Below are 72,089 nucleotides of genomic sequence, written 5' to 3'. Positions count from 1 at the left end.
CTCCAGAGTCCAATCTTTATGCTCCCTAGCAAATTGAAGCCCTTTTTTCTGGTTTGCTTCACTGATTAGTGGTTTTCTTACGACTACACAGCTGTTCAGTCCCAATCCCTTGAGTTCCCATTGCATTGTGCATGTGGAAATGCTCTTACTTTTTTAAACATAGCCCTAGCTACTGTTGTTTTTCTTCAATTTGATTTCACCAAACGTTTAAGTGATTGCCGATCACGATCATTCAGGATTTTTTTTCCTGCCACATTTCTTCCTCGAATACGATGGGTCCCCACTATCCTTCCAGTTTTTAATAATGCGTTGGAAAGTTCTGAATCTTAACCCAATTTTAGTAGTTTCTGCAATCTCCTTAGATGTTTTCTCTGCTTGATGCATGCCAATGATTTGACCCTTCTCAAACAAACTAACATCTTTTCCACGACCACGAGATGTGTCTTTCGATATGGTTGTTTAAGAAATGAGAAGCAACTCATTGCAGCAGTTGGGGTTAAATAATTTGTTGCCAGCTGAAAGATAATCGCCCATGCAATAATTATCCAGGCAGTGTATTTTTATTTTACACATTTTTACATATGTTTTTTATTTATATTTATTCACATTTGCTTTTGATCACATAGTCAAACCATGTTACTCTAGCTTATATATGGGTTGTCAATACATATTCACATGATTTCACAGACACGTAATTTATATTTTCACAAAATTATATATATATATATATATATATATATATATACAGGGAGTGCAGAATTATTAGGCAAATGAGTATTTTGACCACATCATCCTCTTTATGCATGTTGTCTTACTCCAAGCTGTATAGGCTCGAAAGCCTACTACCAATTAAGCATATAAGGTGATGTGCATCTCTGTAATGAGAAGGGGTGTGGTCTAATGACATCAACACCCTATATTAGGTGTGCATAATTATTAGGCAACTTTCTTTCCTTTGGCAAAATGGGTCAAAAGAAGGACTTGACAGGCTCAGAAAAGTCAAAAATAGTGAGATATCTTGCAGAGGGATGCAGCACTCTTAAAATTGCAAAGCTTCTGAAGCGTGATCATTGAACAATCAAGCGTTTCATTCAAAATAGTCAACAGGGTCGCAAGAAGCGTGTGGAAAAACCAAGGCGCAAAATAACTGCCCATGAACTGAGAAAAGTCAAGCGTGCAGCTGCCAAGATGCCACTTGCCACCAGTTTGGCCATATTTCAGAGCTGCAACATCACTGGAGTGCCCAAAAGCACAAGGTGTGCAATACTCAGAGACATGGCCAAGGTAAGAAAGGCTGAAAGACGACCACCACTGAACAAGACACACAAGCTGAAACGTCAAGACTGGTCCAAGAAATATCTCAAGACTAATTTTTCTAAGGTTTTATGGACTGATGAAATGAGAGTGAGTCTTGATAGGCCAGAGGGATGGGCCCGTGGCTGGATTGGTAAAGGGCAGAGAGCTCCAGTCCAACTCAGACGCCAGCAAGGTGGAGGTGGAGTACTGGTTTGGGCTGGTATCATCAAAGATGAGCTTGTGGGGCCTTTTCGGGTTGAGGATGGAGTCAAGCTCAACTCCCAGTCCTACTGCCAGTTTCTTCAAGCAGTGGTACAGGAAGAAGTCTGCATCCTTCAAGAAAAACATGATTTTCATGCAGGACAATGCTCCATCTCACGCGTCCAAGTACTCCACAGCGTGGCTGGCAAGAAAGGGTATAAAAAAAGAAAATCTAATGACATGGCCTCCTTGTTCACCTGATCTGAACCCCATTGAGAACCTGTGGTCCATCATCAAATGTGAGATTTACAAGGAGGGAAAACAGTACACCTCTCTGAACAGTGTCTGGGAGGCTGTGGTTGCTGCTGCACGCAATGTTGATGGTGAACAGATCAAAACACTGACAGAATCCATGGATGGCAGGCTTTTGAGTGTCCTTGCAAAGAAAGGTGGCTATATTGGTCACTGATTTGTTTTTGTTTTGTTTTTGAATGTCAGAAATGTATATTTGTGAATGTTGAGATGATATATTGGTTTCACTGGTAAAAATAAATAATTGAAATGGGTATATATTTGTTTTTTGTTAAGTTGCCTAATAATTATGCACAGTAATAGTCACCTGCACACACAGATATCCCCCTAAAATAGCTAAAACTAAAAACAAACTAAAAACTACTTCCAAAAATATTCAGCTTTGATATTAATGAGTTTTTTGGGTTCATTGAGAACATGGTTGTTGTTCAATAATAAAATTAATCCTCAAAAATACAACTTGCCTAATAATTCTGCACTCCCTGTATATATATATATATATATATATATATATATTATTTTTTTTTGCATGAGCTGAACTCAAAGATCTGAAACATTTTCTACATACACAAAAGACCCATTACTCTCAAATATTGTTCACAAATCTGTCTAAATCTGTGTTAGGCTGCATTCACACGTCCGTGGAACACGGTCCGTGTGATACCGGCCTGGATTTCTTCTGAGTGCAGGAGCGCACGGCCTAATTGGTTGCTATGACGCCGTGCGCTTCCTGCTGCCGCCGCTGTACAGTGATACACTGGTATAGATCATGCCAGTGTATTACTGTACTACGGCGGCAGCAGGAAGCGCACGGCATCATATCAAAAAATTACGCTGTGCGCTCCTGCACTCAGAAGAAATCCAGGCCGGTATCACACGGACCGTGTTCCACGGACGTGTGAATGCAGCCTTAGTGAGCAGTTCTACTTTGCCGAGATAATCCATCCCACCTCACAGCTGTGGCATATCAAGGTGCTGATTAGACAGCATGATTATTGCACAGGTGTGCTTTAAACTGCCCACAATAAAAAGCCACTCTGAAATGTGCAGTTTGATCACACAGCACAATGCCACAGATGTCGCAATGTTTGAGGGAGAATGCAATTGGCATGCTGACTGCAGGAATGTCTACCAGACCTGTTGCCCGTGCATGAATGTTCATTTCTCTACCATAAGCCATCTCCAAAGAAGTTTCAGAGAATTTGGCAGTACATTCAACCGGCCTCACAACCGCAGACCACGTGTAACCACACCAGCCCAGGACCTCCACATCCAGCATGTTCACCTCCATGATCGTCTGAGACCAGCAACCTGGACAACTGCAGCAACAATCGGTTTGCATAACCAAAGAATTTCTGCACAAACTGTCAGAAACCGTCTCAGGGAAGCTCATCTGTATGCTCGTCATCCTCATCGGTGTCTGCACCTGACTGCAGTTCATCATCGTAACCGACTTGAGTGGGCAAATGGTCACATTTGATGGCGTCTGGCACATTGGAGAGGTGTTCTGTTCACAGATGAGTCCCGGTTTTCACTGTTCAGGGCAGATAGCAGACACCATGTGTGGCATCGCATGGGTGATCAGTTTGCTGACGTCAACGTTGTGGATCGAGTGGCCCATGGTGGCGGTGGGGTTATGGTATGGGCAGGCATATGTTATGGACAATGAACACAGGTGCATTTTATTGATGGCATTTTGAATGCACAGAGATACCATGACGAGATCCTGAGGCCCATTGTTGTGCCATTCATCCACGACCATCATCCCATGTTGCAGCATAATAATGCACGGCCCCATATTACAATTCCTGGAAGCTGAAAACATCCCAGTTCGTGCATGGTTAGCATACTTACCGGACATGTCACTCATTGAGCATGTTTGGGATGCGTGTTCCAGTTTCTGCCAATATTCTGCAACTTCGCACAGCTATTGAAGAGGAGTGGACCAACATTTCACAGGCCACAATCAACAACCTGATCAACTCTATGCAACAGAGATGTGTTGCACTGCTTGAGGCAAATGGTGCACTAGATACTGAATGGTTTTCTGACCCCCAGTAAGGCAAAACTGTGCACATTTCAGAGTGGTCTTTTATTGTGGGCAGTCTAAGGCACACCTGTGCAATATTCATGCTGTCTTATCAGCACCTTGATATGCCACACCTGTGAGGTGGGATGGATTATCTCGGGAAAGGAGAAGTGCTCACTAACACAGATTTAGACAGATTTGTGAACAATGTTTGAGAGTAATGGGTCTTTTGTGTATGTAGAAAATGTTTCAGATATTTGAGTTCAGCTCATGCAAAATGGGAGGAAAAACAAAAGTGTTGCGTTTATATTTTTGTTCAGTGTATATACACTCACCTAAAGAATTATTAGGAACACCTTTTCTATTTCTCATTAATGCAATTATCTAGTCAACCAATCACATGGCAGTTGCTTCAATGCATTTAGGGGTGTGGTCCTGGTCAAGACAATCTCCTGAACTCCAAACTGAAGGTCAGAATGGGAAAGAAAGGTGATTTAAGCAATTTTGAGCGTGGCATGGTTGTTGGTGCCAGACGGGCCGGTCTGAGTATTTCACAATCTGCTCAGTTACTGGGATTTTCACGCACAACCATTTCTAGGGTTTACAAAGAATGGTGTGAAAAAAGAAAAACATCCAGTATGCGGCAGTCCTGTGGGCAAAAATGCCTTGTGGATGCTAGAGGTCAGAGGAGAATGGGCCGACTGATTCAAGCTGATAGAAGAGCAACGTTGACTGAAATAACCACTCGTTACAACCGAGGTATGCAGCAAAGCATTTGTGAAGCCACAACACGCACAACCTTGGGGCAGATGGGCTACAACAGCAGAAGACCCCACCGGATACCACTCATCTCCACTACAAATAGGAAAAAGAGGCTACAATTTGCACGAGCTCACCAAAATTGGACTGTTGAAGACTGGAAAAATGTTGCCTGGTCTGATGAGTCTCGATTTCTGTTGAGACATTCAAATGGTAGAGTCCGAATTTGGCGTAAACAGAATGAGAACATGTATCCATCCTCTGATGGCTACTTCCAGAAGGATAATGCACCATGTCACAAAGCTCGAATCATTTCAGATTGGTTTCTTGAACATGACAATGAGTTCACTGTACTAAAATGGCCCCCACAGTCACCAGATCTCAACCCAATAGAGCATCTTTGGGATGTGGTGGAACGGGAGCTTCGTGCCCTGGATGTGCATCCCTCAAATCTCCATCAACTGCAAGATGCTATCCTATCAATATGGGCCAACATTTCTAAAGAATGCTATCAGCACCTTGTTGAATCAACGCCACGTAGAATTAAGGCAGTTCTGAAGGCAAAAGGGGGTCCAACACCGTATTAGTATGGTGTTCCTAATAATTCTTTAGGTGAGTGTATATATATATATATATATATATATATATATATATATAAAAGAAAATGGGCAACATAGCAATATTTTAGTAAATGTGGAGTGCCAGCGGCTGAAGGGGCGATCCACCAACCCAAAAAACGATAATAAAAATAAACTTCATGGCACTTTCAAAAGAAAAAAAGTATTTGTTTAATCACCAGATAGCAAAGTCTCAGAACTTTTTTGTCACTGCTTAAGAAAGGTCCCATTAAGACGACTGAAACGTTGTTATCTGGTGATTAAACTAATACTTTTTTTCTTTTGGAAGTGCTGAGGAATTTATTTTTATTATATATATATATATATATATATATATATAAAAATGTAATTACTGTTTTTCCTTTAGTATTTGCAGGTGCATGGTTTGCACTTTGATGGACATCATCCCACCCTCTCACTATATAATGGATTAATTGGAGCCTGTCCACATACCCGATGCTCAGGTTGTCGTCTGTCTTCTACACATTATATATGAATTACAGTATACTATGTTTTTTAACAGGGACGGCTCCAGGTTCATGTGGGCCCTTGGGCGATAAATCCCAGTGGGCCCCCTTGAGGCATTTTTTTACATTTACATGTCCCCCTGTGGCTCCCACACGGTATAATGACCCTCAGTGGCCCCTATACAGTATAATGATCACTAGTGGCCCTTCACACAGTGTAATGACCCCACAGTGGCCCCACACAAAGTATAATGACCCCACAGTGGCCCTCCATTCAGAATAATAATCCCCAGTCGCCCCCCATTCAGAATAATGACCCCTAGTAGCCCCCACACTGGGGGAATACTGTATGGAGGGGGCACCGGGGGTCATTATACTGTATGGTGGTCACTGGGGGTCATTATATTGAATGGGGGCTCTGGGGGTCATTATACTGAATGGAGGGTCATTGGGAATCATTATACTAAATGGGAGACACTGGGGGGTCATTATACTATGTAAAGGGCCCTCACAGTATAATGACCCCCCAGTGGCCCTCCATTCAGAATAATAACCCCCAGTCGCTTCCACACTTGGCGTTATACTGTATGTAGGGGGCACTGGGGGTCATTATATTGAATGGGGGCTCTGGTGGTCATAATACTAAATGGAGGGTCAATAAGGATCATTATACAAAATGGGGGGCACTGGGGGTCATTATATTGTGTAAGGGGCCCTCACAGTGTAATGACCTCCCAGTGGCCCCTCACATACCTATCATTGCTGGAGCGCAGGGGAGCCTTCCGTCCTGTCATTCACTAACCGCAGCTCCCTGCGCTCCTTCTTTCCTCAGGCCCGCTGCAGCAGTGAGACACACGTCATGACGTCACCCCTGGGCTGGGCCTGGAGGAGAGAAGGAGATGTGCAGTGATGTAGCTAGAACTGACTGGGCCCCACAGAAAATTTTTGTACGCCTTCCCCTTCCAGTGGGTTCACATCACGTTTTTCCTATCGGTTTGATGTATACAAATGTGCAGCACTCCACGTTTTTGTATCCTGCAGAGTCCTGTAAAAAGTGCATACATTAACGTATATGTTTTTTTTACAATGGAACTGTATAGTGCACGGACACCACTGTACGGCATCAGTCTGAGGCATCTGTTAACGCATACATTTTCAGTATGCATTAAATGGATGTCAAAAATATGATGTGAACCCAGCCCTAGTGTCAGAATAAGCACCAGTATAATAATACAATTAGGGGTCATTTATTATATAAAAATACGTCTATATTAGGCGTATTTCTGACACAGATTGTGGCGCAAAGGTCCTTAGCACCGCAATCTGTATCTTTTCCTGCTCATGCCAGGTCTAAAAAAGGATGGCGTGGGCAGGGAAAGGAATAATGTGATGGCCATACAGTTATTGGATACCACCGCCATACAGTGATAAAACCACCATACAATGATAAAACCACCATACAGTGACCGGAAAAAAGGGTATAAGAGGGCACAGTACAGGGAATGACTAGGGCACTGTACAGGGTGTGGTAAGAGGGCACAATGCAGGGTATAAAGGGGCACAGTACGGGGTGAGGGGCACAGTGCTGGGTGTGGGGCACAGTACAGGGTGGAGGGCACAGTCACATGACCCTGTGACGTGAGAAGGTCCTTATGGTGAATGCGGTTCAGATGCCACCATAATGAGAGGCAGAGGAATGAGACAGGGGCCCTGGATGACAGCAATGAGAGCTTCCATCTGTATTGATGGAAGTGCTCATAGCAGCTCAGTGGGCCCCCCGAGGAGCATTGGGCCCCGGCACTTGCCTGGGTTTGCCGGGTTATGACACCGGCCCTGTTTTTTAACATTATTATGATATATAATTTCATATATTTTTTTCTTCTATTCTATTAATTTCTCTTTCTGGTGTTGGCTCCTGGCGTCCAAGGCTCTTTTCCGCGCAACATTTTTACGTATGAATTCTTGGGTATATTTTTTATTGTGGTATAAGAATTAGATATATAATTCATTATTTGTACACTGATAATTAGGGATGAGCGAATTGACTTTGGATGAAACATCTAAAGTGGATTCGCATAAAACTTCATTCCAATACTGTATGGAGCAGGAGCTCCGCACAGTATTAGAATGTATTGGCTCCGATGAGACAAAGGTATTGCTTCTCATGAGACTTCGGGTAATAACTTCATAAATTAAATTGTACTATAAAAAAACATTTTCCGAACTTGGTGTGGTACTAATCATGTTTATTTTATGATTGACATATGTGAAATTCTCCTTTTTTCTTATTTTTCTCTATTATTCTTCTAAGGTCTTGCGTTTTCTGTTATTTGAGGTGCGGGCGTGTTCTATGTTCAGCACATGCACACTTCACTTTGAAAATTTGTGCTTTAAATAATTAATTATTGTATAATTATACATTATATTTTGATACCGATCCATGGATAATTATGAAATCAGTATTGTTACCAATTTCATCAGGATACTATATTCTACTTAAGGATTGTTTTTATATATTGATATTTTAGTATTGTGGACATATTTTGGTGTATTAATCATGTCTGTTTTATTATTTGGTATAAGTGACATCAGCTCTACCATTGTTTGTATTGTTTATATTTCAAAGTGCAATTGCGCTCTAAGTGGAACGCATGTGCATTCCGTCTCAGAAACACGTGTTTTCTGTTTGCAGTCATATGTCTCATGACACTTCCGGTTTGCGGCCATCTTGCACAAGCGCAACGCACGGCCTGGGACGCCATGAACACACTACTGTCTGTCTGTCTTTCTTACTTACACAGGTGATTATACTTAATTATTAGTTATCATTAATTGCATAGGTACTGTACAGTCGTGGCCAAAAGTTTTGAGAATTACATAAATATTGGAAATTGGAAAAGTTGCTGCTTAAGTTTTTATAATAGAAATTTGCATATACTCCAGAATGTTATGAAGAGTGATCAGATGAATTGCATAGTCCTTCTTTGCCATGAAAATTAACTTAATCCCAAAAAAAACCTTTCCACTGCATTTCATTGCTGTCATTAAAGGACCTGCTGAGATCATTTCAGTAATCGTCTTGTTAACTCAGGTGAGAATGTTGACGAGCACAAGGCTGGAGATCATTATGTCAGGCTGATTGGGTTCAGACTTGACATGTTAAAAGTAGGGTGATGCTTGAAATCATTGTTCTTCCATTGTTAACCATGGTGACCTGCAAAGAAACGCGTGCAGCCATCATTGCGTTGCATAAAAATGGCTTCACAGGCAAGGATATTGTGGCTACTAAGATTGAACCTCAATCAACAATTTATAGGATCATCAAGAACTTCAAGGAAAGAGGTTCAATTCTTGTTAAGAAGGCTTCAGGGCGTCCAAGAAAGTCCAGCAAGCGCCAGGATCGTCTCCTAAAGAGGATTCAGCTGCGGGATCGGAGTGCCACCAGTGCAGAGCTGGCTCAGGAATGGCAGCAGGCAGGTGTGAGTGCATCTGCACGCACAGTGAGGCGAAGACTTTTGGAAGATGGCCTGGTGTCAAGAAGGGCAGCAAAGAAGCAACTTCTCTCCAAAAAAAACATCAGGGACAGATTGATCTTCTGCAGAAAGTTTGGTGAATGGACTGCTGAGGACTGGGGCAAAGTCATATTCTCTGATGAAGCCTCTTTCCGATTGTTTGGGGCATCTGGAAAAAGGCTTGTCCGGAGAAGAAAAGGTGAGCGCTACCATCAGTCCTGTGTCATGCCAACAGTAAAGCATCCTGAGACCATTCATGTGTGGGGTTGCTTCTCATCCAAGGGAGTGGGCTCACTCACAATTTTGCCCAAAAACACAGCCATGAATAAAGAATGGTACCAAAACACCCTCCAACAACAACTTCTTCCAACAATCCAACAACAGTTTGGTGAAGAACAATGCATTTTCCAGCACGATGGAGCACCGTGCCATAAGGCAAAAGTGATAACTAAGTGACGTTGACATTTTGGGTCCATGGCCTGGAAACTCCCCAGATCTTAATCCCATTAAAAACTTGTGGTCAATCCTCAAGAGGCGGGTGGACAAACAAAAACCCACTAATTCTGACAAACTCCAAGAAGTGATTATGAAAGAATGGGTTGCTATCAGTCAGGAATTGGCCCAGAAGTTGATTGAGAGCATACCCAGTCGAATTGCAGAGGTCCTGAAAAAGAAGGGCCAACACTGCAAATACTGACTCTTTGCATAAATGTCATGTAATTGTCGATAAAAGCCTTTGAAACGTATGAAGTGCGTGTAATTATATTTCACTAGATCACAGAAACAACTGAAACAAAGATCTAAAAGCAGTTTAGCAGAAAACAATGTGAAAACTAATATTTGAGTCATTCTCAAAACTTTTGGCCACGCCTGTATATATGACACACTGTCACATACAGACCTTTACCCCTGAGGAAGCTGGATTTTACTGGTGATATGCGTAGGGCGTTTTTCTATTGACGCAGGTCCACCTATATAGTCCGGGCTTTATCCTTTAGTACTTTAAAAAATTTGCAGGTATTATTTCATGTTATTTGATGCTACATTATTATTCATTTGTTATTGTTGATTGTTTATTTAACATTGTATTGTACTTTGTTTTGTTTCGGACTATACATACTGTGTCCTTATTTGTGGACTGTGGTGGATGCTGTGTTTGTGTTTGGTTTTATTTTTACCAGCACATGGTTCATTGTAATTTTTAAAATGTATGTATGTCTATGTAGTCCAATGAAATTGCTTCATTGATTTTACACTTTATGGATGTGCACATTATTACGGTTTTCTGGGCCTTTTGGATTTTTGGGTGTTGAGTATTATATTTGAACCGTCAGTGCACTCCTTTCCATTTGCAGTGTGCCCCCTATATTTATTGGTATGACAGGTCATGTCATGAGGATTTTTGATAGAAAACACACGTTAAAGGGGTATTCCCATCACAGACAATTGGGGCATTTCACTAGGATATGCCCCCATTGTCTGATAGGTGCAGGTCCAACCTCTGGGACCCTCACCTACTCCGAAAACAGAGCAGGGAGAGTGGTGGCTGGGGGACCCTAGGTTTCCTGGGGTCCTGCCACCGCCAAGAGCTCTCGCTATACAAGTAAATGGGAGTGTCCATTAATTTCTAGGGGGCTGACGGAAATAGCCGAGCACCTGCACTGAGAACTGAGTGGGGAAAGTGGTGGAGGGCGCACTGCACATGCACAGCTGCTCTTCATTCATTTCTATTGGGCCACTTAAAATAGCCGAGCCACTGCTCTGCCATTTCCGTCAGCCCCCTAGAAAAGAATGGGAGCTGTGGCCACGCAAGCGTGGTGCGCTCCCATTCACTTGTATGGCGAAAGAGCTTGGTGGTGGCCGGACCCCGGGAAACCCAGGGTCCTCCAGTCATCCTAGCGATACGCGGCCCCCCACTACCTAGTCATCCTAGCGATATGCCCCCGTTGTGTGTGATGGGAATACCCCTCTAATTATTAATATTTTGAAACTAATGAAATAATCTGCAGAATTATGAAGGAAATCCTCAAAACATGACCTATTGGGGTTTCTTAAGAAATTGATTGTTAAAGGATATAAAGAAAAGATTCTGAGGGTCATTTATCAATTGAGTTCCCATATACTATTCTTGATCCCTGTGCGGCAGAGTGAGATGTGCCTAATTTATTAAGAGACAGACGCCTCTTAATAAATTAGTCGCATGTCACATACTTACTCGTCTGTGCTCTGATGACAAGCTAAGCCTCTCTGTAGCGGCACAGCAGGGGTTGTTCCATTGCTGTGGCAACCAGCTCCACTGACAGTCAGGCTGGTTAGCCTATCAGGGAGCAGGGACACTGGACCAATCAGACTCAGTGCCGGCGTCGAGAGATTTAAACAGGCAGCAGCTGGCAACAGGTGCCTGTGATTAGTCTTCTTTGCCTCACTAGCATGTATTGTACTATAGTTTGGATTCCTGGTATTCTGATCTTTGGATTTTCCCTGACCTTGCTCCTGACTGCCGACTATTTCTCTGACGTTATTTCCTGGCACTGACCCCATCTGGTATTTGGTATCTGAGTTTGTATTTTGTGTTTGTTCTGACATATCTCTATGGTTTGGACTCTAGCCTGATTTTGTCTTGTCCACACTTCCGTTTTTCACTGATGTGTGCTGTCCGCAATTTCCATGAATGGCATACACACCCATTGCTTTAAATGTGTCTGTTCACATTTCAGTATTTTCTTACTGACCATGGGTCAGTAAAAAAATCACGGAGACATGCACTACTTTGATCTATGATGCGGACCAAGCACTCCCGTTGAAGTCTATGGGTCCATGAAATTCAGGGACACAACACGAATGGCATCCATGGTGCGTCTGTTTTTTAGATAGAAAATGCTCTTGAAATAAAATTTCAGCTGAGCAATGTCCGTGAATTACAGATCCTTCACAGGACACATGGATCCATCACAGATCCTTCACAGCCATCTTCATGGATGATACATGTTCGCTTTTTTTCACGAACGTGACACTGCACAGAAGTGTGGCCGAGGCCTTATCCTTATCCAATCCTGGTTTTGCCTGTTTGGTTTTGCCATCTTTCTGTCTGACTACTGTTTTACCCCACTAGGTTTAGGCCCCTGCCCCCTACACTTAGTCAGGGACCATCACCAAATTGTGGACTGACATGGACAGTGGACTGTATGGGTGGAGTACAGGGCTGCACTGTTCCCTTCCCTATGTGACATCACATCTCTGGCACTCTGTGCACCAGAAACTGAAGTCTACGCTAGCTAAGGGCTTTGGAAAAGTGTCAAGAAGCTCAAAAATATTTGTGGTCGTGGCAACCAAGTACGTACCTAACCCTACCTGGGATACCCTACCCCTAAGCGGTTAGAGTTGTGCCGCAACCGCGTCGTGGAGGGACGCCTGAAAGAGGGCATCCCCTTTGAGAGTAACAGGTGAAAAGGGTGGGTGGGGGGGAGAACTCTGCACGTCGTACAACTGTGGGAGGGCGGCGGCCGCTGAGGTAGGCAGCCAAGCCCCTCCCACAAATACAGGCCAATGAATCGGCCTTACACTTGTGGTCGTGGCAACCAAGTACGTACCTAACCCTACCTGGGATACCCTTCCCCTAAGCGGTTAGAGTTGTGCCGCAACCGCGTCGTGGAGGGACGCCTGAAAGAGGGCAAAAAGACATACTGATTGGCAGAAGTAATTTATTACAACGTCATTACAAAACCAAATTCTGAAAGGCTGCTGACATTTCAGTTTCGGGGTGAGGTATGTAACGGCTGAAACACGACGAGTGCCAACGCCCTAATTTCTGAATGACATGCGCAGGCACTTGATTTTTTGATGCCGCAGACGCGGCACCTATGCGGAACGAATGTCCTGAAATTGTGGCAGGGTCGCCGCCCAAGCTGGCCACCAGGGACCGTACATGGGATACGAACTGGTGGGTGGTGAGTGGAACCACCCCGAAGGGCAACAGTGGACTGTTTGGCCCTGACCCTGACAAGGCTGACCGTAGTTGATGGAGCACCGTGACGGGGCACCATTGGTGAGATGTGGGAAAAAAAGACACCGGGACTGGGGGGCCCACCTGTGAGGTCTTGGACGTCTTTAGTAGTAGTACATACCCTTTGGTGTTTTGGACCAGCTGGCTGACCGTGAGGAACCTGCTACTGCCAGGAGAACAAGTGAACTCCCCAGGTCTCAGGAAACCGTAAAAGGCTAGATAGATGGCAGATTTGAGTACCAAGCTGGGCAAAACCCCGAAAGGATTACTGTCCAGGACGTCGGATAGTCTACGGAAAAGGGGACCGGTGACCGCTTGTCTACGCACTTGGCCTTGAGGTCCACATTTGCTCAAACCCTTAAGTGCGGCTTTGACAGCATGCATGGTGAACACTGACGCTCGTTCGGGATGACTAACGGAGAGGAAATGTTGCACTCCCGCCAGGTATGACCTCACCGTATTGTGGGAGAGCTTGTGCACTGAGTGGCAGTAGCCAATGAACGCCAAGATGTACTCTGCAAAACTGGATTCCCCCTGAGGACATTCCCCCTGGAACCTGCAAAACGCCTTCCACCCGGTGTTATATGCTCTGGTTGTGTTAGGCGAGAGGGAATTGAATATCAAAGCGTGGGCCGTCTCAAGGTGGTCGGTTACGCTAGCATTAAGGACTCGTGAGGAGGGACGGTAGCGCCTGCTGCATCTGCCTCTGGCATGACCTGTAAGAAACGGGAGAAATTAGCCCTCGACAAGGCGTCAGCAGCCAAGTTTTGCGCACCTGGCACATGCGCACTATAAACATGGAAATGGTAACGTAGGGAGAGTTGTACTAACCGTCTAAGGAAACGCATGACGTGGCTCGATTTCGACAACCCACTGTTTACAATATCTACCACAGCTGTATTGTCAGTCACAAACAGAACAGACTGATTCGCCCAAAGATTGCCCCATATGTGGGCGGCTACCACAATTGGGTACAGCTCGAACAGCGCCGAGGTTTGGAGGAACCCTGGGATCTGTCCCACCTCGGCAGGCCATTAGTCTGCCACCCAGTGGGTGCCAAAAATGGCGGCAAACCCTGAGCTTGTGGCCGCGTCTGAGAAGACTATAGGAGACCGACACGACAACTCGGGTACGAATAGGGACACCCCATTCCACCGGCCCAGAAAATGATCCCACATGTGGAGATCCGCTAAGGCCTGACTGTCCAGACACACTGGGCTGTCCTGCTCCGGGTCAGTGCTCAAGAGCGCCAGCAGGCGGGATATGAACGTTCTGCCCTGCGGGATGATGCGTATGGCGAAATTTAACATGCCCAGTAGTGACTGTAAATCAGTCTTAGTGACCACGGTTGTGACTGCAAACCTATGGATGACTTCTCTAATTCTTATTAATTTATCCGCAGGCAACCTAGCTAACATGTGCTGGGAGTCTAACTCGATGCCCAGAAAGGTGATCACTGTGGACGGGCCCTCAACTTTCTTGGGGGAGACCGGGACACCTAACTGGGAAAAACACCTCAGCAACTTCCCCAGCCCTAGGCGGACTGCCCCTGGCCTCTCAATCAGTAGGAAGTCATCTAAGTAGTGGATGACAAATTCACAGTGAATCTTGTGTACCAAAACCCAGTGGAGGGCCTGAGCCAACTGATCGAAGAGCCACGGGCTGCTCTTGGAACCGAAGGTGAGTTTGGTGGAGAAATAATACAGGCCTTTCCACTTGATGCCGTGCCACTGCCAGAGAGCTGGCATGATGGGAAGCATCTTAAAGGCATCCGATATGTCGGCTTTGGACAACATGGACCCGGGACCCGTTTTCATGATGATAGCGATAGCCTGGTCGATTGAAGAATATCTCATGCCAACTTCTTCTGAAGGAATGAGGGAGTTGAGGCTGGGGACCTGGGAGCCATGTGGGGCAGACAAGTCAATAATGAGTCTCTCCTTCTTGCTGAACTTGCCTGTGACCACCCCCACGGGACTGACTCTCCACCGTTGAAAAGGGGGCGCTCCGAAAGGACCGATCAAGAACCCTTTGTTTAACTCGGACTCTATTAGTATGTCTACAGAGCCGGGATTCCTTTCGGCTGACTGAAGGTTACTGCACTCGTATGTGGACTCTGGAGTTGTGATTAACCCCGTGTGGAAGCCCTCGTGGAACCCTGACACCAGGAACTGTACAAACCCTGGATTGTGGTGACCTTGCAAGTACTCCTGTAAACAACTAGTATTGACCACACTCATGTAATTCTTCATCGATTTTAATGAGCATGCTACTCGGGGATGGGCCCTGAAACAGTTGGTGCAGATATGTAACAGACGGCATTGCCCGAAATTACAAGACGCGTAATTATAATTGTTACATATCTGGGCCCTTCCTAGCTGAACAATGGGTCGGCCTAGCTTATCCACCGAACTGGGGGGGTCTGAAAACGTCGAGTGGCCCGGCTGACGAGCTGGAGGGGTATGATGCAGTGCTGACAGCTGACTTATGGCACCACTCTACAGAGTGGAAGATAGACTGACAGGCGGAACAGGAGGGAGCTTTCAGGCCTGCAAAGTGTCTGCAGAATAACTCAGTGTCTAGGCTGGACCAGTCTGTGACATGTTGGAATTGAGAGAGAGCAGCTGCCGCTTTGGCTGAAAATGAACAGTGATAATCGTAGAACGCGTTCCCTCCATACCTATGACCCAATTCTGTGACCCGAAAGAGGTACAGGTCGAGTTCCTCCCTCCTGTCCGGCCTGGCAGTACATATGACATCCCTGAAAAGGCTAAATGCCATGACGAACTCCGGGATGGTTAACTTGCGGTTGAGCCTGTGGTCGCGGCTTCTTAGCACTACCGAGACTTCCCCGCAAGCTATGACCTTGTTGTCAGACAGGTGCCTGGAGGCTATCAGTAGTGAAGCAAGATTGACATCCCTTCCCTCTAGGATGTCTTTCCTGATGCTGATTGGGACAAAATGGGATGGAGTCACGTTGGGGATGGCCTGGACAGTACGAATATCCGCTATAGCAGAGGTGGTAGCGACCGGAACCTCGGGGGAGGAAACTGGGAAGACTGAGCTGTGAGCCTCGATTGACTCCAATCTCGCCTGCATGGAAGTGACAGCAGATGTCAGACTGTTCAACATAACGTGAATCTGAGCAAGCGATGTTTGCATCGTGGTCGCGGGGGGATCATTACTACTGGGCACCAAGGAGTCTTTCCATAGCCGATATAGTTCCGCCTTTCTGGCAGATGCCGGGAAAGGGACGCCCCGCCTTGTCAGCTCCGCCATAAGCCTGGGGATGGTCCATGCACGCAGGGACGGTATACTGCCCCCCTCGGACGTTCCTGCTACGTTCTCGTCCACTGACGCCTCGGCGATGTCTGACGCGTGTGACATCACAGCTGTGAAAACAGTAACGTAAAGTGACCGGCTAAACTGGACGACCACCAGTATCCGTGAAAGTGTTTAGTAACGTAAGAAAAGGGTGCACTGTCCCTGTGTAGTAACGCACACTAACACCAGAAGAGCCGTGAAGGAGTGGCCAGGGACCGCCACCCAGAAGTGCACGCAAGGAGACATGATGTACTTACCAACTCAGAACTCTACACTCTGACCCCCGCGGAAGTTTTATGAAAATAGAACAACCTGGACGTAAAATAGTGCATGAGACACAACCCTGCTGACGGGCAGCACCTTCCCGTCCCCGAACGTGTACCCCCACTACCTTGTCGACAAGCCAAAATCAATGAGATCCAGACCAACTTCTCTCTGTTTTTAAACTCTTTCGGACCTGGGAAAACAAACCACAAAACACACACACAACAAAAAAAACAAAAAAAACAGTCAATGCGTAAAACTTAAACTGATAGAACGTGAGCTGTGAGCTAAGGGTTAACCGATAGATGGGAGTAGCTGTTGACTGACGTTGTCCCACCCCCCGGCTGTACCTGGCGTTTGTGATGGACCCCTACCTATCTAAGCGGCACGATCGTGGGCCTCGCCCCCCGCCGGTAAGCAACCGCCATGCAAGTAACCTGAGAGGCGGAGGAGGGGAGCGCTATTTCCGTCGGGCTCCGCCCCCTCTGCCGGAGATAGAGAGTGCACCGCTGCCGTGGACGGGCAGGAGGGAACCTTCCTCCGTCGAGGTCCCGCCCCCCGCTGTATAGACTTGTGCCGTGAAGTGGTCCGGAGCATGAGGGCCCCTGCTTACCAAAGGGCCGACCGCCGAACGGACGTCCACTTACCCAGCCTGCTTGACTCGGAATGCCAGGTACGAGCGCACGCTTCCTGCGAAACTCTGCACGTCGTACAACTGTGGGAGGGTGCCGGCCGTTGAAGTAGGCAGCCAAGCCCCTCCCACAAATACAGGCCAATGAATCGGCCTTACACGTGTGCCATATTTTGCTACTTTTTTATACCACAATAGGGTAGTAAACACTTCAGTAAATGTTCCTCATAGATTTTTTTCTGATAACTGGAGGCACTTCTGCACGAACAGAATCCTTTTAAGTTTGAGGATGGACCGGTGTCTGTCAGACTTTTAGTGCATCTTCACACGTAGCATTTTCTGCAACTACATTGTGAATGAGGTTTTCCCTTTACTTAGTTGTGCAAAATAATAAATCTAATATGTCTGATCATCAACTTATGGTTTCTTAAAGGGGGTTTCCAGTAAGATTTGTTTTTAAGAATAGTGGTCAGAAGGGGTTAAAAAAAACACCATTATTTGCCTCCACCAAGGTCAATGTGATTAGCTGAGCAGTCCTTTTCTGGCATTCCCTGCATGTCAAGCAGGAACCAGGAAGAGCAGCGGACACTGGAATAGCGTTAAAATGACAGCAATAGGTGATTATTGAAGGTGAGTAATGATTCTTTTCTTTTTTTTTAATTTACTTGAAAACCTCTTTAAACGTCTGCAGTTTCTGACCAACCCAAGCTGTTTACCAAAACACTCAAGCTTCACACTTATAAAAGGATTTTATCTCCTAAGTCCACTGTTCTACCATTTACACCTTTCTAGCTGCTTGATTTAATAAATCAATATAATTATTATTATATTTTTTTTTAATTCAAATTAGTGGACCTGACTGTGTAAGCAATGATTTGACACTAGAGGGCGCTAATACACAAATAAATAAATTGTCACAATAATATACTACCTAATAAATGCTGACTAAGTTACAAAAAGAATTAAAAATGGCAAATTCTGTATTAATATTATATTAACCAAGAGTAATACTTTAAACAAAATACATCCCTTGTGCAAATGAATGAGGGCATGTTTAAAGAAAGCTCCGAATTTGATTTATAGATTTATTTTTATACCCCGTAGGGGTTTCTGTGCTGGCTAAAAAGATTAATGTATAGAAAATTGTATATATGGAAAATGTTGCACTGTTTGGAAAGTTCCCAAATGTAGCAAACCAGAAATATATCAATATTTGCCTCCTTTGAAGAGCAAAGAGACTACAGTATATTGATTAATATGTGACACAGACAGGACTTCACAGCTCATAAATTGAGAAGTCTGATGCATTATAGTCCGGGAACTTATATGCTTATAGTATTTTCAGAATATGGAGGCGAAAGGTCCCTAATAATAATAATTATAATAATACAACAGTATAAAAGGAGACATAATATATTCTATTAGTTTGTGGAAAATCATGTTTCTTTTGATAACTAAAGGTCCTTTCACATGGGCTGAACATTAGGCGGATTATTGGGCCGTTTATCTGGAATGAATCTGTATAAAGGTGGCCCTGATCGTTGTCCATCGGGTGAAAGCATCCTTAGGATGGCGATTCAGATGATTGCTGCGGCAGGGCAGGGGAGAGGCGCCTCCCTTCCCCCTTCCTCTGATAGGCTACAGGCACTAGGCCAGAAGCATATCAGAGGCCGATGCAGGCAGCCGCGATGACGTCATCGCGCCACCTGAGCTGGGCAGTGTACAGCACAGGACACAGGCTGGCGAGTCTTGCATGGCATCACTGAAAGCGGCATGACTCAGGATAGATCATCAATATCAGATTGGCAGGGGTCCGACTCCCAGCACCCTTGAAGATCAGCTGTGTGAAGAGACTGCAGTGCTTGTATGTGCCATGTGTTCTCCTCACTGTTTACTGCTCGCTGCCGCAACTTCAGCGGTAAGCAGTGTAATTACAACTTCGTGTCCCATTCACTTCAGTGGGATGACTCCTTCGTGTTCAAGTGAATAAGACAGAGCCGTCCCATTGAAGTGAATAGGGACACCATAGTTGTAATTACACTATGCGCTCATATGAGCACTGTGGTCTCTTTAAACAGTTGATCAATGGGGGTGCCCCTGCTGATCATTGCGCCCCCTGAGCGGGCATCATACAGCATGGGACACAGGCAGGAGAGTCTTGCATCACATCGCTGAAAGCGGCATGGAAGTATGTATATGTGTTTATTTTTTTCATTATTTTTACACTATGCTGTTGCCCAGTATGGGGAAGGGGGGGAGAGCAGCACTTTGTGGGCATTGTGGGGATTCGCTCTGGTAGACAGGGTGTGCGGACGCAGTACAGAGGCAAATTACCAGTTCTTAAATCAAACTTCCGTGTTTACTCACACATAAAGCAAAAAAAAAAAACTTCACTTTGCGGTCTTGGTGTTAGTTCGCACACAATGGAAAGTCCACATAGCAAAAATCACCTTGTTGGCAGTTCTGCCTCCAGCAGTCCATAGCAGGCTTTTAGGGGGACCTTTTTCCCTTACAGATAGGTCTCAGCCCTCCAGCATGGCACAAGCCTCAGATCCCAGCACACACACCTCCTGAGCTCCACTGTCAGACTGAGGTAATCCCCCCCACCTGGCAGTGCTGGCTGTTTTTTAGGCCTGGCCAAACCCGGCCTGGAACATGGGGAGTAGTCACCCACCCAGCACTTTGACTACTCCCAGTAAGAGCCGTCCTTGATCAGCTACACAGCCATACTAACTATTAAGGTGTCAAACAGCAACTGCTGCTGACAGAGAAAAACCGGCTCTTACTTCACCGAGGCCAGGAACCTTGGTGACACATACCTATCATCCACGATGATTCCTTGTACCTTCTTACAGCATCTACTGGTGGCACTATATACTGGCACACATTATGGGGACACTATGGAGAAGTGGGGGAGAGGAGCCCTATGGTGCATCTGCTGGGGTGCCTTATATACTGGCACTTATGGGGGCCACTATGGAGAAGTGGGAGAGAGGAGCACTACGGGGGCATCTACTGGGGGGCATTATATATTGACATTTTATACTGGCACACATTATCGGTGCACTATATAGAAGTGGGGGAGAGGAGCACTATGGGGGCATCTACTGGGGGCATTATATATTGGCATTATATACTAGCACACATTATGGGTGCACTATGAAGAAGTGGAGGAGAGGAGCACTATGGGGGCATCTACTCTACTGGGGGGCATTTTATAAGGGCATTATATACCAGCATGCACTATCTGTGCACTATGGGGGTGGGGATGAGCACTATAGGGGCATTTTATACTGGCACACATTTTGGTGGCACTATGGGGAAGGGGGAGAGAAGCATTATAGGGGCATCTACTTGGGACACTCTATAGAAGTATTTTATACTGGCACAAATTATAAGGGCACTCTGGGCACCTAAGCTCAACTAAGAGGAGGTCTTTTTTTTTTTTACTGCCACACAACGGGGCATTTTTTGTACTGGTGCATAGTATAAATGGGCATTTTTCTACAGTCACAGATTATAAAATAATTATTACTACCGGGGGCATTATGGTGGGCTTTATTACAACTTGGGGACTATGGAAAACATAAGTGCTAGTATGGGCACTATGGGAGCACTATTACTGCTGGGACACAGTGGGAACATTATTACTATTGGGCGCAATGTAGGGGCACAATTACTACTAAGTGCACTCTGGCAGAGAATTATTACTATTGTTGGGACTTTCAGAGCGCTATTACTGTGGGGGGCACCTTGGCACAGTATCAGCTTAGCACAATTCTTTTTGGGGGACATTAGGTTTACACTATTAGTGTCAGGGACACTATTTGCTGGGCGCAGTTTTTTTTTAGGGCATTGTGTGCCAATACTTATTGAAGGGACACTATCTGAGTGCTACTAGTATTTTCAGGGGGTTTTATCTATTTCTGCAGTATAGTATTTGGGAGCACAGCGGGCACAGTATTGGGGGTGCACAATGGTATGTTGAGAAGGTGGGGAGGATGATGGAAAAGTAGGAAACTAAGATGTCTGTTTGTCAAACTCTGCATAGACGAAAGATGGCTGAAAGATATCATCATGGTGGTCTGGTCTGAATGGAGAAGATGTGGAATAGAACAGCTACATCAAAGATGACATCATTAGATGTAAGAGGTATGTGGAGCTGTATTAGACTACCTTCACCTGTGCGTTAGTGATTCACCATATCCAGCACTGATCGATGCAGATGGAATGCCCCCTGGCCCCATTAACTATAATAGGGTCTGACAGAAATTTAGCTGCAATCTAGCAAAAATGCAGAGAATTGGCAGGACACAAACCGCTGCATGCTACAGTTTGTGTCTGGCCGATTCCCTGCATTCTCTGCCGGATCAGGTGGCTGGATCATAGTGCCACAGGTGTGAAAGTAGCCTTGCCCTGTATTTTTTGTATTGCTATTTGTAATGTTAGGAGGGAATAGGTTAGGTTGAGAATTTGGCATTGGGTTGGAGGGGCCCAGGCAGATTCTTTGCACAGGGGCCCTCTGCTGTCTGTGTCCACCCCTGTTTTTGGGCACACAGCTAACTGTCAGGCTGGATCTTTATATGACTATTCACTGACGAGTATGGTTCAGTGCTGTACAAAATGTGCAGGGACTTATGCATCACTTTCCCATTACAGATATTTTCATAGCCTCCTAAACACAGGGAGAGGTTCCTGATGGAGGCACCCTTATCCGGGTGATCACTCTGTGGCTAAGGCCAATAGGGCATGACATCCTGGGATAGGGAGCAATAGGGAAAATATTTTCAGTGACTTGACTGTGCTACCAAGCCACATCCATTTATAAGCGGTATCTATGCCATCTTCTTTATCTGTGGATGATGGCATGGCACAGAGGTCCTCTTTAACCTGAAATTATATGGTTTGAAGTACTCAGATTTTTTACAGTATTTTTGGACTGTATGATTTATGTACTATACAATATGGGTGAATTTTTAATATCATAAGTAGAGTTCAGCGGACACCTGGATGTTCGGGTTCGACGGGTTCGGCCGACGGGACCCGAACTTGACCCCGAACCCCATTGAAGTCAATGGGGACCCGAACTTTTGAGCACTAAAATGGCTGTAAAAATGTAATGGAAAGGGCAAGAGGGATGCAAATGTCGTCAAAATGTGTTTAAGAGCATGGAAAGTGCTCTGCAAACAAATGTGGATAGGGAAATGACTTTAAATAACATAAAATACGTAAAAATAAAAAATAATATTCTTGATCTATGAGGACCAGGTCCATATAGAGTAGGAGGTTGAGGTGGCGGTGTCGGTGGAAGCGGCGGTGGAGGAGGAGGTAGCCTACACTGGTTTTTGGTTTTAAATTTTATTTTTAAAATTAGGGTACACCCCAAAACATTGGGAAATATAACCTGTGATAACCCCCTCCAGTCATGCTAAACACACGTTCAGACAATACACTGGCTGCAGAGCAGGCCAGCACCTCCAAGGGGTAAAGGGCAAGCTCAGGCCATGTGCCCAATTTGGAGACCCAGAAGTCAGTTCGTGTAGGCGTGTGCACACATACTGCCCCACCATGTCGCAAGTCCCCGTGATGTTCACGATCCAATTTGATATCTGCTCTATCAACTTTCAATGTTCTTTTATGCACCTACCATGGTGATTATGGGTGGCGGGGAATCAGGGTTCCAGGCCGGAGAGGGAGCGTGAGAAAAAGAGACCAAATTTAAGGGAGGATCCATTTTTTTCAAATTTAAAATTAGAGTTGAAATATGGGAGAAATTATTAAAGCATAAAAGTGTGACAACTTTTCAAAGTTTAAGCATTGAATGTAAGGATGTGGTGCGCATTAATTACCGAATAATTTATACAATTTTATTCCCTGTCACCTATGCTTAGCAGGTGTTTATTCACGTCTAAAATTGCATAATGTCAACCCAAGAATGTAACAAAAAAATTATTGAAATTTATTAAGCTGTCAACTAGGTAGAGGAGGGTACATCACACCCAAAAATTGCTGAATTTCACCAGAATATATAACTGACAATTTTTATTTTTTTTAACCTGTCTACTAGGTTTAGTAGTGGTACTATACACCCAAAAATGTGTTTATTTCGCCAGAAATTGTAACTGACAATTTTTTTTAATTTTTTTTACCGTTCCACTAGGTATAGCAGTGGTACTATACACACCAAAATTGGTGAATTTCACCCTAAAATGTAAATGACAATTTTTTTTTCTTTGTTTAACCTGTCTACTAGGTATAGCAGTGGAACTATACACCCCAAAATTTGTTAATTTCACCATAAAATGTAACTGACAATTTATAAAAAAATTTTTTACCGGTACACTAGGTATAGCAGTGGTACTATACACACCAAAATTGGTGAATTTCACCCTAAAATGTAAATAACAATGTATTTATTTTTTAACCGGCCTACTAGGTATAGCAGTGGTACTATACACCAAAAAATTTGTTAATTTCACCATAAAATGTAACTGACAATTTTTTTATATTTTTTTACCGGTCTACTAGGTATAGCAGTGGTACTATACACCTAAAAATTGGTGAATTTCACCCGAAAATGCAAATGACAAAGTAGTGAAATGATATAAAATAAAACACGTACAAAAAAAAAAAAATGGATTTATGAGGTGGAGTTCCATATGGAGTAGGAGTTTGAGGAGGCGGTAGACGCAGCGGAGTAGGTGGAAGTGGCGGTGGAGGAGGACGAGATAGCCAACACAGGTTTTTGGTTTTAATTTAATTTTGTAAAATTAAGGTACACTCCAAAAATGTGTGAAATATCCAAAATACAAACATGAGCAATTGCGCTGCAGTATAACAATGGCTGCTTAGTGCCGGTATACATGTCTATTCTGCACAAGGTACGGACAAGTCCTGAGGAATCCATGCCTGGTTCACTTTAATGAACGTAAGCTTGTCCACATTGGCTGTGGATAGGCGGCTGCGCTTGTCTGTGATGACGCCCCCTGCCATGCTAAACACACATTTGGACAATACACTGGCCAGCACCTCAAAGGCGTAAAGGGCAAGCTCAGGCCATGTGCCCAATTTGGAGACCCAGAAGTTGAAGGGGGCAGACCCATCATTCAGTACGTGTAGGCGTGTGCACACATACTGCTCCACCATGTTGGTGAAATGCTGCCTCCTGCTAAGACGTTCCATATCAGCTGGTGGTGCTGGTTGTTGTGGCGTGCTGAGAAAGCTTTTCCACATTTCGGCCATGCTAACCCTGCCGTCTGAGGTGCTGGCGGTGCCCCAGCTGCGTTGGCGACCTCTTCCTCGTCCTCTGCCTTCGCCTTGTGCTTCCACTGGGCCCCCGCTGTCAGGTGGAAATGCCACCAGCAGTGCGTCTACCAGCGTGCGCTTGTACTCGCGCATCTTACGATCACGCTCCAGTGACGGAATTAAGGACGGCAGCGTGGTCACCCAGTAATCAGCACAAGTTAGAATGTGGGCAACTCGGCGGTCGTTGCGGAGACACTGCAGCATGTAATCGCTCATGTGTGCCAGGCTGCCCAGAGGCAACGAAAAGCTGTCCTCTGTGGGAGGTGTATCGTCTGTGTCCTCTGTATCCCCCAATTCACGTACCAGTGATGGCCATGAGCTGGTCTGGGTGCCACCCTGCTGTGAACAGGGTTCCTCCTCCTCCATCTCCTCCTCCTCCTCCTCCTCCTCCTCAGCCTCCACCTCCTCATCCTCCAGAACTGTGCCCTGGCTGGACAATTGTGTACCTTGGGTTTGTGGGTGCAGGAACCCACCCTCGGAGCCACTTGGGAATGACTGGCCAGAAACCCTACGAAATGATCCCTCTTCCTCCTCCTGTGCCACATCCACTTCAATCATCTCCAGGAGCGTTTTTTCAAGGAGGCATAGAAGTGGGATAGTAACGCTGAGAACGGCGTTATCGGCACTGGCCATGTTCGTGGAGAACTCGAAACAGCGCAACAAGGAACACAGGTCTCGCATGGAGGCCCAGTCATTTCTGGTGAAGTGGTGCTGTTCCGCTGAGCGACTCACTCGTCCGTTCTGCAGCTGAAACTCCACTATCGCCTGCTGCTGCTCGCCCAGTCTGGCCAGCATGTGCAAGGTGGAGTTCCACCTTATGGGCACGTCGCATATGAGGCGGTGAGCGGTAAGGTTGAAGTTTTGCTGCAGCGCTGACAGGCGAGCAGCAGCAGGGAGAGAGAGCAGGCTGAAAGCGCACACAGATGGCCCGCACTTTATGCAGCAGCTCTGACATGTCAGGGTAATTTTTAAGGAATCTCTGCACCACCAAATTCAGCACATGCACTTGTGCGTCAAACCGGCTAGTCCCAGAGCTGCTATGAGATTTCGCCCATTATCGCACACCACCAGTCCGGGCTTGAGGCTGACTGGCACAAACCACTCATCGGTCTGTTGTTCAAGGCCCGTCCACAGCTCCTGCACGGTGTGGGGTTTGTCCCCCAAACAGATAAGTTTTAAAACTGCCTGCTGTCGTTTACCCCTGGCTGTGCTGAAGTTGGTGGTGAAGGTGTTACGCTGACCAGATGAGGAACTGGTAGAGGATGAGGAAGCAGAATAGGAGGAGGAAGCAACAGGAGGCAAACTGAAGCGCTCTGCAATCCTCGGTGGTGGAAGGACATGCGCCAAACTGCTATCCTCCTCAGGCCCAGCCGCCACTCCGTTTACCCAGTGTGCTGTTATGGAGATATAACGGCTCTGACTGTGCTTACTGGTCCACGTATCCGTAGTCAGGTGCACCTTGCCACAGATAGCGTTGCGCAGTGCACACCTGATTTTGTCCCCTACTTGGTTGTGAAGGGAAGGGATGGCTCGCCTTGAAAAGTAGTGGCGGCTGGGCACGACGTACTGTGGGACAGCCACCGCCATAAGACCTTTAAAACTATCCGTCTCCACCAGACGGAATGACAGCATTTCAAAGGCAAGTAATTTAGAAATGCTGGCATTCAGGGCTAGGGATCATGGGTGGGTAGGGGGGTACTTCCTTTTCCTCTCCAGCGTTTGGGATATGGAGAGCTGAACACTTCCGTGGGACATTGTGGAGATGTTTGGTGACCCAGGTGTTGGTGTTGCTGGCAGATCCTCTGTGGGGTGCCAGGTGGCACTGTCACTCCAGAGGTGGATGAAGAGGCCACGACTGCAGCAGAAGAGGAAGCAGGAGGAGCCAGAGACCTTTCTTGGTTTTTGAGGTGTCTACTCCACTGCAGCTCGTGCTTTGCACTTAAATGCCTGGTCATGCAGGTTGTGCTCAGGTTGAGAACGTTTATGCCTCGCTTCAGGCTATGATTGCACAGCGTGCAAACCACTCGTGTCTTGTCGTCAGCACATTGTCTGAACTGCCACGCCAGGGAACCCCTTGGAGCTTGCTTTGGTGTGCTCGGTCCCTTGCTGCGGTGGGCAGTAGGAGGCGTACTGTCAAGAGGACAGCAGCTCTGCTTTTGCACCCTGCTCCCTTTTCTGCTGTGCTGGTGGCTCTGTGCGACCACCGCCTCTTCCTCCGAACTACATAGGTCACTCGCATGACCTTGATTCCATGTGGGGTTGAGGACCTCATCGTCCTCCACATCATCTTCCACCCAGTCTTCACCCCTGACTTCCTTGTCGGTCTGCACACTTTCGAAAGCCCCAGCAGTTGGCACCTGTGTTTCGTCATCATCCGAGACGTGCTGCGATTGTCCTCCCATGTACTCATCTTGAAAAATAAGTGGTTGGGCATCGGTGCACTCAATTTCTTAAACTTCTGGGGCAGGGCTAGGTGGATGGCCCTGGGAAACCCTGCTAACAGAGTCATCAAAAAGCAGAAGAGACTGCTGCATGACTTTGGGCTCAGACTGCTTGGCTGATTTGCAAGGGGGTGAGGTGAAAGACTGATGGACATCGGCTGCAGGTGCCAACTGTGGTCTTTCAGCAGGAGACTGGGTGGGAGACAATGTGAAGGAACTGGATCCACTGTCAGCAACCCAATCTACTATCGCCTGTACTTGTTCAGGCCTCACCATTCGTAGAGCAGCATTAGGCCCGACCAAATACTGCTGCAGGTTTTGTCGCCTACTCGCACCTGAGGAAGGGGTTTCACTTTTGCGTGTAGCTGGCACAGATCGACCACTTCCTCTCCCTGCAACAGGAGCTCCACCAGCAGCATCACGACCTGGGCAACGTCCCTTATTTGACGCTCTCCTCATATTTTTCAAATTTAGGATCTTGCCCTAAATGGGTGTTAAATTAATAGTACAATAGAACGACAGTATGTAAAGGGTGTATCTGACACAGTCTGAACCAGTGTAGGCCTAAATTAAATATTTCTTTGCCCAAAATGGCTGTATTTCAAATGGCTGTATTTCAAATTCCTGATTCAAACCCCTGTATGTACAGGGGGTATCTCACAGGGCCTGAACCACTGTAGGCCTGAAGTAAATATATCTTTGCACAAAATGGCTGTATTTCAAATGGCTGTATTTTAAATGCCTGATTCAAACCCCTGTATGTAGAGGGGGTATCTCACACGGTCTGAACCACTGTAGGCCTGAAGTAAATATTTATTTGCCCAAAATGACTGTAATTTAAATGGCTGTATTTCAAATACCTGATTCAAACCACTGTATGAAGAGGGTATCTCACACGGTCTGAACCAGTGTAGGCCTGAAGTAAATATATATTTGCACAAAATGGCTGTATTTCAAATGTCTGTATTTAAAATGCCTGATTCAAACCCCTGTATGTAGAGGGGGTATCTCACACGGTCTGAACCACTGTAGGCCTGAAGTAAATATATCTTTGCACAAAATGGCTGTTTTTCAAATGGCTGTATTTCAAATCCCTGATTCAAACCCCTGTATGTAGAGGGTGTATCTCACAGGGCCTGAACCAGTGTAGGCCTGAATTCAATATTGGTGCACCAAATGGCGGTATTTAAAATCTCTGAATGTAACCTAAATGTATTAAGGGTGTATCTCACAATGACATCTGCATCAAAGGCTGCCAACTAAATTTTTTGTGCCCAAACGAGTGTTTGTTTAACAACTGAATTTGACAGCAGTATATAAGCCTGTAATTTCACACGTGCTGATGCTGCAAGGCCTGAAAATAGTGTTTTTTGTCAAACAAAGTGTGTTTTTCAAACCCCAGAAAATGATAGGTGTATTTCTAGCTTAAATTGTACACTGACTAATCAAGATGTTGTAGATTGCTAAAATTGTGTTTTTTTGGTAACAGAAATATGAAAGATGTATATATTACACTTGAATTTAACACTTGCAGATCTGGAAAATACTGTTTTTTTTTTAAAATAAAGTGTGTTTTTTAAACCCCAGAAAATGATGGGTGTATTTCTACCTTAAATTGCACACTGACTAATCCAGATGTTGTAGATTGCCATAAAAGTATTTTTTTCGTAACAGAATATGAAAGCTGTATATATTAAACTTGAATTTAACACTTGCAGATCTGGAAAATACTTTTTTTTTTTTTTAAAGTGTGTTTTTCAAACACCAGAAAATGATGGGTGTATTTCTACCTTAAATTACACACTGACTAATACAGATGTTGTAGATTGCCAAAAAAGTGTTTTTTTTGTAACAGAATATGAAAGCTATATATATTAAACTTGAATTTAACACTTGCAGATCTGGAAAATACTATTTTTTGAAAAAGAAAGTGTGTTTTTCAAACCAAAGAAAATGATGGGTGTATTTCTACCTTAAATTGCACACTGACTAATACAGATGTTGTAAATTGCCAAAAAAGTGTTTTTTTTTGTAACAGAATATGAAAGCTGTATATATTAAACTTGAATTTAACACTTTGCGATCAGGAAAATACTGTTTTTTGAAAAATAAAGTGTGTTTTTCAAACACCAGAAAATGATGGGTGTATTTCTATCTTAAATTGCACACTGACTAATACAGATGTTGTAGATTGCCAAAAAAGTGTTTTTTTGGTAACAGAATATGAAAGCTGTATATATTAAACTTGAATTTAACACTTTGTGATCTGGAAAATACAGTTTTTTGAAAAATAAAGTGTGTTTTTCAAACCCCAGAAAATGATGAATGTATTTCTACCTTAAATTGCACACTGACCAATACAGATGTTGTAGATTGCCAAAAAAGTCTTTTTTTGCTAACAGAATAGGAAAGCTGTATATATTAAACTTGAATTTAACACTTGCAGATCTGGAAAATACAGTTTTTTGGAAAAAAATGTGTGTTTTTTAAACCCCAGAAAATGATGGGTGTATTTCTACCTTAAATTGCACACTGAGTAATACAGATGTTGTAGATTGCCAAAAAAGTGTTTTTTTTGGTAACAGAATATGAAAGCTGTATATATTAAACGTGAATTTAACACTTTGCGATCAGGAAAATACTGTTTTTTGAAAAATAAAGTGTGTTTTTCAAACACCAGAAAATGATGAGTGGATTTCTACCTTAAATTGCACACTGACTAATACAGATGTTGTAGATTGCCAAAAAAGTGTTTTTTTTTGGTAACAGAATATGAAAGCTGTATATATTAAACTTGTTTTTAACACTTTGTGATCTGGAAAATACTGTTTTTTTGAAAAATAAAGTGTGTTTTTCAAACCCCAGAAAATGATGAATGTATTTCTACCTTAAATTGCACACTGACTAATACAGATGTTGTAGATTGCCAAAAAAGTATTTTTTTGCTAACAGAATAGGAAAGCTGTCTATATTAAACTTGAATTTAACACTTTGTGATCTGGAAAATACAGTTTTTTGAAAAAAAATGTGTGTTTTTCAAACCCCAGAAAATGATGGGTGTATTTCTACCCTAAATTGCACACTGACTAATCCAGATGTTGTAGTTTGCCCCCAAAAAATGGTGATTTGCAATGTCCCAAAAGCTCAGATGCAGTGCTAACAAAATTTTTTATTTTTTATTTTTTTTTGTCAATGGCCTCAGGGCAGAGTAAAACGATTGTGCCTTGCACCCACACAACTATTTGTCTGTAGATCGCTGAGTTAGATTCTCTCCTATGCTCTCCCTGAAATCACAAGTCCACCAGCATCCTCTCCCTACACTTGTAACAGCAGAGTGAAGTGCAGCGCTACGTGACCCAAGCTTATATAGAGCCTGGGTCACATGCTGCTCTGGCCAATCACAGCCATGCCATTAGTAGGCATGGCTGTGATGGTCTCTTGGGGCAAATAGTATGACGCTTGTTGATTGGCTGCTGTGCAGCCTTTCAAAAAGCGCCAAGAAAGCGCCGAACACCGAACCCGAACTTTTACGGAAATGTTCGGGTCCGGGGTCCAAAAATCCTAAAGTTTGGTACGAACCCGAACTTTACAGTTCGGGTTCGCTCAACCCTAATCATAAGTAAAAGTTAAGTTTATCATTTGCTATACTAATCAATCCTTGATGTTGTCCCATATGTTTGACTGGCATAAACTTCTATATCTTTGCCTCAACTATGTTGGATAGCACTGCTGACTAACGGAATGCACAAGTGTGACAAACTGCCATTTGCCACTGGGCATTGTAGAGGACTTATGGCTAGCCTCCTGCCCTACGACTATGGCCCCGGGACATGTTGCCCTTCAGGAACAGTGTGACAGAACTGTGCCGCATGTCTGGACTGTTGGTGGGACCGAACGCGGTCAGCGGTGTATGCTGGGGATTCTGTGGAGCTGGAATCGGATGCGCAGATACACGAACGTCGCTGACCCTTACCTTCTTCCATACTGAACTTTCAGCTCCAGAGACTAAGTCCCGTTCGAAGATGGGACTTAGTCGTTTTTCTGCATGAAATTGTTTAAAAACTGTATTTTTACCGTCTGTGATAGTTATGTTAATCCATAATTATATCCCAGACAGAAGGGAGGATTTTGTGTATTCGGGTGGGGATTCCTCTCCTATTGTTCCCACATGTGTATTGGTGGTTTCCCTTTGTCCTGGGAGATAATTGAATTGCTCTTCGGGTGTCTCCAGGGCAGAGAGGAGGAAACCATGATGCATTGTGTGGACCTGCATAAATACGGGCGGGTAGCCCTCAATAAAGAGTTCGGTTCAGTTCATGTTTTTCTAACCCTTCAAAACGAAGCCTCGTCTCGTTATTGGAGGGAATTGCTGTATCACGCTGGGGATTGCTATGCTCTGCATATTCCCTGGAGGAGAGATCTTTCCCACACGGTCCTGAATGCTGGAGGTTCATTCAGGGTGGAAGGAAGACGGCGCGGCTCCAGTTAAGCTACGGTGGTTGTGGAGTCTGCGGTGGTTGTGGTGTCCAGTGCGGTGCTTGTGGTCCTCGGCGCAAGCTAGGAAGCGTCCATAAACGGAAGCGGATCCGTTACAACAAGTACCTTCCGTTGTTTTTGCGGACCCATTGAAGTGAATGGTTCTGCATACGGTCTGCAAAAAAAAACAGAAGCGGGGGGGATTTTTTTTATAGTGTGTACAAAATGTAAAGTTTGTGATCTCAACAGCTCACCATGCAAAGTGTAATAATAATAATAATAATAATAATAATGATAAGTTGGTCTTAGTTTATATCCACATTCCATAATAGACTGTGCAGCCCTCTGTGTGTGACATAATCATAGCAATGGAAAGCCAGCATTGTACAAAAACAAGTATAAAATAACGTAAAAGAAATACAAACTAGTTTATTAGTGTATTTAATGCATTTTACTTGTAATTGTATTTTTTTTTAATACACCAAAAAGCTTGCACCCGAAGAAGTACACAATGATACTGCAGAAATAAAATGCAATGTTGTTAAGAATAGATGTGTACCATCACAGTGAAAGCATAGATGGCTCCCAAAATGATTGTTTCAAATATCACAGTCAACACTAATTAAAGAAATGGAAGCAATTGTACAATGTATCTTTTAGAAAATACTGTATTCCTTTCCATTTAATCGGAGAAAATATGGATTCGATTTAATCTTTGCTTCCTTTCAGCTTCCTGCAAGAAAATTATATAATGAGTGATTTGAGAATCGCTCTACCAAAGTGCAATGAAGATTTTGGTTTGGTTTCAATATGTTTAGTTTACATATTGACGCAGCTTTTTACATTGGCACAGTGTTAACTAGGAAATTTAAAAAAATATATATAAGAAGACCTAACACTAAGGGCCGTTTTCCGGATCTATGTTAAATGGACTTCAAATACAGCGCTTTTATGGGCAGTGGCAATCTTGGAAGGAGCTAAGACAGCTCTGAAACGCATCTGGATGTTATACACCATTCATACAGAAGCGATTTTTCTAACCATGTAGAAGCAGCTGTGCAATTGATTATAGATTATAAGTGGGAGCAGAATTGGGAACTTGCAAACCTATACAAACTTACACAAAGGGGAACACAGGAAACATACTGGACTCCTGACCTACGAGCATGAGACGGTGGCAGCCGTAGTTCAAGTTGGAGTTTATCAATATGGCTCCAGCCCAATGTACACCACACTATACAACCCATCATCAGCATACTCTAGCGGAAATCGTAATCTGAGTTTAGCAGCACAGACACATTTAATCACCTGGTTGTCGAAAATTGTTAATGGGGTTTGGTAAGAATCACCATACATACAAGCGCAATCATATTATTAATATTATATTCAGTGGCATGAACACTATATGGTTATACAAACTACGGCCTTGATATGAAAGCATCTTGCTAATCAACCTAACAGATACATGTGTTTTGTGGCTTTAAAAAGTTGAAAGTCATGGCGATTGCGCTGTTTTTTGCGACATTTGGTCACAATTTGCAACATTTGGTGTTCCTCACCACTTTTCAGAGTGGTCTATGTTTAAAGGGGTATTCTGTAGTGTTGAGCAAGCATGCTCGGCCGAACTGCTGTTCGGCTCGAGCATCGCTATGCTCGGCACATCGGAGTGCTCGGCCGAATACTCCGGGTGTTCGAGTACAATTTAATACAATGAAAGTCAATGGGAGACCCGAGCATCAAACCAGGCACCCCCTGCCCTGAGGAAGAGAGGGTGTCTGGTTCGAATTTTTTTTTTTAGAAATGTTTGGAAACCCCATTAAATTGGTTTGGAACCAGCATTAAGAGGATGGCTGGATGCATCTTGGACTCCTATTATCTACGACATACAAGAGACAACCACACAAAGGCTATATGCCAAAAGCCAGGTATATGCAAGCCATCAATATATCCTTGAGACAGATGACAGGCTGAGTCAGCATACCTTAGAATGGCAGACTTGTGCACTATGAGACATTCCAAACCAGCTCTCATCTGACTGAGAGCCAGTAAGCCTCAAAGTTACAGAGAAGCGAAGGGCAAAATATACAGCTGGACTGTCATGTATCCCCACAAGGCTGATAAGCACTATTCTATGTATTATTGTAATATTCATTTAATTTTGATCATGTGATATATCATCCTTAGTAATTAATGGTATAACTTAATCATGTGGAATGGTGGTATAATCTAATCTGGTGTATTAATTTGCTGGATGTCTTGCTCATTAGTGTATAGTGTAAATAGAGGAATGTTGCTGTCATATCTAAACATGTAAGTAACAGCACCTATGAACACATGGTTACTGTAGGCCTAATATGGATGATTGTTATATATAAGGATTCCGAATTACTCTTAAACTGTATTAGCTACCCCTGACAAATAGTTACAGCCGCTTTTTCAATAGGATCCAATTTATTGCTGGAGCTTGCGGGTCACCTGCGTTCCACTGGGTCTCGGTCCCACGCATGCGCTGCACAGCGCCATCTGGACGTGCTCCGATACGTCATCACGCGCTGCGCATAAGCAGTGCACCGGCGGGGACGCGATGGGAGATGGCCCCGTGTATCATGGTGGTTCCGCGCCTGCTGGGTTGGATCACAGGTGTTCGCAACCCAGGTAAGTCCTCCCACTTATATCTCTAGTATATATACCCTGCTATCTCATATTCCGATACCTCCTGACGAAGCCGCTGAGGTGAAACACGCGTCGAGGTCCTGCGCTTAGGGTCACTTATCTTCTTAGGTTATTGTCATGTCTTCAGGTACGTCCTGTGTTAGGTGTAGTTAGACACCACTACACATCCTACTATATATCATATCCATATTAGGCCTATGTTATCTTTTAGGCTGTATATATATATGTGCTGTGTTATAGACTAGGCTGCGGATATACTTTATTAAGCCTGTTATATACATGCTGTCTATGACCACTTAGGACGCAGACTGTGCATCTCACGGACATCCGGGGAATTCCCATATATTGTTGTATCACGCTGTATAGTCCCCCATTGGGGTGTTATTTACCATCAGTGATACAGACTTTGGGTGCCTGTGAGTCACAGTATCTGACCTGGTACCCATTAAGTGCTTATCAGCCTTGTGGGGATACATGACAGTCCAGCTGTATATTTTGCCCTTCGCTTCTCTGTATACTTTTTTCCATCTTGCCTTTTTCTACATATTTTAATATACAATAAAATTGACATTATTTTGGATATATTATCTCCACTGGCTTTTTTTGCTATGAAATTGGATTTTTTTTCCAGGTGGAATGTTGTGCTGTCAAGTATAGACAGAGAGGTTTTGTAGGTTTACAAGCCTAAAAGTTACTTCAGATCTGTTGGATGGCTTGGGTGGACCTGCGCACCTAGATCAATATCATTAGGGTGACAAAAAGTTTTCTGATTGTCCTAACATAATATTTAATAACCTTTCTATACAGTTTTGTCATGTAAAAACTCATTTGCATAAACATGGGCATATGGAAAAGACACTACTCATGAACAGCGCCATCTATTGGTTTCATAGTCTTATGACAAGACTAATAGTCTTGTTATAAGACTATGAATCCAACAGATGGCGCTGTTCATGAGTAGTGTAGATCGCGAATATTCTAATCGCAAATTTTTATTGTGAATTTTCCATGCAAAAGGCTACACTAATAGTCTTGTCATATGACTCATAGTCTAATAGTCTTGTCATAAGACTATGAAACCAATAGATGGCGTTGTTCATGAGTCATGAACAGCGACAACTATTGGTTTCATAGTCTTATGACAAGACTAATAGTCTTGACTCATGAACAGCGCTGTCTATTGTTTCATAAGACTATGAAACCAATAGATGACGCTGTTCATGAGTAGTGTAGATCAACACTAGTATTCTGGTTGTTTGAAGTTATTTCAACTGCATAAGGGATAACCCATAGATATTAATAGAGTGGCAGCACGTATGCCCAACCCGCCACTCCATTCATTTCAGGGGGGCTGTTTTCTTTATACGTGGGGGTCCCAGCGGTAGGACCGGCTTGAGCACCAATACTTTTACCATTTACAGTGAATTGATAAGCCACCTCCTCTGTGTTTCCATGTGCTACCCGCATATGTTTCCATGTACAATCACATTTGGAACAGGAGACATAAAAGTATAAAATGTTTGTAGCCCTAGCCTTAAATGTGCAAATACAAATCATACATTTATATAACCGGGGTTCTAGGTCCAGTGGGGGAGGGGGGGAAGAAGGTTCCTAACTGAATTTTGTTAACCCATTGTATCAATTTCAGCCCACACCCACAGTCTGCAAAGTTTATTTGGGTAGAAGATCAAAAAGGGTTTAAAATAATTGCTAAATTCACAAGATTTAAAATACCTTAATGAATACTCTGGTCTGGTCTAATACTTTGGCCGTGCAGTCTGTTTTACACTATAGGTTGGCATATCCAAGGGGAACATAACCTTGTTGCTTACCTTATTCCCTTCCATGGAATTTTCTGCTTTCTCAATGAACATTTCAATTGCTTTGTGGTATTGTCTTGTCAGGCAGAATTTTCAAACTCCTCCTCCCATCTCAACATTTTAGGCTTAAATGACACATCCAAAAAAGTGCTTTCCTATAGTGTAACAATATTATTTAAAAGTTAACATACAAACATAAAATTTAGCATTTCATGTGGTCTTCTGATGACCAAGCACCTATACCTAATGTGGTTCCTCATCTCCATGCATCATCACTTCAGTTGACAGATCCTATTTGGGGATATGGAACAAACTGCTGTTAAAGTACTAACAGAAGGGATAACAGTAAATCTACTGCAAAAAAACTAACAAAAACAAAAAACACTGATAAGGGGATAAACTCTTAGGGGGAGATTTATCAAAACTAGTGTAAAGTACAGGGTGGGCCATTTATATGGATACACCTTAATAAAATGGGAATGGTTGGTGATATTAACTTCCTGTTTGTGGCACATTAGTATATGTGAGGGGGGAAACTTTTCAAGATGGGTGGTGACCATGGCGGCCAATTTGAAGTCGGCCATTTTGAATCCAACTTTTGTTTTTTCAATAGGAAGAGGGTCATGTGACACAACAAGCTTATTGGGAATTTCACAAGAAAAACAATGGGGTGCTTGGTTTTAACGTAACTTTATTCTTTCATGAGTTATTTACAAGTTTCTGACCACTTATAAAATGTGTTCAATGTGCTGCCCATTGTGTTGGATTGTCAATGCAACCCTCTTCTCCCACTCTTCACACACTGATAGCAACACCGCAGGAGAAATGCTAGCACAGGCTTCCAGTATCCGTAGTTTCAGGTGCTGCTCATCTCGTATCTTCACAACATAGGCGATTGCCTTCAGATGATACGAGATGTGCAGCACCTGAAACTTTGGATACTGGAAGCCTGTGCTAGCATTTCTCCTGCGGTGTTGCTATCAGTGTGTGAAGAGTGGGAGAAAAGGGTTGCATTGACAATCCAACACAATGGGCAGCACATTGAACACATTTTGTAAGTGGTCAGGAACTTGTAAATAACTCATGAAAGAATAAAGTTACGTTAAAACCAAGCACACCATTGTTTTTCTTGTGCAATTCCCAATAAGATTGATGTGTCAAATGACCCTCTTCCTACTGAAAAAACAAAAGTTGGATTCAAAATGGCCGACTTCAAAATGGCCGCCATGGTCACCACCCATCTTGAAAAGTTTCCCCCCTCACATATACTAATGTGCCACAAACAGGAAGTTAATATCACCAACCATTCCCATTATATTAAGGTGTATCCATATAAATGGCCCACCCTGTAAAACTGGCTTAGTTGTGCAGAGCAACCCACCATGCCACCTTTCATTTCAGAGCTCCTTTGAAAAATTTAAGGTGGAATCTGTTTGGTTACTATGGGCAGCTAAGCCACTTCTACTTTGCACTTGTCTTGATAGCTCTCCCCCTTAGTTTCAAAACAGTGACCATATCCTATGTTGATATAATTGAATTGTAATGATCTTGTCACTCTTCGGTGTGGGAGGTAAACACCACGCCGAGCATAGAAGGGAAGGGTAAAACAGGAAATCAGGCCTGAGAACTAGGAAAGAAAGATGGACACCTCCTTGTGAAAACCCTAACCAAAATCCTGCCTGGCTACCAGTATGAACAGACCCCAAAGGTAGGTGAGTTCATAACAGGAATACCTAGAGTCCTATCTAGCCCTATAGGACGCTGGTACTAATGACAGGGACAAAAATACCTGTTCCTCCAAAAGGAAGGATGAACAGTAGTCTACTTCAGGCATAATAAAGACAATAGGGAAATTCAACACACAGAACCCAAACAAAATACAAAAGGGAAAGGAAAGACTTGACTTCAAAGAATCTATGGAAGCACCAGGAACTCAGCCGAGATCCAACCACAAACAACCCACAGGCACAGAAGCTATAAACCGCACAGCATATAGTGGGAGAAGCAACTATAAATACGGAGGGTTAAATGACCACATAGGCAACACTTGGAGGCAAGGCGTGTGGCCATTACCAGAAACAGCACAGACACCTATTGATCCACAAGGAAAACCTGTCAGATCAAACCACGTGTTGCCAGTCTCACAGATATCCTGCCACTCTCTGTCGCCGGGGCATCTGTATGTCTCGGTACCTCTGTGACAGATCTGTTTTGGGGGGACATTTATAACATAACAAAAACAAATACAGGTGCACTCTGCGGTCTTACTAACCCTCGTACTGGTGTAAAATTGAGAATTAGCCAACATGCTATCCTGTGTAGGATGTCCATTGTGGTACTTGTGGTCCGCTGCAGGCATCCTCCATTGTATGCATTTTTGCTGGGGATTGCCATTAGCAATGGGCCACAAGTGCAGGATCTGCCCCCCCCAGTATATGGTCACATGCTGGAGGTTACTGGGGGATTGCTTTGAGTCGGACCTTGCGCACCTGTAATTCGCCCACTGGCTCCTGGTATTGCCCATACGGCCCAGGTAGATTTAGCGTTAGGTTCCCGAGCTACTTGAGAAACCTTGGCGCGGTGCTCGGGCTCAGACATGTCCTCCAAGCAGGATATGTTGGCTAATTCTCAATTTTACACCAGTACGAGGGTTAGTAAGATCGCAGAGTGCACCTGTATTTGTTTTTGTTATGTTATTTTGACTGTTTATCACATCCACACAATTGCTATCCTGTGTAGGATGTCCATTGTGGTACTTGTGGTCCGCTGCAGGCATCCTCCATTGTATGCATTTTTGTTGGGGATAGCCATTAGCAACGGGCCACAAGTGCAGGATCTGCCCCCCCAGTATAGATGCACCACTGCATATGGGGTTGAGCACTTCCTGCTTTTTAATACCACGCCAATTTGTAGTTTGTATTTTGAATTTTTGGAGGTGTAGAAACTCCTAGTCTGAATGTGCCTTCATTTCCATCCACAGGCAGCATTCTGGTGCACATGTGAGGCCCGGGCTATATCAGCCAGTGTTGGGTGGGGCTCAGAGCTCTCTGCCTCCTCCCATTGTATGCATGGTCACATGCTGGAGGTTACTGGGGGATTGCTTTGCCTTGCGCACCTGTAATTCGCCCACTGGCTCCTGGTATTGCCCCTACGGCCCAAGTAGGTTTAGCGTTAGGTTCCTGAGCTACTTGAGAAACCTTGGCGCGGTGCTCGGGCTCAGACATGTTTTACAAGCAGGATATGTTGGCTAATTCTCAATTTTACACCAGTATGAGGGTTAGTAAGACCGCAGAGTGCACCTGTATTTGTTTTTGTTATGTTATTTTGACTGTTTATCACATCCACACAATTGCTATCCTGTGTAGGATGTCCATTGTGGTACTTGTGGTCCGCTGCAGGCATCCTCCATTGTATGCATTTTTGCTGGGGATTGCCATTAGCAACGGGCCACAAGTGCAGGATCTGCCCCCCCAATATAGATGCACCACTGCGTATGGGGTTGAGCACTTCCTGCTTTTTAATACCACGCCAATTTGTAGTTTGTATTTTGAATTTTTGGAGGTGTAGAAACTCCTAGTCTGAATGTGCCTTCATTTCCATCTACAGGCAGCATTCTGGTGCACATGTGAGGCCCGGGCTATATCAGCCAGTCTTGGGTGGGGCTCAGAGCTCTCTGCCTCCTCCCATTGTATGCATGGTCACATGCTGGAGGTTACTGGGGGATTTCTTTGAGTCAGACCTTGCGCACCTGTAATTCGCCCAATGGCTCCTGGTATTGCCCATACGGCCCAGGTAGGTTTAGCGTTCGGTTCCCGAGCTACTTGAGAAACCTTGGCGCGGTGCTCGGGCTCAGACATGTCCTCCAAGCAGGATATGTTGGCTAATTCTCAATTTTACACCAGTACGAGGGTTAGTAAGACCGCAGAGTGCACCTGTATTTGTTTTTGTTATGTTATTTTGACTGTTTATCACATCCACACAATTGCTATCCTGTGTAGGATGTCCATTGTGGTACTTGTGGTCTGCTGCAGGCATCCTCCATTGTATGCATTTTTGCTGGGGATTGCCATTAGCAACGGGCCACAAGTGCAAGATCTGCCCCCCCCAGTATAGATGCACCACTGCATATGGGGTTGAGCACTTCCTGCTTTTTAATACCACGCCAATTTGTAGTTTGGGGGGACATTTATACATGAAAATCCATTCTTAGGGCTCATACACATGGCCATATTATGGCTCCATTATACATTGGTATACCAGGACAGCCAACAACTCTGTGAAGCCCTACTGTACCTCCATATACATTTTGTCTGATTTCATATGAATCATGTACCATGTTCTGGCACGTGCAGTATTACTAGACGTATCTGTGACCTACAGCCCCCATGGAGCATCATGCATTGGAACATGTAGAGCAAAAGTCATTCAGTTAAAGTACCTTGAGGTCATACTAAACAGTTCTAGTATACATTAAGGCTGGGTTCAGACCTGAGCGTCTTTGATATGCGCGTTTTTGACGAGCGTCTTTTGCAATAGTAAACGCGCGTTTGACGCGCGTTTGTGTGATTGACTGCAATGTCCTATGGCCACAAACGCGCGTCAAAACGCCCCAAAGAAGCTCAAGTACTTGTTTGAGCGTAGGGCGTTTTACAGCGCTGTAAAACGCTCAAGTGAGAACCAGGGCCATAGGGAAGCATTGGTTTTCATGTGTTGAGCGTTTTACAACGCGTTTGAACGCGCTGTAAAACGCTCAAGTGTGAACCCAGCCTAAATACTGTAGTCTAAAGGTAAAAAAGAAGTCTGGTAAGCAATACAATGTCTGTCTGACCCTAAAATGGTTCTATAAGCCTAGACTTGACCTGGATTCTCATTGAATGTCTAATTTAAATAATTTATTTTATTTTAATCTCTGTTCTCCAAATTTATATATTTGTATTTCATTTTTTTTTACCATTAACCTAAATCTCTCCTATAGTATTTCAGCACATTTATCTTGCAATCCAGTATATTCACCACAAGTTTAGAAAGCCCTATAAATTTAATATAACAGGTGATTCAGTGCCAACAATTCTAAATCATTTAGGAGGGGAAAATCACATAGATAAATTGCTTTTTCTTCACTCCGTGTAATGTTACGTTGGTTTGAGCAATAAAAAAATGTTAATATTTTTTTCACTAATGGCACTTTTAGTAAGTGCAAAATGTTTGGTAGATATAGAAGCATCAAGAGAATTTATATAATGTGAAGAGCACTCAAATATCTGGTAGTTGTAATGAAGTTATACCTTATGCAGATAGATATTAAAAGTTATTTTATTCAAAATAGTTAGTAAAAAAAAAAATTAAAAATTAATAAAAATAAATCAATGAAAGAGATCTTCTAAATAATCCCATAAAAATGTCACTAATAAAAAATGTCACTAATAAAACATATTAATCCCACTTATACAAAGATAAAAAAAATATAATAAGTTACAACATATGGTTACACAGTATTAAACAAATAGTCCACATGGAGAAAAGGATAATCGTGTCAGAATCCTATATGCATGACATTAATAGATGGTCCACAAGATGCAATCAATAGTTTTGTTAAACTCCTTATGGATATATGTCCTGCATAGGGGAGTAATAATGAAAGTACATTTGTTAGTCTGTATAGAAGCTACTTCAGTGGAATCATGTGCCCCAATGATCTTATGTTTGTCTCCATGCGCATCAAGATAATATATTTTATCTGATTCAGTTCATCTATAGTTGTTCAATTCAATTTATCTTATACATGGGGTCCGTTTGGTCTTATCAAGCCGATAGATGTTAGTAATTTTACATAAGTCACTGTGTAACTTGCCACATTTAATTGCTGTTAATGACAGCTGTTAATGGACTATTTGTTTAATACTGTGTAACCATATGTTGTAACTTATTATATTTTTTTTATCTTTGATTGTATGAGGGTGGGTTCACACTAGTGCTTGGGATTCCGTTATGGCTTTCCGTTATAACATGGTTATAACGGAAAATAATGGAATCCATAGGATGGAATGCAAAACGGGAGCCTTTAAAAGGCATTCCGTTTTGCTCCGTCCTAATAGAAGTCTATGGGAAAACATAATGGAATCGTCTGGGTCCCGTTATGCAAGGCGGAAAACAAAGGACTTTTTTTCCGTCTTGCATAATGGGACCCAGACGGATCCGTTATGCTTTCCAATAGACTTCAATTAGGACGGAGAGCAAACGGAATGCCTTTTAAATGCTTCCATTTTGCATTCCTTCATAATGCAAGTCTATAGGCAGCAAAACTGATCCGTCCTTCCGTCTTATGGATTCCGTTATTTATGGAAAGCCATAACGGACTGGATACAAATTTTACTGTAGGCCAGTACAGGCCCCAAAAATTAGGCATTCACCTGACAGAAAATAACTTGTGGTGATGTGGCTGGAGGTACATTAGGCGGTCACTGGATACAAATTTTACTGTAGGCCAGTACAGGCCCCAAAAATTAGGCATTCACCTGACAGAAAAGGTCTTTTATGACGCTGTATATACATAAGACAAGGACCATTCTCTGTTCTGGGTGCTGGCGGATATATGTGGACTAGGAAGGAAATTCAATTACATGTGGTAGTCACAGGTGTTGAATTCCTCAGAAATCCATGCCTCATTCATTTTTAGAAATGTGAGGTAGTCCACACTGTCATGAGCTAGTCTAATGTGCTTATTGGTCACGATCCTCCCTGTTGCACTGAACGTCCTTTCGGACAGGACACTCGACAAGGGGCAAGCCAAGAGTTCCATGGCAAATCGTGCCAGGTCTAGCCACAGGTCAAGCCTGCACACCCAGTAGTCCAGGGGTTCCTCGCTTCTCAGAGCGTCGGCCATTAACCCGATGTAGTCGGACACCTGTCGATCTAGGCGTTCCCTGACGCTGGATCCGGAGGGTGGCTGTCGATGGGTTGGATGAAAGAAAGATCTCATATCCAAAGTGACCAACACATGTTCAAACCGCCCTCTTCTTGCAGGCATGGTAGGATTGGTACCCACACCTGTTTCGCTGTGGGGGGAAATTCCTCTGCTAGCGCCCGCAACAGAAGAATGCAGCATCTCTCGCAGCAAGGCCTGGAAATGCTGCATTCTGCCATCCCTCTGTGATGCTGGTAACATGTCTGCCATTTTGTGTTTGTACCAGGGGTCTAAGTACGTTGCCACCCAGGACTGGTCCTTGCCCTTTATGCTTAACACTGGAGCATGAAGGCCCTCATTTACACTAAATTGGAAGCGATGGAGCGCCCTGGCTCCTGTTCATCGCCCAGGAGAATATTGTCCTTGGTCTCCTCCCCCCAGCCATGGACAACACCAGGGATCCCCAAAAAGTTTAAAGTCCCCCTTAAAGCCTGCTCTTATTGCTCCTCCTCCTCCCCCAGCCTCCATCCTCCTCTGACTCCTCTTTAAACTCCTGCTGACTTGTCTCAGATGGAGTAGCCCCCCCTGGGAATTCATTCAGCATTGCGACTTCCTCATCTTCCAGCTTCTGTTCCTCGACGGCTTAATCAATGACACGACGCAATGCACGCTCCAGAAAGAAGGCGTAAGGTACGATGTCATTCATGGCGCCCTGGCTGCGACTGACCAGTTTGGTGGTCTCATCAAATGGTCGCAGAAGAAACTAAGCTCCCCAGAACCTGTCCTGCTGCAGAGTTCGTACAGGTAGTCGTTAACGGCACGTTGTTGCTGGAGCAGCCTATCAAGCATATACAAGGTGGAGTTCCAGCGAGTCGGGCTGTCACAAATCAGACGTCTGACAGGCAGGTGGTGTCGCCGCTGAAAGTCAGCAAGGCGAGCCATGGCCGTGTAATATCTTCTAAAATGGCCAGAGATTTTCCTGGCCTGCCGCAAGATGTCCTGGACCCCGGGGTATTTGGCAATGAATCGCTGCACGACTAAGTTCAGGACATGTGCCATGCACGGCACATGTGTCATTTTGCCCTGTTGTTGCACACCACTTTACCAACTGTCAAATTGAGATGGGTTAGCCACTGACCGGCCTGTGACCTCAGAGCTGCAAGCAGTGCAGGACCAGTGTGGCTCTTTGCTTCCAGGCACAACAGCCACAGCACAGCATTGCAAAGTCTCATCTGGCACGTCAAATAGGTTCTGGGGAGCTTGGCGGTAGCAGTGGAAAGGGAGGAGTCAGCCGAGGAGGAGATGGAGGAGGAGGAGGAGGAGAAGAAGAAGAAGCAGGCCTGCATGCAACCCGTGGCGGTAACACTAAATCCACACAGGAGCCACGAGTTACATGCCTGATGGCCGTCAGAAGGTTCACCCAGTGGGCAGTAAAAGTTATGTACCTTCCCTGCCCGTGTTTGCTAGGCTACGTGTCTTTGGTCAGATGTATCTTGACACTGTGTGCCAGAGATATATTCACTTGCTGTTGTAAGTGGCCATATAGCTCTGGGATGTCCTTCTGGGAGAAATATTTCCTTCCGGGGACCTTCCATTGAGGTGTGCCAATGGCCACAAATTTTCTAAAGGCCTCAGAGTCCATCAGTTTATATGGCAGTAGTTGGCGGGCTAGCAGTTCCGACAAGGCAGTGGTCAGCCATTGGGCAAGAGGGTTATCTGGCGTCATCAACTTTTTACACTTGAACATTTAGGCCACGGAAGCCTGCCTTCTGCCAGATGAACGCGATGACGGCACGGTGGAAGGTGGAGTGGAGGACAAATGGGAGGAAAAAGGAGAAGGAGAAGAGGCAGGACGCGGAGTGTGGCTTTGTGGATTCTGACGGCGTTGCTCCCACTGGGCTCGGTGATGGGAGGCCAGGTGCCTTCTTAAGGCGGTCGTCCCTAGGTGAGTGGTGGGCTTACCATGACTTATGCGTTGACAGCACAGGCTGCAGATGGCAACACTATTGTCAGCAGCTGACACATTAAAAAAAGCTGCAGAGCCATGTGCCGGTGTCCTGGGAGCACCAGAAGTGACTGTGCATGGTGGATTACTCGCTCCAGATACATTTGCAGTCTGCTTTTTGCCTCCTGTGCCCTGCGAGCTCTGCCCACTTATCCTCCTTTTCCTCCCTATCTGCTGTTCCGTCTCTCCCTCTGAACTCCCCTCCTCTTCCTCTCTTGTGGGCACCCACGTGGCGTCCATCGACATGTCATCATCGTCACCTTTACCACTACTGACATTTGAGATCTCGGAGTAGGCAGCAACAGCGGGGACCTCCCTCCTTGGGCTGATCTGGGTACTGTTGTCAGACCGCTGGGTGGTGGCCGTCGCTACCTCCTCTTCCTCATCCGATGTCAAGAATGGCTGCGCATCGGTAAGGTCTGGGAATGGATGGGAAAATAATTCCTCTGACTCGAGTGGAGGGGCTATGGTGGTGGTGGTGGTGTCTTTGGGAGTGCACACAGCAGAGAGTGAGGAGGGCACAGATACAGAATATGAGGAGGGTGCAGAAGCGGAAGGCTGAATGAGCCACTCAACCAACTGTGATGCGTCCTTTGAAGTAATCTCACGCGCCTTCTCCAACTTCCCACTTAGGCTCCGGCTTGGTGCACCTGCCCGACCCCTACCACCCCTGTGGAAAGGCCTGCCTCTTCCTCTGCCTGTCATTTTCAAAATAACCCTGTGCCTAAGTCCCTAGAGAAGAGCAGTATTTGTGGAAGCAGGTATATCGCAGGCCTCAATCAGTATTTTGTGGAAGCAGGTATATCAATCCCCTTAATCCTTATTTTGTGAAAGCAGGTATATCGCAGGCCTCAATCAATATTTTGTGGAAGCAGGTATATCAAACCCTTTAATCAGTATTTTGTGGAAGCAGGTATCTCTCAGGCCTCAATCAAGATTTGGTGGAAGCAGGTATATCAATCCCCTTAATCAGTATTTTCTGGAAGCAGGTATATCGCAGGCCTCAATCAATATTTTGTGGAAGCAGGTATATCAAACCCCTTAATTAGTATTTTGTGGAAGCAGGTATCTCACAGGCCTCAATCAATATTTGGTGGATGCAGGTATATCAATCCCCTTAATCAGTATTTTGTGGAAGCAGGTATATCGCAGGCCTCAATCAATATTTGGTGGAAACAGGTTATCAATCCCTTAATCAATATTTTGTGGAAGCAGGTATATTGCAGCCCTCAATCAATATTTTTTGGAAGCAGGTACAGTACAGACCAAAAGTTTGGACACACCTTCTCATTCAAAGAGTTTTCTTTATTTTCATGACTATGAAGGCATCAAAACTATGAATTAACACATGTGGAATTATATACATAACAAACAAGTGTGAAACAACTGAAAATATGTCATATTCTAGGTTCTTCAAAGTAGCCACCTTTTGCTTTGATTACTGCTTTGCACACTCTTGGCATTCTCTTGATGAGCTTCAAAAGGTAGTCCCCTGAAATGGTCTTCCAACAGTCTTGAAGGAGTTCCCAGAGATGCTTAGCACTTGTTGGCCCTTTTGCCTTCACTCTGCGGTCCAGCTCACCCCAAACCATCTCGATTGGGTTCAGGTCCGGTGACTGTAGAGGCCAGGTCATCTGGCCCAGCACCCCATCACTCTCCTTCATGGTCAAATAGCCCTTACTTTCAAAGTTTTCCCAATTTTTCGGCTGACTGACTGACCTTCATTTCTTAAAGTAATGATGGCCACTCGTTTTTCTCTACTTAGCTGCTTTTTTCTTGCCATAATACAAATTCTAACAGTCTATTCAGTAGGACTATCAGCTGTGTATCCACCTGACTTCTGCTCAACGCAACTGATGGTCCCAACCCCATTTATAAGGCAAGAAATCTGAATTATTAAACCTGACAGGGCACACCTGTGAAGTGAAAACCATTTCAGGGGACTACCTCTTGAAGCTCATCAAGAGAATGCCAAGAGTGTGAAAAGCAGTAATCAAAGCAAAAGGTGGCTACTTTGAAGAACCTAGAATATGACATATTTTCAGTTGTTTCATACTTGTTTGTTATGTATATAATTCCACATGTGTTAATTCATAGTTTTGATGCCTTCAGTGTGAATCTACAATTTTCAGAGTCATGAAAATAAAGAAAACTCTTTGAATGAGAAGGTGTGTCCAAACTTTTGGTCTGTACTGTATATAAATCTTCTTAATCAGTATTTTGTGGAAGCAGATATATCCCAGCCCTCAATCAGTATTTTGTGGAAGCAAGTATTTCGCAGGCCACAATTAATATTTTATGGAAGCAGGTATATCAAACCCCTTAATCAGTATTTTGTGGAAGCAGGTATCTCGTTGGCCTCAATCAATATTTGGTGGAAGCAGGTATATCAATCCCCTTAATCAGTATTTTGTGGAAGCAGGTATATCGCAGCCCTCAATCAGTATTTTGTGAAAGCAGGTATATCAATCCCCTTAATCTGTATTTTGTGGAAGCCGGTATATCGCAGGCCTCAATCAATATTTTGTGGAAGCAGGTATATCAAACCCCTTAATCAGTATTTTGTGGAAGCAGGTATCTCGTAGGCCTCAATAAATATTTGGTGGAAGCAGGTATATCAAACCCCTTAATCAATATTTTGTGGAAGCAGGTATATTGTAGCCCTCAATCAATATTTGGTGGAAGTAGGTATATCAATTCCCTTAATCAGTATTTTGTGGAAGCAGGTATATCGCAGGCCTCAATCAGTATTTTGTGGAAGCAGGTATCTCGTAGGCCTCAATCAATATTTTGTGGAAGCAGATATATCAATCCCCTTAATCAGAATTTTGTGGAAGCAGGTATATCAAACCCTTTAATCAGTATTTTGTGGAAGCAGGTATCTCGTAGGCCTTAATCAATATTTGGTGGAATCACGTATATCAATTCCCTTAATCAGTATTTTGTGGAAGCAGGTATATCAAACCCTTTAATCAGTATTTTGTGGAAGCAGGTATCTCGTAGGCCTTAATCAATATTTGGTGGAATCACGTATATCAATTCCCTTAATCAGTATTTTGTGGAAGCAGGTATATCGCACGCCTCAATCAATATTTGGTGGAAGCAGGTATATCAAACCCCTTAATCAATATTTTGTGGAAGCAGGTATATCACACCCCCTCAATCAGTTTTTTTGGGGGCAACAGGCAACACCTCTATAATTTTATTTGCCACAACAGTTATATCACACCATCCTGTTTATTTGGGGCAACAGGTTTATTGGAGGCAATAGGTATATCGCAGCCCTCAATCAGTGTTTTGTGGAAGAAGGTATATCACACCCCTCAATCCGATTTTTTGGGGGCAACAGGTAGATCACACCCCTTGCAAATAGTTGTTCTAATAGCGCTTGTCACTCTATATAGCTGTGGTATCGCAGCAGAACCGCACACAACTGCTGCACAATACAAATGTACTATATACCTTCTATGTTAGAAAGTATATTATAGGTATATCAGGGGCGTAGCTATAGGGGGTGCAGAGGTAGCAGTCGCTACCGGGCCCAGGAGCCTGAGGGCCCAAAGACCCTTGTGCCACATAAGACACTGGCATTATAGAAAGTGCATGCTGGTCAATTTACACCTCTGGCTGGAGGGAAGGGGTTAGATCAAGAATTTGGCATGAGGGGGTGCCCTTTCAATGTTTGCATAAGGCATCAGGAAGGCAATGTGCTCCCCTGCCCCTTTCCAACAAGTACTGAGGGAAGGGGGGCCCAAGCTGAACTCCTGCACTAGGGCCCATGAGCTTTTAGCTACGCCACTGAGGTATATCACACCCCTCAATCATTTTTTTTTGGGTGCAACAGGTATATCAAACCCGTGATAAGGGAACTCTGAAAATGTGCCCTGCTGGAGCCTAGAAAGATTTTATTTTAGGCCACGGGAGTACAGGCCCCAAAAATTAGGCATTCACCTGACAGAAAAGTACTTGTGATGATGTGGCTGGAGGTACATTAGGCAGTCACTGGATACAAATTTTACTGTAGACCACTGGAGTACAGACCCCAAATATTAGGCATTCAGCTAACAGAAAAGAACTTGTGATGATGTGGCTGGAGGTACATTAGGCAGTCACTGGCTACAAATTTTACTGTAGGCCAGTACAGGCCCCAAAAAATAGGCATTCATCTGACAGAAAAGAACTTGTGATGATGTGCCTAGAGGTACATTAGGTGGTCACTGGATATAAATTTTTACTGTAGGCCAGTATATAAGTATATCACACCTATCGATAGCACACCTATACCAGTCCTTAAAAGGACTTTTGTGGCCCTATTAGCTAGCGTTTTGTGTCCCTAACAGCCTGTGCCTGCTCCACACAGCAACCTCTCCCTACACTGTAAAAACACAGAATGTAACATGGCTGCCAGATCGGGTTCTGTGATAGGGTGGGGATGTGTCCATGTGCTGAAACGTATCAATTGGCTGTCCTGTCCCACCTGATGGATGTGTCATGGGTCAAAATTTGGCGCAATGCAAAAGAATATGGCGCCAGCTGACATCGCCATATGTTCGCATGTTCTGGCTGATCATGTATTATTTTGATGGTCATTTATTTAATTAGAAATGTATTGCTGGATGTAGCCTCCCTGACATTCAAAACTGATCTTGGGTTTTCCAAACATTTTTTTTTTTTTTATTTATTTTCAGATTGGGATACATTTATGATATAGCAGACATATTAGTGGGCATGATTTGTATCAAAATCATATCAATTTGTGTAAACTGTTCCACTGAAATGATGGAATATGAACAATTCTGAACAAACATACTGCAAACTATCTAAATTATCAGATTTTTCTGTGTTTTACTGTGTTTTGCTATTCTTATGTTCTTGTTTTAATCACTTGGAAGTATTGTGCTGCTCCGTGCATTGTAGCTGTGTTCTGTAGAATTTATGAGGTATTGTTTCCAGAAGGTGGGAAGTTATTTAATGTAGTGTTCGTCAGCTAGAATCTCACACGTAAAAATAACAATGTTTAATTTATGGTTATTGCTTACTTATTGAATTATTTCCTACAAACTAAACCACAAAGTTTTTATTGCTTTTTATGTTGTTATTACATCCAGAAGACTTGACTGTGATGGCTACTTAAAACACACAAAATAAGCAAAAGAATCCATAGACACCAGATATTGTAAATGCTACAAAAACAGTGCTTCAGCCTCAAAAAAGTGGTTTGTGCTACAAAGATGGGACTGTCTTTTTACATAGTTACCATGTATCGTATAGGCATAGATACAGTTGTATATTAAAGTTGTGAAATTTAGAAAACCAATTATCATACAAGGTACTAAGATATTCTGAGTTGATAGAGAAGAGTCAGTGTGGAGAGCAGTGTATCTCTTGTTCAAGATCTCCTGTGCTGTTCAGCATTACACAGACAAACCAGTGATTTGAATGGTATTGTGCAATGCTTTATTTGACCTGTGGTGGTGCTGTGGGAAAATGAAGCACTTACTGCCATGTGTCCACATAGATTAGAGCTGATCTTGGGGTACCAACAGAGCTACACTTTATGATTAGCTTACTGTTAAGGGTTCCTTCTAACAAGTTGGGATAGTCCAAAGTAGAGATTGTGCCACCAATTTATTTTTCAGCCAGTTAAAACAAGTTAGCAACGCATATCCATTTTTTTTGTTGTAATTTGTTTTTATTTTCTGAATGCAGATTTTTTTATTCTATGTCCTGAACATGATTATGGCATCCCCATGGTTCATAGACACAATGGACAGGAGGGGACCTCATTGACTTCTATGGGAGAGTTTTCTAGACATGTTCTGTGACCTGTGCAGAGGTCATTGTTCAAGGGAAGAATAGATATGGTTTTACAACCACCTATTGTGAATGGTGGATCCTGTCTTTTCCATACACCGAAGTAATATATGCCATTCTAAACCTGCCTGTAATGATAAGGACATAACTGCAGTAAAGTGATCTGTACAGACCAAGAAGGGGCACCTAATATTAGGCTTAGTAGCCAAAGTAAAAACTGCTGAATTATTTGGTTTTGTTTAAATATAAATATTGACATAGAAAAATAATCACCTAAAATTCTTTAAAAATGTGTTTAATATAAAAACCTGATTTAAACAATAGGTCATTTTCTGAGGACACATTCACTTTAAGCATTGTATCCCAACTGAACCTATGATAAATACCTTGAATCCAGTATGTTTTTTCTATTTATCTCAAAAAGTGGATTAGATTATTAGGTTTCTAAAAATTTCTAAAGTCATTCTGAATATAAAAGGCGTTCAATATTTTTATGAAAGAGAAGGTGTAATTTTTTTTCTATCTTTCTGTTATGTTACACCTCTATTGCTCATTGCACTACCTGTTTCATGTAGAATTGTAGCTGAAATTCTCCTACTAGTCTACAAAGCTTATAATTAGAGTTGAGCGGACACCTGGATGTTCGGGTTCGTCAGGTTCGGCCGAACTTGAAAAATAAGTTCGGGTTTGGGACCCGAACTTGACCCGAGCTTGACCCCGAACCCGAACTCCATTGAAGTCAATGGGGACCCAAACTTTTGGGCACTAAAATGGCTCTAAAATAGTCCTGGAAAGGGCTAGATGGCTGCAAAAGGCATCAAAATAATCTTAAGAGTATGACAACTGTTCTGCAAACAAATGTGGATAGGGAAATGACTTAAAATAACATAAAATACTGAAAAATAGAAGTAGGAGGTTGAGGAGGCGGTGGATGTGGCGGTGTAGGTTGACGTAGCGGTGTAGGTGGAAGCGGCGGTGAAGGAGAAATAGGTAGCCAACACTGATTTGTGTTATTTTTTATTTTTAAATTGGGGTATCCCCCAAAATATTGGGACATATAGCAAAATAAAACAAAGAATAAGTGCACTTGAGTACAAGAATGGATGGTTGAGGCTGGTATAAATGTCTATTCTGCACAAGGTATGGACAAGTCCTGTGGGATCCATGCCTGGTTCATTTTAATAAAAATAAGCTTGTCCACATTGGCTGCGGCCTGTGATAATGCTCTCTGCCGTGCTAAACACACGTTCACACAATACACTGGCTGCAGGGCAGGTCAGCACCTCCAAGGCTGACAAAGCTTTTCCACATTTTGGCCATGCTAACCCTCATTCACGGCTAAAGGGGGTTCATGTCACCCAGCAATAGAACAGAGGATTTTGAGTGATTTTGGCCCCTGTCTGCAATGCAGAGCAGGGGTTCATTCACGGCAAAAGGGGGTTCATGTCACCCAGCAATACAACAGAGGATTTTGAGAGATTTAGGCCCCAGTCACCCAGGCACAGCAGGGGTTCATTCACGGCAAAAGGGGGCTCATGTCACCCAGCAATACAACAGAGCATTTTGAGAGATTTAGGCCCCTGTCACCCAGGCACAGCAGGGGTTCATGTCACCCAGCAATACAACAGAGCATTTTGAGAGATTTAGGCCCCTGTCAGCAATGCAGAGCAGGGGTTCATTCACGGCAAAAGGGGGTTCATGTCACCCAGCAATACAACAGAGGATTTTGAGAGATTTAGGCCCCAATCACCCAGGCACAGCAGGGGTTCATTCACGGCAAAAGGGGGTTCATGTCACCCAGCAATAGAACAGAAGATTTTGAGGGATTTAGGCCCCTGTCTGCCAGGCAGAGCTGGGGTTCATTCACGGCAAAGGGGGTTCATGTAACCCAGCAATACAACAGAGCATTTTGAGAGATTTAGGCCCCTGTCACCCAGGCACAGCAGGGGTTCATTCATGGCAAAAGGGGGTTCATGTCACCCAGCAACACAACAGTGGATTTTGAGAGATTTAGGCCCCTGTCACCCAGGCACAGCAGGGGTTCATTCGCGGCAAAAGGGGTTCATGTCACCCAGCAATACAACAGAGGATTTTGAGAGATTTAGGCCCCTGTCACCCAGGCACAGCAGGGGTTCATTCACGGCAAAAGGAGGATCATGTCACCCAGCAATACAACAGAGCATTTTGAGAGATTTAGGCCCCTGTCAGCAATGCAGAGCAGGGGTTCATTCACGGCAAAAGGGGGTTCATGTCACCCAGCAATACAACAGAGGATTTTGAGAGATTTAGGCCCCAATCACCCAGGCACAGCAGGGGTTCATTCACGGCAAAAGGGGGTTCATTTCACCCAGCAATAGAACAGAGGATTTTGAGAGATTTAGGCCCCTGTCACACAGGCAGAGCAGGGGTTCATTCACGGCAAAAGGGGGTTCATGTAACCCAGCAATAGAACAGAGGATTTCGAGAGATTTAGGCCCCTGTCACCCAGGCACAGCAGGGGTTCATTCGCGGCAAAAGGGGTTCATGTCACCTAGCAATACAACAGAGCATTTTGAGAGATTTAGGCCCCTGTCACTCAGGCACAGCAGGGGTTCATTCACGGCAAAAGGGGGTTCTTGTCACCAAGCAATACAACAGAGCATTTTGAGAGATTTAGGCCCCTGTCACCCAGGCACAGCAGGGGTTCATTCACGGCAAAAGGGGGTTCATGTCACCCAGCAATAGAACAGAGGATTTTGAGAGATTTAGGCCCCTGTCACCCAGGCACAGCAGGGGTTCATTCACGGCAAAAGGGGGTTCATGTCACCCAGCAATACAACAGAGGATTTTGAGAGATTTTGGCCCCTGTCACCCAGGCACAGCAGGGGTTTGTATATGCCAAAAATTTTAAAATGTCACCCGACAATTGAAAATAAGATTTTTTTTCAATTTAGGGCACTAAAATTGGCACTTTTTTAAATTAAAATGTCTCTACAATAGTCCTTGAAAAGGCTAGAGGGATGTAAAAGACAGTAAAATGTGCTTAAGAGCATGGCAACTGCTCTGCAAACAAATGTGGATAGGGAAATAACTTAAAATGAAATAAAATAACAATTACAAATTATTAACCTGCAACTCAGAGAAGGAGGTGGATATGGAGTCGGAGGTTGAGGAGGCGATGAATGTGGTGTTGTAGGTGGAGGCAGCAATGGAGGAGGAGGAGGTAGCCAACAATGTTTTTTTTATTTTTTATTGGGGTAGGTAGCCCCCAAAATATTGGGACAAATAAAAAAAAAGAAAACAAAGAATCATTGCACTTGACTTGAGTACAAGAATGTATGTTTGACGGTGGTATAAATTTCTATTCTGCACAAGGTACAGACAAGTCTTGTGGGATCCAAGCCTGGTTCATTTTAATGAACGTGAGCTTGTCCACGCTGGCTGTGGACAGGCGGCTGCGTCTGTCTGTAATGACGCCTCCTGCCGTGCTAAATGCACATTCAGATAGTACACTGGCTGCAGGGCAGGCCAGCACCTCCAAGGCATACAGGGCAAGCTCTGGCCATGTGGACAATTTGGAGACCCAGAAGTTGAAATGGGGCAGAACCATCAGTCAGTACGTGAAGGCGTGTGCACAGGTACTGTTCCACCATGTTGTTCAAATGCTGCCTCCTGCTAACACGCTCCATATCAGCAGTTGGGGCCGGTTGTTGCGGCGAGGTGACAAAGCTTTTCCACATGTCGGCCATGCTAACCCTGCCTTCTGAGGTGCTGGCGCTGACACAGCTGCGTTGGCGACCTCTTCCTCCTCCCCTGCCTTCGCCTTGTGCTTCCACTTGTCCCCCGGCGTCAGTCGGGAATGCTCTAAGGAGCGCGTCTACCAGCGTGTGCCTGTAGTCGCGCATCTTCCGATCACGCTCCAGTTAGGGAATTAAGGACGGCACATTGTCTTTGTAATGGGGATCCAGCAGGGTGGCCACCCAGTAGTCAGCACATGTTAAAATGTGGGCAACTCTGCTGTCGTTGCGCAGGCACTGCAGCATGTAGTCGCTCATGTGTGCCAAGCTGCCCAGAGGTAAGGACAAGCTGTCCTCTGTTGGCGTATCGTCTGTGTCCTCAGTATCCCCCCAGCCACGCACCAGTGATGGGCCCGAGCTGCGTTGGATGCCACCCCGCTGTGAACATGCTTCATCCTCATCCTCCTCCACCTCCTCCCCATCCTCCTCGTCCTCCAGTAGTGGGCCCTGGCCGGCCAAATTTGTACCTGGCCTCTGCTGTTGCAAAAATCCTCTTTCTGAGCCACTTCTAAAAGACTGGCCTGAAAGTGTTAGAGATGACCCCTCTTCCTCCTCCTCGTCCTGGGCCACATCCTCTTCCATCATCGCCCTAAGTGTTTTCTCAAGGAGACATAGAAGTGGTATTGTAACGCTGATAACGGCGTCATCGCCACTGGCCATGTTGGTGGAGTACTCAAAACAGCGCAACAGGGCACACAGGTCTCGCATGGAGGCCCAGTCATTGGTGGTGAAGTGGTGCTGTTCCGCAGTGCGACCCACCCGTGCGTGCTGCAGCTGAAACTCCACTATGGCCTGCTGCTGCTCGCACAGTCTCTTCAGCATGTGCAAGGTGGAGTTCCACCTGGTGGGCACGTCGCATATGAGGCGGTGAGCGGGAAGGCCGAAGTTACGCTGTAGAGCAGACAGCCGAGCGGCTGCAGGATGAAACAACGGAAGCGCGCACAGACAGCCCGCACTTTATGCAGCAGCTCTGACATTTCGGGGTAGTTGTGAATGAATTTCTGCACCACCAAATTCAGCACATGCGCCAGGCAAGGGATGTGCGTCAAACCGGCTAGTCCCAGAGCTGCAACGAGATTTCGCCCATTATCGCACACCACCAGGCCGGGCTTGAGGCTCACTGGCAGCAACCATTGTTCTATACCCCGCCACAACTCCTGCGCGGTGTGGGGCCTGTCCTCCAAAGACATCAGTTTCAGAACGGCCTGCTGACATTTACCCCTGGCTGTGCTGAAGTTGGTGGTGAAGGTCTGTCGCTGACCGGATGAGGAGGTGGTAGAAGAGGAGGAGGAAGTTGAGTAGGAAGAGGAGGCAACAGGAGGCAAAGAATGATGCCCTGCGATCCTTGGCGGTGGAAGGACATGCGCCAAACAGCTCTCCGCCTGGGGCCTAGCCGCCACTACATTTACCCAGTGTGCAGTTAGGGAGATATAGCGTCCGTGGCCGTGCTTACTGGTCCACGTATCTGTGGTTAGGTGGACCTTGCCACAGATGGCGTTGCGCAGTGCACACTTGATTTTATCCGATACTTGGTTGTGCAGGGAGGGCACGGCTCTCCTGGAGAAGTAGTGGCGGCTGGGAATGACGTACTGTGGGACAGCAAGCGACATGAGCTGTTTGAAGCTGTCTGTCTCCACCAGCCTGAATGACAGGATTTCAAAGGCCAGTAGTTTAGAAATGCTGGCATTCAGGGCCAGGGATCGAGGGTGGTTAGGTGGAAATTTACGCTTTCTCTCAAAGGTTTGTGAGATGGAGAGCTGAACGCTTCCGTGTGACATGGTGGAGATGCTTGGTGACGGAGGTGGTGTTGTTGGTGGCACATCCTCTGTTTTCTGGGCGGCAGGTGCCAACGTTCCTCCAGAGGCGGAGGAAGAGGCCGAGGCGGCAGCAGCAGAAGAGGGAGCAGGAGGGGCCTGAGCCCTTTCTTGGTTTTGAAGGTGCTTACTCCACTGCAGCCCGTGTCTCGCATGTAGATGCCTGGTCATGCAGGTTGTGCTAAGGTTTAGAACGTTAATGCCTCGCTTCAGGCTCTGATGGCACAGCGTGCAAACCACTCGGGTCTTGTCGTAAGCACATTGTGTGAAGAAGTGCCATGCCAGGGAACTCCTTGAAGCTGCCTTTGGTGTGCTCGGTCCCTGTTGACGGTGGCCAGTAGTGTTGATCACGAATATTCGAATTTCGAATTTTTATCGCGAATATAGGTACTTCGAAAATTCGTGAAAATTTCGAATATAGTTATATATATTCGAAATTTCGAATATTCTAATTTTTTTCCGATATTTTTTTTTTTTTTTTATCAGTACACATGATCCCTCACTGTTCTAGCTTGTGGGCCAATAAGAAGGCTGCAATATACTTGACTTTAGGAGTAGTAGTGTTTGCGAATTTTGCTCTATATTCGTTTTTTTTTAATATTCGCTATATTGCTATATATTCTTGTTTTAGAATATTACGAATATTCGAAAAAACGAAGTTATAGCAATATAGAGAATATTCGAAAAAAATCGAATAGAGCAATTTAGCTAATATAGTGATATAATCTACTTTGTCTAATAGTTGTAAATTGAAAAATTCGCAATAAAAAATTCGAATCCGAAAATTCGAATTCCGAAAATTCGCATATTACACAATCATTACCTTTCCGATTTTTTGAGTAAAAACAAAACGCAAGTTTTCGAATTTGCGAATTTGCGACGAATATTCTAAAAAATATTCGCGAAATATCGCGAATTCGAATATGAACCCTGCCGCTCATCACTAGTGGCCAGTAGCAGGCGAACAGTTTTGCCGACTGCTGCTCTGCTTTTGCACCCTGCTCCCGCTTTTGCTACACTGTTGGCTCAGTCTCACGACTGCCTCTTCCTCCGAACTCTGAAAGTCAGTGGCACGACCTTCATTCCATGTGGGGCTAGGACCTCATCGTCCCCTGCATCATCTTCCACCCAGTCTTCCTCCCTGACCTCCTGTTCAGTCTGCACACTGCAGAAAGACGCAGCAGTTGGCACCTGTGTTTTGTCATCATCAGAGACGTGCTGAGGTGGTATTTCCATGTCCTCATCAGGAAACATAAGTGGTTGTGCGTCAGTGCATTCTATGTCTTCCACCCCTGGGGAAGGGCTAGGTGAATGCCCTTGGAAAACCCTGCCAGCAGAGTCTTCAAACAGCATAAGAGACTGCTGCATGACTTGAGGCTCAGACAGGTTCCCCGATATGCACGGGGGTGATGTGACAGACTGATGGCCATGGGTTTCAGGCACCACCTGTGCGATTTCTGCAGAAGACTGGGTGGGAGATAATATGAACGTGCTGGATCCACTGTCGGCCACCTAATTGACTAGCGCCTATATTTGCTCAGGCCTTACCATCCTTAGAACGGCATTAGGCCCAACCAAATATCGCTGTAGATTTTTGCGGCTACTGGGACCTGAGGTAGTAGGTTCAGTAGGACGTGTAGCTGTGGCAGAACGGCCACGTCCTCTCTCTGCACCAGAGGCTCCACCAACACCACCACCACGACCATGACCGCGTCCCTTATTAGATGTTTGCTTCATAGTTAGCGTTCACAAAGCAAAGTAAAAAGTGGTTAAGTATGTTAAAAATAATTAACCGCCAATATAAACCCTGATGTAGGGTATTGCACTCCAATTTTTTTTTTTAACTCTATATGACAGCAGTATTTGTGGCCTAAATGTGACACTCACTTATGCACGTCTTATCCCAGATGTGCAGTATATCAGTAGTGATGAGCGGCAGGGGCAATATTCGAATTTGCGATATTTCGCAAATATTTGGGCGAATATTCGCCATATGTTCGAAAATTCGCGAATTTATTATCTCCAGGCATTATTTTCTTGATTGCGAAAATTCGCATAAAAATTCGCATGAACTGGTATTTTAATTACGAATATATTTAGCGATATTCTAAATATTCGCGAATTCTCGAAGTGCCGATATTCGCGATTAAAATTCGCAATTCGAATATTCGTGATCAACACTCCATATCAGAGTGTTTTTTCACCCCAGTAACCAAAAAGCCGTATTTCTGGCCTAAATGTGACAGTCACTGATGCTTGTCTAATCCCAGATGTGCAGTATATTACAGGGTTTTTTCACCCTAACCAAAAAGCTATATTTCTGTCCTAAATGTGACAGTCACTTATGCTTGTCTAATACCATATGTGCAGTATATTAGAGGGTTTTTTCACCCTAACCAAAAAGCTGTATTTCTGTCCTAAATGTGACAGTCACTTATGCTTGTCTAATCCCAGATGTGCAGTATATTAGAGGCTTTTTTCACCCCAGTAACCAAAAAGCCGTATTTATGGCCTAAATGTGACAGTAATTTATGCACGTGTAATCCCAGATGTGCAATATATTAGATGCTTTTTTCACCCCAGTAACCAAAAAGCCGTATTTATGGCCAAAATGTGAGAATCACTTATGCTTGTCTAATGCCAGATGTGCAGTATATTATAGTTTTTTTTCACCCTAACCAAAAAGCTGTATTTCTGTCCTAAATGTGACAGTCACTTATGCACGTGTAATCCCAGATGTGCAGTATATTAGAGGCTTTTTTCACCCCAGTAACCAAAAAGCCGTATTTCTGGCCTAAATGTGACAGTCACTTATGCACGTCTAATCCTAGATGTGCAGTATATGAGAGGCTTTTTTCACCCCAGTATGCCAAAGCCGTATTTATGGCCTAAATGTGACAGTGACTTATGCACGTGTAATCCCAGATGTGCAGTATATTAGAGGGTTTTTTCACCCTAACCAAAAAGCTGTATTTCTGTCCTAAATGTGACAGTGACTTATGCACGTGTTATCCCAGATGTGCAGTATATTAGTGGGTTTTTTCACCCTAACCAAAAAGCTGTATTTCTGTCCTAAATGTGACAGTCACTTATGCACGTGTAATCCCAGATGTGCTGTATATCAGAGGCTTTTTTCACCCCAGTATGCCAAAGCCGTATTTATGGCCTAAATGTGACAGTCACTTATGCTTGTCTAATCCCAGATGTGCAGTATATTACAGGGTTTTTTCACCCTAACCAAAAAGCCTTATTTCTGTCCTAAATGTGACAGTCACTTATGCACGTGTAATCCCAGATGTGCAGTATATGAGAGGCCTTTTTCACCCCAGTGACCAAAAAGCCGTATTTCTGGCCTAAATGTGACAGTCACTTATGCACGTGTAATCCCAGATGTGCAGTATATTACAGGGTTTTTTCACCCTAACCAAAAAGCCGTATTTCTGTCCTAAATGTGGGAGTCACTTATGCACGTGTAAATCCAGATGTGCAGTATATTACAGGGTTTTTTCACCCTAACCAAAAAGCTGTATTTCTGTCCTAAATGTGACAGTCACTTATGCACGTGTAATCCCAGATGTGCAGTATATGAGATGCTTTTTTCACCCCAGTATGCCAAAGCCGTATTTATGGCCTAAATGTGACAGTCACTTATGCTTGTCTAATCCCAGATGTGCAGTATATTACAGGGTTTTTTCACCCTAACCAAAAAGCTGTATTTCTGTCCTAAATGTGACAGTAATTTATGCACGTGTAATCCCAGATGTGCAGTATATTAGAGGATTTTTTCACCCTAGTATGCCAAAGCTGTATTTCTGTCCTAAATGTGACAGTCACGTATGCTTGTCTAATCCCAGATGTGCAGTATATTAGAGGGTTTTTTCACCCCAGTATGCCAAAGCTGTATTTCTGGACTTGCAGATAGCCTATGCTGGTGCACTATCGTTGCATAAAATGGCTGCCGATCATGTATTGATATTGACTAACTGAAGCAGTAGTTGGCTCAGGGCAGGCTTAAAAAAAATTGTGCACTGCACCCACAAAACACTTTTTCTGTAGATCGCTGAGTAAATAAACCAGTTCTTGATAAGATTTCTCCCTGATCTCTCCCTCACAGCAGCTGTAGCCTCTCCCTACACTAATCCGAGCAGAGTGACGGGCTGCGCTACGTGACACCAGCTTAAATAGAGGCTGGGTCACATGCTGCAGTTGGCCAATCACAGCCATGCCAATAGTAGGCATGGCTGTGATGGCCTTTTGGGGCAAGTAGCATGACGCTTGTTGATTGGCTGCTTTGCAGCCTTTCAAAAAGCGCCATAAAAATCGCCAAACACCGAACACGAACTTTTACGTAAATGTTCGGGTTCGGGTCCGGGTGCCGAAAACCCTAAAGTTTGGTACGAACCCAAACTTTACAGTTCGGGTTCGCTCAACTCTACTTATAATACATTGTCTTTCTTATCCTAGTCTATCAACCCACTGATGCTCTTCACTAAACCAATCACCCACATCTATTGTTCACCCTTTAACATCCTCTCATTTTTATATGCAGAATTTCTGTGCTGCGCCACTTCTGCAGAATTCACTGCCCCTGGCCATTGGATTGACTCAAACAAGTTTTTTTTCTCTACAGCTTTGGCCCATATACATTCTGACCTGGAAATTTCCACTTCACTCTATTTTCTTGACTTGCTAGGATGCATATTTTGGATATTTTTAATGCTGCATGTATTTAGGCATGCAGAAAATGTTGAGGAAGATACATTCAGGAAATGTTGAATGCATTGAGTGCCATTGGATTACCTAAATAATACTGGTTAATTTCTCCATGCGTCCCTATATAACCTATCCGAGAAGAAGTCAGCCATGGGGACCACATAAATGAGCATATACACTAAAATATTTCTTTTGTTATTGAAAATCATAATATAGCCATTAAGATAAGTTTTAAAAAAACACACACAAATTTCTCTAGTTGTATATTAGATGAAGGGCAACCAGAAATGTGTTTAATCTGCCTATTTTGCGTCCTATTGTCTCTAAGTGTGCTGTCTGCTTTGAACATTCAGATGTCTCCTCCCTGCAGCATTATCCCTCATTCTACTTCCTCTCCTCTCCTGTGTGTCTTCAGTGTTGAGAAACTTTAGTGTGACTTTGAAGGTTTCTGACCATTTACAGAGAGCCTGTAGGCAGAGAAAGAGGAAGGTGATAAAGATTCCACTAATCTTTATCACAATCTAGTACAATATTTCAAATATTCCCATTTACTGCTGATTAAAGAAACCTGGGAAGTCAAATGTACATTTCTTAGTTGCTAAAGGGTTTCTCTGCCTGAATGGTCCCTACTTGTTAGAAGGGTCACTTGATAATATTCTGATTAAAGCCGTGTTCCTCTGCTGGGACCCCCAGAGATCATCTGTAATCTGGGTGGAAACCTATTGTTAAGTGTTCAGTTTCCTGCAGCACCCCCACAGGCAAAATTAAGCATTACACTATGTCAGTTCAAATCTATGGATTGACTGTGTAATACAGGCTAGGCCAGGTCCTCCAAAGCAATTGATGCACTTTGTGACTGCTCCCTACTCTGGCCAAGAGCTGAGGTCCATTAACAGAGGACCCTCCCAAACTCAGTAGGTTTTCTAAACTAGACAACCTCTAAAAATATAGGCAAACATGACTTCAACAACCATTAAACTTAAACATCCTTAATTGAGTTGCCATAGACAGTTTGTTTTTTGCCTCATACTCCACTTGTTCTGTTCATAAAAATATTGGTGATTTATACCAAGCAGCTGAACAAAATGCAGGAGATTTAACTTAAAAATAAACTTTAACAGTACGTTACTTGATATTTACTGTCTAATATCAGAAAAACTGAAATAAATGTGTTTTTATATGTTGTGAAATTAAGATTCCTGACATCTTTGGTTTGATTTTCTCTTGTTTTTTTTTTTGTCCTTTCAAAGTTCCATTTCAGTGATTAGCGTCTTTAATGTATACATCTGAAAGCCAAATCAGATGCAAGTGTTTCTTTAAGAATAAGTGTATGCATCCCTAGAGAGCATTTAGATGTTCAATTATTTAGTATCGGATTGTATATTTTTGCAGTATATGCTTAAGCCTTTTAATTTGCTTACACATGGGTACCGCAGCCTGCACTGTGTGCATCACAAGATCAATGCAAATCTGTTTATTTGAAACTGGTTCAATTTTAAAAGAATTCCATTAACTAGCAATAAAAGAGCCGCCATAACATGATTACTATTGAGTTCTTAACGAGCAGGCAAAGAATGAGTTTGGTTTTGCAATGATCCTTACTATAGATATTTGTGGACATATTTTAAAGAGAATGCTTTCTAGATTTGAAGAGGGCACTTTTTGTAGCCTTTTAGCTTCTTAAATGAGCATTCTCGTCTGACATCTGAAGGTCAGTACAGCTTATCAAGCAAGCTGGGTGCCACTTATTGTGTTTTGTTTTATTATGTGCATATGTTAACCACATGTCCATTTTCATCTTCCTTCGCAGAATGTCATCAACAGAATGGAAAATAGGAATGGGAGTATATAATGCTGCCTTCCCTGTATGTATGTTAGGATTTTTATGAAGTATAGGGAACATACAGGCTGATTCTGAGAAGTTTAGCTTAATGGGGTTAACTGTTCAATTCCACTTTTCTTAGCTTGCCCAAACTTATATACTGTATATGTATTCTAATCCGTTTCTGAAATAAATGCATTGACCAAGGGTCCATTCACATGACGGTAAGTGTTTTGCGGTCTGCAAATTGTGTATCTGAAAAATGCAGGTATTGGCCTTGTGCGTTCCGCATTTTGCAGAACGCACAAGGCCAGCCCTATAACAAAAATGCCTATTCTTGACCATGACAGGAATAGGACATGCTGTATGTTTTTTTCAGGGCCGTGTAACAGAACTACAGATGCGGACAGCACACAGTGTGCTCTCTGCATCTTTTGCAGCTCCATTGAAATGAATGGGTCTGCACCCATTTAGCAAAATTGCAGAACAGATGCAGACGGTTGCGTGAATGGACCCTCAAAATGTTTGCTATATGCACTCAGGGCACTATGGAAACCCTGGTCGCAATGGAAAAACAAGGAGGGTGGACTTCCGGTTCAGGCGCACGCAAATGAGGACGGGAGTGTTAGTCGCTCGGTACCCGCCACTCACATAACGGGGATCCGCACTGAACGGGTTGTCTGACCCCCCCCTCAGCCCGACACAGTAAGTAGCGGGCTTACCTATGGAGAAATTTGTTCAGCAGTGCGGCCCCATTCCTCCAACACCGGCTTCCCCACAGCGAGCCGATCGCATGCCGAAAGCTAAGATGGCGTCTGCCCCTGATAGATCTAGCAGACTCACGAGGTCTGCCTCACAGCCGCCCCAGTGCGAGGTAGCGGCACATGATACACAGCCAGAGGCAGAGGAGGAAGTAGCGCCTCTAGATCACAGTCTAACCGTCTCCTGTGAGAATATGGCCATAGAGGTGGCTAAACTACTGGCCCCTGACATTAAAGCAACATTGGAAGCAGCAGTTTCTGCAGCACTACAGCAGCTGCAAACAGAGGTGCACAACCATTCCTCTCAAATTGCGGAACTGGAACAAAGGGTGGCCAAGATGGAGGAAGATCTTGAAAAGGCACACAACCAGGCTACAGAAGCCATACGCTCCAATCAAACTCTCAGAGACAAGGTGGATGACCTGGAAAATCGCTCCAGACGGAGCAATCTCAGAATAGTGGGACTGCCAGAGTCGATCCCGACATCTTAACTAGCCAAGATATGCACAAGTGAACTGCCCCAAGTGCTAAGAATGCAAGGCAAGTTTACAGTAGAAAGGGCACACCGGCTGGGGCCCCCGCGAAAGACCGCTGACTCTTCAATTCCTACCAGATCAAGGACGGTCATTGTAAAATATTTGAATTATGCGGCGAAAGAAGAGATCCTACGCAGCTACAGTAAATTGAAACAGCCGCCAACATTGAGAGGCAAGGAGATATTACTTTTTAGCGATTACTCAGCTGAAGTGACACGGCGCAGGAGAGCTTTCTCTACCGTTTGCTCCACTCTGGTCCAACACAAGATCAGATTTATGCTGGTGTACCCAGCGACTCTCAGAATCTTCAGGGCGGATGGGAGCATCGAGACCTATCTCACCCCAAAGGAGGCGTACCAAGCTATAGACCCGGAGAGAAACAATTCCTCACCGCGGAATACTTCTTCGCAGAGTGGCCTCTCCTCGGGAGGTGGACAACGGGAGAAGACATCGAGACGCCGCAGCTCCCACAGGGGGATTGCTGAGATGGAAGATCCTGGGGCTTCCCAGAATTTGAGCCAAGATCTGGAGTGGGGATGATGTTGGACTTAATCCATATGTTGACACGTGAGATAAGCTTTATACTTCTGTTGGATTAGATCCTCCGTTATGTTCTACATTATGTTATGTTTACTTGTTAGGTGTTAACGGGGACATTTTCACCTAAATTGCACAGACGCGGACGTTTGTGTAGGAGGGGGCGGGGTTTTTGGGCGACAGCAACCGCTCACGATCACGGCCTCGCCGCAGCTTGATAGAACAAAGCCGGGTTGGAACCTGGGGTTTTTGCAATACAGTCAGAGGGCGGTATTAAGGTGCTAAGCTACGAGTTTCTGATGTTGGTTCGTATAGTTAGAAGTGACAACGACTTCACAAAGAGAAGTCCAGAGAATTAAAAGTTTTGTTGTTCTTTCTTTGGGGTATGTTCTGGTTTAGAGGGGGGGGGGGAGGGTTAGGATGGGATGGGTACTGATCTCTTCTCAGTAAGTGTAAAAGGGGTCCAATATGTAGGTGGCCGCTGGATTTTCATCTTCTTCCTCTGGGTCGGGTCTCCTGCCGCCACAACTGATAAATTAAGACTATGAGATTAGCTACGTGGAATGTCAAAAGTTTACGCTCGCCTTACAAGCGCACCAATGTCCTGAAACATCTTTGCAGTTTAAGGGTCAATGTGGCTCTTCTGCAGGAGACACACTTAGAGGAACAAGACTTCTGGCGGATGCGTAAAATGTGGGTAGGTCAGGTGATAGGCTCTCCCTCGAGAGATAGAAAAGCGGGAGTACTCATCTTGTTACATAGGAATCTGCAATAGACGGTCTAGTTGGTGGAGAAGGATGATGGGGGTAGGTGGGTGCGACTACGACTAGATTCACCGATGGTGCCCATCACAATATATAACGTATACTCGTAATATAAAGAGTATGGTGGCTCTCTATCGCCTTTCACTATGGGTGGGTGCTACTAAGCCTGATGACTCACCCAGTCAAATAAATTGATAATGTATATATAACTTGTAGGATGACAGGCCGAACTGGATGGACAAATGTCTTTTTTCGGCCTTATGTACTATGTTACTATGTTACTATATAGAAAGGCTGAGCACTCTCCCAATGGACCACACAGCATCGAATATATTGAACTGATATCGATTCTTTTTCTTCCAATCAGCATATCTTTTTTCATTCAAGTTGCATATATTTACCTTTTGTATACCACCGCAAATGAAACATTAATGTTTTTTATCTGAATGCTTTTTATCCAAATAATTTTCATATTGTATTTTTTAAGGTGTATTTTTATTGTGTAATCTGTTATATGCTTATTTCGTTTTTACTTTTTGATCTATATATCGGTGTAATAAATATAATAATTTTGAATAGTCTGTGTGTGGTCCATTGGGAGAGTGCTCAGCCTTTCTATATACTATAACGTATACTCACCAAATACAGCGCAGCAAATCTTTTATCGTAACCTGGAAAGTAGCATTTTACAAGAAGGTCTTGGAGGACTATTAGTGGCAGGGGACCCCTTTAATAGAGTGCTAGGGGAGGTCTCGCCGGTACTCTCCTCTTTATATAACTCAATCCTGGCTGGTGGTGGGCTACCCTCCTCTGGGAGCATGGCCTATATCAAGATACTCCCAAAACCGGGAAGGAATCCGACGGACCCGGGGTCGTACAGGCCAATTTCCCTCATAAACCAAGATATCAAAATATTATCTAAAATCCTGGCCAATCGGTTAGCAGAGGTGTTGCCAGAGATAATCGGGAATCACCAGGTGGGATTTATGAAAGGTCGGTCGGCGGTCACAAACATCAGGAAGGTTTTAGCGGCCCAGGACAGTTGGAGGAGCCATAATAATAAAGGGAACCCGGCTCTTTTAACGATTAATGTCGAGAAGGTCTTTGATAACGTGCATTGGGCCTGGCTCAACAAAGTTTTGGATAATATGGGCATCACAGGGGTCATCCGAACCTATTTGGGGGCAATATACGACAACCCACAAGCTCAAATATACGTACCTGGCTTTCTTTTTGCCAAAATACAACTTGGGAAGGGGCAAGGCAGGGGTGCCCTCTATCCCCACTCTTATTTAACATGGCCCTAGAACCTCTTGCCCGACTTTTCTTACAGACAAATATATTCGAGGGGATAAAGGTGGGAGAGGAAGAGGTGAAGCTGGCCTGTTTTGCAGATGACCTACTACTTTTCGTCCAGTATCCGGACAAACATCTTAAACAGATCCTGGACACTTTTCTATATTACGAAAAGGCGACAGGTTACAGGATCAATGTGACAAAGAGTCAGCTTCTGTTCCTACAAGCTTCTAGGTCGGGCACTCATCAATATGGTGGGGTGGAGATACGGAATGACAGCATTACCTACTTAGGGATAAAAATCGGGAGGTCCCCGTCGTCTTTGTATACCCTCAACTACCCCCCTCTTTTTCTGAAAATCATAAAAGAGCTGGAAAGGTGGAGAGACTTGCCGTTATCATTAAATGGGAGAGCCCAACTATTAAAAATGTCTAGTTTCTCGAAACTACTCTACCCACTGCAAACTATTCCCCTGTTGTTAAAACACACAGATATACAGTTGCAAGAAAAAGTATGTGAACCCTTTGGAATGATATGGATTTCTGCAAAAATTGGTCATAAAATTTGATCTGATCTTCATCTCAGTCACAACAATAGACAATCACAGTCTGCTTAAACTAATAACACACAAATAATTAAATGTTACCATGTTTTTATTGAACACACCATGTAAACATTCATAGTGCAGGTGGAAAAAGTATGTGAACCCTTGAATTTAATAACTGGTGGAACCTCCTTTGGCAGCAATAACTTCAACCAAACGTTTCCTGTAGTTGCAGATCAGATGTGCTCAATGGTCAGGAGTAATTCTTGACCATTCCTCTTTACAGAACTGTTTCAGTTCAGAAATATTCTTGGGATGTCTGGTGTGAATCGCTTTCTTGAGGTCATGCCACAGCATCTCAATCGGGTTGAGGTCAGGACTCTGACTGGGCGACTCCAGAAGGCGTATTTTCTTTAGTTTGAGCTATTCTGTTGTTTATTTACTTCTATGCTTTGGGTCGTTGTCCTGTTGCAACACCCATCTTCTGTTGAGCTTCAGCTGGTGTGGACAGATGGCCTTACGTTCTCCTGCAAAATGTCTTGATAAACTTGGGAATTCATTTTTCCTTCGATGATAGCAATTCGTCCAGGCCCTGACGCAGCAAAGCAGCCTCAAACCATGATGCCCCCACTACCATACTTCACAGTTGGGATGAGGTTTTGATGTTGGTGTGCTGTGCCTCTTTTTCTCCACACATAGTGTTGTGTGTTTCTTCCAAACAACTCAACTTTGGTTTCATCTGTCCACAGAATATTTTGCCAGTACTGCTGTGGAACATCCAGATGCTCTTGTGCAAACTTTAAACGTGCAGCAATGTTTTTTTTGGACAGCAGTGGCTTCCTCTGTGGTATCCTCCCATGAAATACATTCTTGTTTAGTGTTTTACGTATCGTAGATTCGCTAACAGGGATGTTAGCATATGCCAGAGACTTTTGTAAGTCTTTAGCTGACACTCTAGGATTCTTCTTCACCTCATTGAGCAGTCTACGCTGTGCTCTTGCAGTCATCTTTACAGGACGGCCACTCCTAGGGAGAGTAGCAGCAGTGCTGAACTTTCTCCATTTATAGACAATTTGTCTTACCGTGGACTGATGAACAGCAAGGCTTTTGGAGATACTTTTATAACCCTTTCCAGCTTTATGCAAGTCAACAATTCTTAATCGTAGGTCTTCTGAGAGCTCTTTTGTGCGAGGCATCATTCACATCTGGCAATGCTTCTTGTGAAAAGCAAACCCAGAACTGGTGTGTTTTTTATATGGCAGGGCAGCTGTAACCAACACCTCCAATCTCATCTCATTGATTGGACTCCAGTTGGCTGACACCTCACTCCAATTAGCTCCTGAAGATGTCATAGTCTAGGGGGTCACATACTTTTTCCACCTGCACTGTGAATGTTTACATGGTGTGTTCAATAAAAACATGATAACATTTAATTATTTGTGTGTTATTAGTTTAAGCAGACTGTGATTGTCTATTGTTGTGACTTAGATGAAGATCAGATCACATTTTATGACAAATTTGTGCAGAAATCCATATCATTCCAAAGGGTTCACATATTTTTCTTGCAACTGTAAGACGGTTACAGGCGGCATTTATAAGTTTCCTATGGAAAGGGAAAAGACCACGCATAGCCTATGAAAAACTGACACTTCTGAAATGGGAGGGGGGCCTCCAACTTCCAAATATATACGACATTACAACCTGGCGGCCTTTTTCAGACACGCAAAAGACTGGGTATGGTGTACTTCCTACTTTTCGGCAGGCGACTTCAAACGTCAGCTCGCGGCTCCTTGGGACCTCACAGCGTTAAAACATACCAAACTGAGAGACATCCCGACTAAAATGAAACAATCTCAACTGTTGAAAGGACACTATAATGGCGTGGAAAGCTATACGTAAAATTTACAAATTACCCATTTATCTCACTCCTCACATGCCATTATGGAAGTTACCTTCCTTTCCACAGGGAAGAGACAACAAAATGTACTGAATATGGAGACAAAAGGGCATACACAATTTAAGTGATGTTATAGATCACTAGAACCATACCCTAATGTCATGGGAGGACTGTCAAGCTAAATACCAGCTGCACTCGTCTCATTTCCTTCCATATCAACAGTTACGGGCTTACTACAGATCACAGTCTGAAACACTGGGGGTGGGGGGGGGGCAGAGAGACTACTCTGGTTTGCGTCATTGTTGGGTACCAATAACTCTGACACCTTTATCAGACTTACATCGTAGACTTCATAGTACCCAGACTATAAAAGTGGGGACTAGAGTTTTCTCTACGTGGGAAGAGGAGCTGGGTATCCCCAACTTAACTAAGCAAATGAGGGACGGTTATGAGTTTGTGAGAAAAGCCATACAAAACGAGCAATGGCGGGAATCCCAGTTTCGGATTCTGCATAGGGCAACTTATGCCTTTAATCTCTCCTACAAAGATGCCCCGTCCCATTACCTAAGACAGTGTCCAAAGTGCTCACTCCCAAAAGCCGGACTCCTACATAGTTTATGGGACTGCCCGTATCTGAAACCTATTTGGTCGCAAGCAGTGGAATTCATGGAACAAATTTGGGGAGTAGAAGTGCTGCTCAAACCACAGCAATGCATCTTCCAATATATACCAAATGTACAATCCGATATAGAAGGACCGGGGGTAGCCATTAAAGGGGTACATATACTACTCATGTCAGTGAAAAAGTCGATATTGAGACATTGGCTACAGGACAAACCCCCATCGTGGGAGGATGTATTAGGGACAATGAAGCAGGTGTTCCATATGGAGAGGCTGGAAATGGAGAGACACGAAGAAAAAGAAGTGGGTAAATTCATTAAGAAGTGGAGACAATTCATAGAATCCACGTTGACAGATGAGGAAATTAGGGAACTGATTTCCCCCTTCACTCAGACCGCTTAGTATTTGGAAGTGCAAGTGGGAGGGAAGCTTGGTAAACTGGAGGTTACTGCGGGAGAAACAGCTCAGTATTGAAGACGAGGCAAACTACTTGAGGACCCTGGCAGAGTGATGAAGAAGGATTAAAACGACACTGAGAAGAGATGTTATGGGGTGGGAACTGTGTTCTTTTCGAGGGATGTTATAAACTAGACAATGTAATCGAAGATCTGTACCTATCTATCAAATGTATACGTTTGATATTACAGGGAGTGCAGAATTATTAGGCAAGTTGTATTTTTGAGGATTAATTTTATTATTGAACAACAACCATGTTCTCAATGAACCCAAAAACTCATTAATATCAAAGCTGAATATTTTTGGAAGTAGTTTTTAGTTTTTTAGTTTTAGCTATTTTAGGGGGATATCTGTGTGTGCAGGTGACTATTACTGTGCATAATTATTAGGCAACTTAACAAAAAACAAATATATACCCATTTCAATTATTTATTTTTACCAGTGAAACCAATATAACATCTCAACATTCACAAATATACATTTCTGACATTCAAAAACAAAACAAAAACAAATCAGTGACCAATATAGCCACCTTTCTTTGCAAGGACACTCAAAAGCCTGCCATCCATGGATTCTGTCAGTGTTTTGATCTGTACACCATCAACATTGCGTGCAGCAGCAACCACAGCCTCCCAGACACTGTTCAGAGAGGTGTACTGTTTTCCCTCCTTGTAAATCTCACATTTGATGATGGACCACAGGTTCTCAATGGGGTTCAGATCAGGTGAACAAGGAGGCCATGTCATTAGATTTTCTTCTTTTATACCCTTTCTTGCCAGCCACGCTGTGGAGTACTTGGACGCGTGTGATGGAGCATTGTCCTGCATGAAAATCATGTTTTTCTTGAAGGATGCAGACTTCTTCCTGTACCACTGCTTGAAGAAGGTGTCTTCCAGAAACTGGCAGTTGGACTGGGAGTTGAGCTTGACTCCATCCTCAACCCGAAAAGGCCCCACAAGCTCATCTTTGATGATACCAGCCCAAACCAGTACTCCACCTCCACCTTGCTGGCGTCTGAGTCGGACTGGAGCTCTCTGCCCTTTACCAATCCAGCCACGGGCCCATCCATCTGGCCCATCAAGACTCACTCTCATTTCATCAGTCCATAAATATCTTGAGATATTTCTTGGCCCAGTCTTGACGTTTCAGCTTGTGTGTCTTGTTCAGTGGTGGTCGTCTTTCAGCCTTTCTTACCTTGGCCATGTCTCTGAGTATTGCACACATTGTGCTTTTGGGCACTCCAGTGATGTTGCAGCTCTGAAATATGGCCAAACTGGTGGCAAGTGGCATCTTGGCAGCTGCACGCTTGACTTTTCTCAGTTCATGGGTAGTTATTTTGCGCCTTGGTTTTTCCACACGCTTCTTGCGACCCTGTTGACTATTTTGAATGAAACGCTTGATTGTTCGATGATCACGCTTCAGAAGCTTTGCAATTCTAAGAGTGCTGCATCCCTCTGCAAGATATTGTCACGAGGGTGTCGAGGACCACGCCTGACTCCGTTATACCCGGGGTCAGGAAGTCGCAGCGGTTGGCTGCACGCTCTATTTAAGATAGGGCTGTTTTCCTTATGGTAGCTTTCTGGGTTTGCTTAGCAAACCCTTTTGGCTCACTCAGGGATCCGTAGCTCCTTCTCCTCAGCTGTTCCTTGTCCAGCACTCCCAGACCTCCTTATATTTCTCTCTCACACTTCTCTGGTTG

Source organism: Bufo bufo, chromosome 5 (genome assembly GCF_905171765.1).
Source record: "Bufo bufo chromosome 5, aBufBuf1.1, whole genome shotgun sequence".
In the NCBI taxonomy this organism is placed as follows: Eukaryota; Metazoa; Chordata; class Amphibia; order Anura; family Bufonidae; genus Bufo; species Bufo bufo.
The sequence above is the reverse complement of the archived record's forward strand: the minus strand, read 5'-3'. Positions refer to the sequence as shown.